This window comes from Oryctolagus cuniculus, chromosome 8, assembly GCF_051225735.1.
Source record: "Oryctolagus cuniculus isolate XC-2025 breed Fujian yellow rabbit chromosome 8, ASM5122573v1, whole genome shotgun sequence".
Taxonomy (NCBI): domain Eukaryota; kingdom Metazoa; phylum Chordata; class Mammalia; order Lagomorpha; family Leporidae; genus Oryctolagus; species Oryctolagus cuniculus.
In genome coordinates, this window is record NC_142874.1 from 27,529,529 (window position 1) to 27,601,617 (window position 72,089).

Here is a 72,089-nt window from a genome sequence, read left to right on the forward strand (position 1 = left end):
CCCGCATAGCGCGTAAGACTTCTCCCATTCTACAGAATTCCCGTAAAGTGTTTCCTACACTCAGGATGCAGAACTCCTGTAAATTGCCTCTCACTAATTCCAATGTACAGAAATCCTGTAAGCTGCTTCTCTTTTACTCAGACTACTGAAAACCCGCATAGTTGCGTAAGACTACTCCCATGCTACAGAACTCCAGTAAATTGTTTCCTACACTCTGGATACAGAATTCCTTTACACTGCCTCTCACTACTTCCAATGTACAGAAATCCTGTAAGCTGCTTCTCTTTTACTCAGACTACTGAAAACCCGTATAGTTGGGTAAGGCTACTCCCATGCTACAGAATTCCCGTAAAGTGTTTCCTACACTCAGGATGCAGAACTCCTGTAAACTGCCTCTCACTACTTCCAATGTACAGAAATCCTGTAAGCTGCTTCTCTTTTACTCAGACTACTGAAAACCCGCATAGTGCGTAAGACTACTGCCATGCTACAGAACTCCCGTAAGGTGTTTCCTACCCTCAAGATGCAGAACTCCTGTAAACTGCCTCTCACTACTTCCAATGTACAGAAATCCTGTAAACTGCTTCTCTTTTACTCAGACTACTGAAATCCCGCAAATTTGCGTAAGACTACGCCCATGCTACAGAACTCCCGTAAGGTGTTTCCTACCCTCAAGATGCAGAACTCCTGTAAACTGCCTCTCACTACTTCCAATGTACAGATATCCTCTAAGGTGCTTCTCTTTTACTCAGACTACTGAAAACCCCCATAGTGCGTAAGACTTCTCCCATCATACCGAACTCCCGTAAAGTGTTTCCTACACTCAGGATGTAGAACTCCTGTAAACTGCCTCTCACTACTTCCAATGTAAAGAAATCCTGTAAGCTGCTTCTCTTTTACTCAGACTACTGAAAACCCGCATAGTGCGTAAGACTACTCCAATGCTACAGAACTCCCGTAAAGTGTTTCCTACACTCAGGTTGCAGAACTCCTGTAAACTGCCTCTCACTACTTCCAATGTACAGAAATCCTGTAAGCTGCTTCTCTTTTACTCAGACTACTGAAACCCTGCATAGTGCGTAAGACTACAACCATGCTACTGAACTCCCGTAAAGTGTTTCCTACACTCAGGCAGCAGAATTCCTGTAAACTGCTTCGCTCTACATCCAACTTAGAGAAATCCTGTGAGCTGCATCTGCTACACACAGGCTACGGAAATCCGGCATATTGAGTTTGGCTAGAGCCATGTTACAGAACTCCCTTAAACTGTCTCCTACACTCAGGATGCAGAACTCCAGTCAACTGCGTATTTCTACTTCCAGCTAACAGAAATCCTGTAAGCTGCTTCTCTTTTACTCAGACTACTGAAAACCCGCATAGTGCGTAAGACTACTCCCATGCTACAGAATTCCCGTAAAGTGTTTCCTACACTCAGGATGCAGAACTCCTGTAAACTGCCTCGCACTACTTCCAATGTACAGAAATCCTCTAAGCTGCTTCTCTTTTACTCAGAATACTCAAAATCCTCATAGTGCGTAAGACTACTCCCATGCTACAGAACTCCCGTAAAGTGTTTCCTACACTCAGGATGCAGAACTCCTGTAAACTGCCTCTCACTACTTCCAATGTACAGAAATCCTGCAAGCTACTTCTGTTTTACTCAGACTACTGAAAACCCCCATAGTGCGTAAGACTTCTCCCATCATACCGAACTCCCGTAAAGTGTTTCCTACACTCAGGATGCAGAATTCCTTTACACTGCCTGTCACTACTTCCAGTTCACAGAAATCCTGTAAGCTGCTTCTCTTTTACTCAGACTACTGAAAACCCGCATAGTGCGAAAGGCTACTCCCATTCTAAAAAACTCCCGTAAAGTGTTTCCTACACTCAGGATGCAGAACTCCTTTAAACTGCATCACAATACTTTCAATGTAAAGAAATCCTGTAAGCTGCTTCTCTTTTACTCAGACTGCTGGAAACCCGCATTGTGCGTAAGACTTCTCCCATGCTACCGAATTCCCGTAAAGTGTTTCCTACACTCAGGATGCAGAACTCCTGTAAACTGCCTCTCACTACTTCCAATGCACAGAAGTCCTGTAAGCTGCTTCTCTTTTACTCAGACTACTGAAAACCTGTATAGTGCGTAAGACTTCACCCATGCTACCGAACTCCCATAAAGTGTTTCCTACACTCAGGATGCAGAACTCCTGTAAACTGCTTCTCACTACTTCCAATGTATACAAATCCTGTAAGCTGCTTCTCTTTTACTCAGACTACTGAAAACCCGCACAGTGCCAAAGACTACTCCCATGCTACAGAACTCCCGTAAAGTGTTTCCTACACTCAGGCAGCAGAATTCCAGTATACTGCTTCGCTCTACATCCAGCTTACAGATTCCCGTGAGCTGCATCTGCTACACACAGGCTACGGAAATCCCGCATACTGAGTATGGCTAGAGCCATGTTACAGAACTCCCTTAAACTGTCGCCTACACGCAGGATGCAGAACTCCAGTAAACTGCGTCTTTCTACTTCCAGCTAACAGAAATCCTGTAAGCTGCTTCTCTTTACTCAGACTACTCAAAACCCGCATAGTGCGTAAGACTACTCCCATGCTACAGAACTCCTGCAAAGTGTTTCCTACACTCAGGCTGCAGAACTCCTGTAAACTGCCTCTCACTGCTTCCAATGTACAGAAATCCTGTAAGCTGCTTCTCTTTTACTCAGACTACTGGAAACCCGCATAGTGCGTAAGGCTACTCCCATGCTACCGAACTCCCGTAAAGTGTTTCCTACACTCAGGTTGCAGAACTCCTTTAAACTGCATCACACTACTTCCAATGTAAAGAAATCCTGTAAGCTGCTTCTCTTTTACTCAGACTACTGAAAAGCTGCATAGTACGTAAGACTTCTCCCATGCTACCGAACTTCCGTAAAGTGTTTCCTACACTCAGGATGCAGAACTCCTTTAAACTGCATCACACTACTTCCAATGTAAAGAAATCCTGTAAGCTGCTTCTCTTTTACTCAGACTACTCAAAACCCACATAGTGCGTAAGACTACTCCCATGCTACAGAACTCCCGTAAAGTGTTTCCTACACTCAGGTAGCAGAACTCCTGTAAACTGCCTCTAACTGCTTCCAATGTACAGAAATCCTGTAAGCTGCTTCTCTTTTACTCAGACTGCAGAAAACTCGCATGGTGCGTAAGACTACTCCCACGCTACAGAACTCCCGTAAAGTGTTTCCTACACTCAGGATGCAGAACTCCTGTAAACTGCCTCTCACTACTTCCAATGTACAGAAATCCTGTAAGCTGCTTCTCTTTTACTCAGACTACTGAAAACCCGCATAGCACGTAAGACTACTTCCATGCTACAGAACTCCTGTAAAGTGTTTCCTACCCTGGATGCAGAACTCCTGTAAACTGCCTCTCTCTACATCCAGCTAACCGAAATCCTGTAAGCTGCTACACTTTTACTCAGACTACTGAAAACTCGCATAGTGCGTAAGACTACTCCCATGCTACAGAACTCCCGTAAGGTGTTTCCTACAGTCAGGATGCAGAACTCCTGTAAACTTCCTCTCACTACTTCCAATGTACAGAAATCCTGTTACCTGCTTCTCTTTTACTCAGACTACTGAAAACCTGCATAGTGCGTAAGGCTACTCCAATGCTACAGAATTCCCGTAAAGTGTTTCCTACACTCAGGATGCAGAACTCCTGTAAACTGCCTCTCACTACTTCCAATGTACAGAAATCCTGTAAGCTGCTTCTCTTTTACTCAGACTACTGAAAACCCGCATAGTGCCAAAGACTTCTCCCATGCTACAGAACTCCCGTAAAGTGTTTCCTACACTCAGGATGCAGAACTGCAGTAAACTGCTTCGCTCTACATCCAGCTTACAGAAATCATGTAAGCAGCATCTCCTACACACAGGCTACAGAAATCCTGCATACTGTGTATGGCTAGAGCCATGTTCCAGAACTCCCATAGACTGTCTCCTACACTCAGGATGCAGAATTCCAGTAAACTGCCTCTATCTACAATCAGCTTACTGAACACAAGTAAGCAGCATGTCCTACAAACAGGGTACCTAAAACTCGCGTAGTGCATATGGCTACTCCGATGCTATAGAACTCCCGTCAACTGTTTCCTACACTCAGGCAGCAGAATTCCAGAAAACTGCTTCGCTCTACATCCAGCTTACAGAATTCCTGTAGGCTGCATCTCCTACACACAGGCTACAGAAATCCCGCATACTGAGTATGGCTAGAGCCATGTTACAGAACTCCCTTAAACTGTCTCCTACACTCAGGATGCAGAACTCCAGTAAACTGCCTCTCTCTACATCCAGCTAACAGAAATCCTGTATGCTGCATCTCCTTTACTCAGACTACTGAAACCCGCATAGTGCGTAAGACTACTCCCATGCTACAGAACTCCCGTAAAGTGTTTCCTACACTCAGGATGCAGAACTCCAGTAAACTGCTTCGCTCTACATCAGGCTTACAGAAATCCTGTAAGCTGCATCTCCTACACACTGGCTACATTAATCCCGCATACTGGGTATGGCTAGAGCCATGTTCCAGAACTCCCATAGACTGTCTCCTACACTCAGGATGCAGAATTACGGTAAACTGCCTCTCTCTACATTCAGCTTACTGAACACAAGTAAGCAGCATGTCCTACACACAGGGTACCTAAAATTCGCGTAGTGCATATGGCTACTCCCACGCTATAGAACTCCCGTCAACTGTTTCCTACACTCAGGCAGCAGAATTCCAGAAAACTGCTTCGCTCTACATCCAGCTTACAGAATTCCTGTAGGCTGCATCTCCTACACACAGGCTACAGAAATCCCGCATACTGACTATGGCTAGAGCCATGTTACAGAACTCCCTTAAACTGTCTCATACACTCAGGATGCAGAACTCCAGTAAACTGCCTCTCTCTACATCCAGCTAACAGAATTCCTGTAAGCTGCTTCTCTTTTACTCAGATTACTGAAAACCCGCATAGGGCGTAAGACTACTCCCATGCTACAGAACTCCCGTAAAGTGTTTCCTACACTCAGGATGCAGAACTCCTGTAAACTGCCCCTCACTACTTCCAATGTACAGAAGTCCTGTAAGCTACTTCTCTTTTACTCAGACCACTGAAAACCCGCATAGTGCATAAGACTACTCCCATGCTACAGAACTCCCGTAAAGTGTTTCCTACACTCAGCATGCAGAACTCCTGTAAACTGCCTCTCACTACTTCCAATGTACAGAAATCCTGTAAGCTGGTTCTGTTTTACTCAGACTACTGAAAACCCACATAGTGCGTAAGACTACTCCCATGCTACAGAACTCCAGTAAAGTGTTTCCTACACTCAGGCAGCAGAATTCCAGTAAACTGCTTCGCTCTACATCCAGCTTACGGAAATCCTGTAAGCTGCATCTACTACACACAGGCTACGGAAATCCCGCATACTGAGTATGGCTAGAGCCATGTTACAGAACTCCCTTAAACTGTCTCCTTCACTCAGGATGCAGAACTCCTGTAAACTGCCTCTCACTACTTCCAATGTACAGAAATCCTGTAAGCTGGTTCTGTTTTACTCAGACTACTGAAAACCCGCATAGTGCGCAAGACTACTCACATGCTACAGAACTCCCGTATAGTGTTTCCTACACTCAGGATGCAGAACTCCTTTAAACTGCCTCTCACTATTTCCAAAGTACAGAAATCCTGTAAGCTGCTTCTCTTTTACTCAGACTACTGAATACCCGCATAGTGCATAAGACTTCCAACATGCTACAGAAATCCCATAAAGTGTTTCCAATCCTCAGGATGCAGAACTCCTTTACACTGCCTCTCACTACTTCCAACGTACAGAAATCCTGTAAGCTGCTTCTCTTTTACTCAGACTACTGAAAACCCGCAAAGTGCGTACGACTAATCTCATGCTACAGAACTCCCGTAAAGTGTTTCCTACACTCAGCATGCAAAACTCCTGTAAACTGCCTCTCACAACTTCCAATGTACAGAAATCCTGTAAGTTGCTTCTTTTTTACTCGGACTACTGAAAAGCCGCATAGTTGCGTAAGACTACTCCCATGCTACAGAACTCCCATAAAGTGTTTCCTACCCTCAGGATGCAGAACTCCTGTAAACTGCCTCTCACTACTTCCAATGTACAGAAATCCTGTAAGCTGCTACTCTTTTACTCAGACTACTGAAAACCCGCATAGTTGCTTAAGACTACTCCCATGCTACAGAACTCCCGTAAAGTGTTTCCTACACTCAGGATGCAGAATTCCTTTACACTGCCTCTCACTACTTCCAGCTAACCGAAATCCTGTAAGCTGCTTCTCTTTTACTCAGAATACTGAAAACCCGTATAGTTGTGTAAGGCTACTCCTATGCTACAGAATTCCCGTAAAGTGTTTCCTACACTCAGGATGCAGAACTCCTGTAAACTGCCTCTCACGACCTCCAATGTAAAGAAATCCTGTAAGCTGCTTCTCTTTTACTCAGACTACTGAAAACCCGCATAGTGCGTAAGACTACTCCCATGCTACAGAACTCCCGTAATGTGTTTCCTACACTCAGGATGCAGAACTCCTGTAAACTGCCTCTCACTACTTGCAATGTACAGAAATCCTGTAAGCTTCTTCTCTTTTACTCAGACTACTGAAAACCCGCATAGTTGCGTAAGACTACTCCCATGCTACAGAACGCCCGTAAAGTGTTTCCTACACTCAGGATGCAGAACTCCTGTAAACTGCCTCTCACTACTTCCAATGTACAGAAATCCTGCAAGCTGCTTCTCTTTTACTCAGACTACTGAAAATCCGCATAGTGCGTAAGACTACTCCCATGCTACAGAACTCCCGTAAAGTGTTTCCTACACTCAGGATGCAGAACTCCTTTAAACTGCATCACACTACTTCCAATGTAAAGAAATCCTGAAAGCTGCTTCTCTTTTACTCAGACTACTGAAAACCTGCATAGTGCGTAAGACTTCTCCCATGCTACCGAACTCCTGTAAAGTGTTTCCTACACTCAGGATGCAGAACTCCTGTAAATTGCCTCTCACTAATTCCAATGTACAGAAATCCTGTAAGCTGCTTCTCTTTTACTCAGACTACTGAAAACCCGCATAGTGCGTAAGACTTCTCCCATGGTACCGAACTCCCGTAAACTGTTTCCTACCCTCAGGATGCAGAACTCCTGTAAACTGCCTTTCACTACTTCCAATGTACAGAAGTCTTTTTTTTTTTCACTTTTGTTGCCATTGTAGTTTTTTTTTTAATTTTTTTTTAATTTTTTTTATTTTTTTTATCTTTTATTTAATGAATATAAATTTCCAAAGTACGACTCATGTGTTACAATGGCTTCCCCCCCAATACCGTCCCTCCGACCCACAACCCCCCCCTTCCCACTCCCTCTCCCCCTCCATTCACGTCAAGATTCATTTTCGATTATCTTAATATACAGAAGATCAGCCTAGCATACCTTAAGTAAGTATTTCAACAGTTTGCTCCCACACAGAAACATAAAGTGAAAAATAATAGATGATTTTTTTTAAATGATGATGAAATCAGATCAGACCTATTGTCATGTTTAATCCCAGTGAGAGTCAAGTTGGGAATTGATAATTAATTTTTTTTTTTTTACAGAAGATCAGTTTAGTGTACATTAAGTAAAGATTTCAATCGTTTGCACCGCCATAGAAACACAAAGTGAAATATACTGTTTGAGTACTCGTTATAGCATTAAGCCTCAGTGTACAGCACGTTAAGGACAGAGATCCTACCTGAGGAGTAAGTGCACAGTGACTCCTGCCGTTGACTTCACAAATTGACACTCCTGTTTATGGCATCAGTAATCTCCCTATGCACCAGTTATGAGTTTCCAAGGCTATGGAAGCCCCCTGAGTTCTCCGACTCTTATCTTGTTTAGACACGGTCATAGTCAAAGTGGAGGTTCTCTCCTCCCTTCAGAGAAAGGCACCTCCCTCTTTGAAGACCTGTTCTTTCCACTGGGATCTCACTCACAGAGATCTTTTTGCCAGAGTGTCTTGGCTTTCCATGCCTGAAATACTCTCATGGGCTTTTCAGCCAGATCCGAGTGCCTTCAGGGCTGATTCTGAGGCCGGAGTGCTATTTAGGACATCCGCCATTCTATGAGTCTGCTGAGCATCTCACTTCCCATGCTGGACCACTCTCCCCTTTATCCATTCTATCGGTTGGTGTCAGCAGATACTAGACTTGCCCATGTGCTCCCCTTGACTCTCAGTCCTTTCATTATGATCAATTGTGAACTGAAATTGATCAATTGGAATAGCGAGATGGCATTGGCACATGCCACCTTGATGGGATTGAATTGGAATCCCCTGGTATGTTTCCAACTCTACCAATTGGGGCAAGTCAGCCCGAGCATGCCCCAAATTACACATCTCTTCCCTCTCTTATTCCCACTCTTACGTTCAACAGGGATCACATTTCAGTTAATTTTCAACACTCAAGAATAACTGTGTGATAATTACAGAATTAAACCAGTCATATCAAGTAGAACAGACAAAAAAAATACTATGAGGGATAATGTATTAAGTTGTCCATCAGCAGTCAGGGCTATGCTGATCAAGTCACCATTTCTCATAGAGTCCACTTCACTTCAGGAGGTTTCCCCTTTGGTGTTCAGTCAGTTGTCACCGATAAGGGAGGACATATGGTATTTGTCCCTTTGGGACTGGCTTACTTCACTCAGCATGATGTGTTCCAGATTCCTCCATTTTGTTGCAAATGACTGGATTTCGTTGTTTCTTACTGCGGTATAGTACTCTAAAGAATACATATCCCATAATTTCTTTATCCAGTCTACCGTTGATGGGCATTTAGGTTGGTTCCAGGTCTTGGCTATTGTGAATTGTGCTGCAATAAACATTAGGGTGCAGACCGCTTTTTTGTTTATCAATTTAAACTCCTTTGGGTAAATTCCAAGGAGTGGGATGGCTGGGTCGAATGGTAGGGTTATAATCAGGTTTCTGAGGAATCTCCAGACTGATTTCCATAGTGGCTTGACCAGTTTGCATTCCCACCAACAGTGGGTTAGTGTCCCTTTTTCCCCACATGCTCGCCAGCATCTGTTGTTGGTAGATTTCTGTATGTGAGCCATTCTAACCGGGGTGAGGTGAAACCTCATTGTGGTTTTGATTTGCATTTCCCTGATTGCTAGTGACCTTGAACATTTTTTCATGTGCCTGTTGGCCATTTGGATTTCCTCTTTTGAAAAATGTCTATTGAAGTCCTTGGCCCATCTCTTAAGTGGGTTGTTGGTTTTGTTTTTGTGGAGTTTCTTGATCTCTTTGTAGATTCTGGTTATTAACCCTTTATCTGTTGCATAGTTTGCAAATATTTTTTCCCATTCTGTCGGTTGTCTCTTCACTCTCCTGACTGTTTCTTTTGCAGTACAGAAACTTCTCAATTTGATGCAATCCCAATAGTTGATTTTGGCTTTGACTGTCTGTGCCTCCCGGGTCTTTTCCAGAAACTCTTTGCCTGTGCCAATATCTTGAAGGGTTTCTCCAATGTTCTCTAATAACTTAATGGTGTCAGGACGAAGATTTAGGTCTTTAATCCACGTTGAGTGGATTTTTGTGTAAGGTGTAAGGTAGGGGTCTTGCTTCATGATTCTGCACGTGGAAATCCAGTTTTCCCAGCACCATTTATTGAATAGACTGTCCTTGCTCCAGGAATTAGTTTTAGGTCCTTGATCAAATATAAGCTGGCTGTAGATGTTTGGGTTGATTTCTGGTGTTTCAATTCTGTTCCATTGGTCTATCCATCTGTTTCTGTACCAGTACCATGCTGTTTTGATTACAACTGCCCTGTAGTATGTCCTGAAGTCTGGTATTGTGATGCCTCCGGCTTTGTTTTTGTTGTACAAGATTGCTTTAGCTATTCAAGGTCTCTTGTGCCTCCATATGAATTTCAGCATCATTTTTTCTAGATCTGCGAAGAATGTCTTTGGTATCTTGATTGGGATTGCATTGAATCTATAAATTGCTTTTGGGAGAATGGACATTTTGATGATGTTGATTCTTCCAATCCATGAGCATGGAAGATTTTTCCATTTTTTGGTATCCTCTTCTATTTCTTTCTTTAAGGTTTTGTAATTTTCATCGTAGAGATCTTTAACGTCCTTGGTTAAGTTTATTCCAAGGTATTTGATTGTTTTTGTAGCTATTGTGAATGGGATTGATCTTAGAAGTTCTTCCTCAGCCATGGCATTGTCTGTGTATACAAAGGCTGTTGATTTTTGTGCATTGATTTTATATCCTGCCACTTTGCCAAACTCCTCTATGAGTTCCAATAGTCTCTTAGTAGAGTTCTTTGGATCCTCTAAGTACAGAATCATATCGTCTGCAAAGAGGGATAGTTTGACTTCTTCCTTCTTGATTTGTATTCCTTTGATTTCTTTTTCTTGTCTGATGGCTCTGGCTAAAACTTCCAGAACTATGTTAAATAGCAGTGGTGAGAGTGGGCATCCCTGCCTGGTGCCAGATTTCAGTGGAAATGCTTCCAACTTTTCCCTATTCAATAGGATGCTGGCTGTGGGTTTTTTATAAATTGCTTTGATTATATTGAGGAATGTTCCTTCTATACCCAATTTGCTTAGAGTTTTCATCATGAAAGGGTGTTGAATTTTATCAAATGCTTTCTCTGCATCAATTGAGATAATCATATGGTTTTTCTTCTGCAGTCTGTTAATGTGGTGAATCACATTGATTGATTTGCGAATGTTGAACCATCCCTGCATACCAGGGATGAATCCCACTTGGTCTGGGTGGATGATTTTCCTGATGTGTTGTTGTATTCTATTGGCCAGAGTTTTATTGAGGATTTTTGCGTCTATGTTCATCAGGGATATTGGTCTGTAATTTTCTTTCAGTGTTGCATCTTTCTCTGGCTTAGGGATTAAGGTGATGCTGGCTTCATAGAAAGAATTTGGGAGGATTCCCTCTTCTTCGATTGTTCTGAATAGTTTGAGAAGAAATGGGATTAGTTCTTCTTTAAATGTCTGGTAGAATTCAGCAGTGAATCCATCTGGTCCTGGGCTTTTCTTTGTTGGGAGGGCCTTTATTACTGTTTCAATTTCTGTTTCAGTTATGGGTCTATTTAGGTTTTCGATGTCTTCATGGTTCAATTTAGGTAGGTTGCATGTGTCCAGGAATCTATCCATTTCTGATAGGTTTTCCTGTTTGCTGGCGTACAGGTCCTTGTAGTAATTTCTGATGATTCTTTTTATTTCTGTGGTGTCTGTTGTTACGTTTCCTTTTTCATCTCTGATTTTATTGACTTGGGTCTTTTCTCTTCTTTTTTTAGTTAGTTGGGCCAATGGGGTGTCAATTTTGTTTATTTTTTCAAAAAACCAGCTTCTCGCTTGGCTGATTTTTTGTAATGTTTTTTTGGATTCAATCCTGTTAATTTCTTCTCTGGTTTTAATTATTTCTCTTCTCCTACTAGATTTGGGTTTGGTTTGCTGCAGTTTTTCTAGGTCCTTGAGGTGCGCTGAAAGCTCATTTATTTGGTACCTTTCCAATTTCTTGGTATAGGCACCTATTGCTATAAATTTGCCTCTCAATACTGCTTTTGCTGTATCCCATAAGTTTTGATATGTTGTGTTGTTGTCTTCATTTACTTCCAGAAAGTTTTTGATTTCTCTTTTGATTTCTTGAATGACCCAGTGTTCATTCAGGAGCATGTTGTTCAGTCTCCATGTGTTTGCATACTTTCTGGGGTTTCCTGAGTTGCTAATTTCCAGCTTCATCCCGCTGTGGTCTGAGAAGCTGCATGGTATGATTCTAATTCTTTTAAATTTCCTGAGACTTGCTTTATGGCCTAGTATGTGGTCAATCCTAGAGAAGGTTCCATGCGCTGCTGAGAAGAATGTGAAGTCTGCAGATGTAGGGTTGAAAGTTCTGTAGATATCTGTTAGATCCATTTGGGCAATAGTGTCAATTAAATCTGCTGTTTCCTTGTTGATCTTCTGTCCGGATGATCTGTCTATTTCTGAGAGTGGAGTATTGAAGTCCCCCAGTACTATTGTATTGGAATCTAAATCTCCCTTTAAGTCCCTTAACATATCTTTTAAATAGACCGGTGCCCTGTAATTAGGTGCATATACATTTATAATAGTTACATCTTCCTGTTGAATTGAACCCTTAATCATTATATAGTGTCCCTCTTTGTCTCTCTTAACAGTTTTTGTATTAAAGTTTATTTTGTCTGATATTAATATGGCTACACCTGCTTTTTTTTGGTTTCTGTTGGCATGGAATATCTTTTTCCAACCTTTCACTTTCAGTCTGCATGCCTCTTTGTTAGAGAGATGTGTTTCTTGTAGGCAACAAATAGTTGGGTTGTGTTCTGTGAGCCAGTCAGCTAAACGGTGTCTTTTAACTGAAGAATTCAGACCATTAATGTTCAATGTGACTATTGATACGTAGTGACTTTGCCCTGCCATTTTCCCGGAAATATTTTCTAGTATATGCTTTGAGCTTCCCATGCTCTTTTACTGGTAGGTGTTCTTCCTTTCCCTTCTTTCATATTGATGGCCGTGTTTCTGTGTTTCTGAGTGTAGCACATCTTTAAGTATCTTTTGCAGGGCCGGACGAGTGGCCACAAAGTCTTTCAATTTCTGTTTGCTATGAAAGGTCTTTATTTCACCTTCATTCACAAATGAGAGCTTGGCAGGATATAATATTCTGGGCTGGCAATTTTTCTCTCTTAGCACCTGTGCTATGTCTCGCCATTCCCTCCTAGCTTGTAGGGTTTCTGATGAGAAGTCAGCTGTGAGTCTGATTGGAGATCCTCTGAGAGTAATCTGACGTTTCTCTCTTGCACATTTAGGATCTTTTCTTTATGTTTCACTGTGGTAAGTTTAATTACCACGTGTCGTGGTGAGGATCTCTTTTGGTCATGTTTATTGGGGGTTCTATGAGCTTCCTGTACTAGGATATCTCTGTCCTTCTCCAAACCTGGAAAGTTCTCTGCTAGTATCTCACTAAAAAGGCCTTCTAATCCTTTCTCTCTCTCCATGCCTTCAGGAACTCCTAGAACTCGAATGTTGGTTTTTTTAATAGTATCCTGTAGATTCCCAATATTTTTTAGGTTTCTAATTTCCTCTTCTTTTCTTTGGTTTGACTGTATGTTTTCCTGTGCTCTATCTTCTAAGTCCGATATTCTCTCTTCTGCTTCACCCATTCTGTTTTTAAGGCTTTCTAATGTGTTTGTCATTTGATCTATTGAGCTCTTCATTTCATTTTGATTTCTCTTCACTATAACACTTTCCTGTTCTACTAGTTTCTGAGTTTCATTTTGACTCTTCCTTAAAATTTCGTTTTCACGAGAGAGATTTTCAATCTTGTCCATTAAGGATTTCTGTAGTTCAAGGATTTGCTTTTGAAAACTTCTAAATGTTCTTATCATAAATTTTTTGAAATCCGTATCTTGCATTTCTTCTATCTCATCATCTTCATACTCTTGGCTTGGGGTGTTTTGCTTATTTGGAGGCATCATAGTGTCATCATTGATCTTGCTCCCTCTATTTCTGTGTTTGTTACTCGGCATAGTTAATTCTTCTTGCGTCACTGTGCGTTTTTTTTTCTTTTTTTTTTTTATTTATACTGTGTCCGTGTTAAGTGGACTGCCTGCTGTTGGAGGAGCCTTGGAGGCTTGAGATGGGTGCGGCCTGAGAGCTCTGCCTGGTTCTTCCAGGTTAAGGGTGTGCAAAGGTGACACCCTCAGGTTATGCGTGGTAAATCTCTCTCTTTTTATTTATTTATTTATTTATTTTATTTACTCAGGGGGTAAGTAACACCGCAGGGCACGGCTGTGCAGAATTGATGGTATTTAGCTTCCAGTCTTTGGCTCCTCTGGACTCCCACTGGGTTGCCTAGGCTACTGAATTGTAGTGACTCAGTTCCTTAGCTCTCCCCCATTGATATGTAAATCCAGAGAGCAGGCCTGCTCTTTGTCTCTTGGGAATTCTAGCCTTGCAGCCTTGTAACCTTTGCAAGGTTAGGGGGAAGAGAAACCCCGAAGCTTTTTTTTTCCCTTCTTTCTGGTAGTGAGTTTGCTGCACTTTCCGGCCCCCCTCTAGATTCTGACCCCCGTTTCCCCACCAATGTCTCGGGTTATTGAGCTCACCTCCACTTCCAGCGCCGATGTGTGGACTCAGAGCCCTGAGCGTCCCAAGTCTCCCCGCTGTTGTCTGTGTGGCATGCACTCCCCTTGGAGCACTGGGGCTTCTGCGGCTCGGTCCCGCGACTTGGCTTCCGCGCGGTGGGTGACCTTGTTCTCCCAGTAGGTCCTCCGATTCACGATTCCCGTGCAATTTTTTCCTGGTTCTTTTTTTTTTTCTTTTTTTTTGCGGCTAACGTAATTCCCCTTTTATTAAACAAAATTTTACCGGACTATCTGTGCGCGCTCTCACTATTCCGCCATCTTGGCTCAGCCTCTCTGGATGCAGAATTCCTTTACACAGGCTCTCACTACTTCCAGCTAACAGAAATCCTGTAAGCTGCTTCTCTTTTACTCAGACTCCTGAAAACCCATATAGTTGCGAAAGGCTACGCCCATGCTACAGAACTCCCGTAAAGTGTTTCCTACACTCAGGATGCAGAACTCCTTTAAACTGCATCACACTACTTCCAATGTAAAGAAATCCTGTAAGCTGCTTCTCTTTTACTCAGACTACTGGAAACCCGCATAGTGCGTAAGACTTCTCCCATGCTACCGAACTCCCGTAAAGTGTTTCCTACACTCAGGTTGCAGAACTCCTTTAAACTGCATCACACTACTTCCAATGTAAAGAAATCCTGTAAGCTGCTTCTCTTTTACTCAGACTACTGAAAAGCTGCATAGTGCGTAAGACTTCTCCCATGCTACCGAACTTCCGTAAAGTGTTTCCTACACTCAGGATGCAGAACTCCTTTAAACTGCATCACACTACTTCCAATGTAAAGAAATCCTGTAAGCTGCTTCTCTTTTACTCAGACTACTCAAAACCCACATAGTGCGTAAGACTACTCCCATGCTACAGAACTCCCGTAAAGTGTTTCCTACACTCAGGTAGCAGAACTCCTGTAAACTGCCTCTAACTGCTTCCAATGTACAGAAATCCTGTAAGCTGCTTCTCTTTTACTCAGACTGCTGAAAACTCGCATGGTGCGTAAGACTACTCCCACGCTACAGAACTCCCGTAAAGTGTTTCCTACACTCAGGTAGCAGAACTCCTGTAAACTGCCTCTCACTACTTCCAATGTACAGAAATCCTGTAAGCTGCTTCTCTTTTACTCAGACTACTGAAAACCCGCATAGCACGTAAGACTACTTCCATGCTACAGAACTCCTGTAAAGTGTTTCCTACCCTGGATGCAGAACTCCTGTAAACTGCCTCTCTCTACATCCAGCTAACCGAAATCCTGTAAGCTGCTACACTTTTACTCAGACTACTGAAAACTCGCATAGTGCGTAAGACTACTCCCATGCTACATAACTCCCGTAAAGTGTTTCCTACACTCAGGATGCAGAACTCCTGTAAACTTCCTCTCACTACTTCCAATGTACAGAAATCCTGTTACCTGCTTCTCTTTTACTCAGACTACTGAAAACCTGCATAGTGCGTAAGGCTACTCCAATGCTACAGAATTCCCGTAAAGTGTTTCCTACACTCAGGATGCAGAACTCCTGTAAACTGCCTCTCACTACTTCCAATGTACAGAAATCCTGTAAGCTGCTTCTCTTTTACTCAGACTACTGAAAACCCGCATAGTGCCAAAGACTTCTCCCATGCTACAGAACTCCCGTAAAGTGTTTCCTACACTCAGGATGCAGAACTGCAGTAAACTGCTTCGCTCTACATCCAGCTTACAGAAATCATGTAAGCAGCATCTCCTACACACAGGCTACAGAAATCCTGCATACTGTGTATGGCTAGAGCCATGTTCCAGAACTCCCATAGACTGTCTCCTACACTCAGGATGCAGAATTCCAGTAAACTGCCTCTATCTACAATCAGCTTACTGAACACAAGTAAGCAGCATGTCCTACAAACAGGGTACCTAAAACTCGCGTAGTGCATATGGCTACTCCGATGCTATAGAACTCCCGTCAACTGTTTCCTACACTCAGGCAGCAGAATTCCAGAAAACTGCTTCACTCTACATCCAGATTACAGAAATGCTGTAAGCTGCATCTCCTACACACAGGCTACAGAAATCCCGCATACTGAGTATGGCTAGAGCCATGTTACAGAACTCCCTTAAACTGTCTCCTACACTCAGGATGCAGAACTCCAGTAAACTGCCTCTCTCTACATCCAGCTAACAGAAATCCTGTATGCTGCATCTCCTTTACTCAGACTACTGAAACCCGCATAGTGCGTAAGACTACTCCCATGCTACAGAACTCCCGTAAAGTGTTTCCTACACTCAGGATGCAGAACTCCAGTAAACTGCTTCGCTCTACATCAGGCTTACAGAAATCCTGTAAGCTGCATCTCCTACACACTGGCTACATTAATCCCGCATACTGGGTATGGCTAGAGCCATGTTCCAGAACTCCCATAGACTGTCTCCTACACTCAGGATGCAGAATTACGGTAAACTGCCTCTCTCTACATTCAGCTTACTGAACACAAGTAAGCAGCATGTCCTACACACAGGGTACCTAAAATTCGCGTAGTGCATATGGCTACTCCCACGCTATAGAACTCCCGTCAACTGTTTCCTACACTCAGGCAGCAGAATTCCAGAAAACTGCTTCGCTCTACATCCAGCTTACAGAATTCCTGTAGGCTGCATCTCCTACACACAGGCTACAGAAATCCCGCATACTGACTATGGCTAGAGCCATGTTACAGAACTCCCTTAAACTGTCTCATACACTCAGGATGCAGAACTCCAGTAAACTGCCTCTCTCTACATCCAGCTAACAGAATTCCTGTAAGCTGCTTCTCTTTTACTCAGATTACTGAAAACCCGCATAGGGCGTAAGACTACTCCCATGCTACAGAACTCCCGTAAAGTGTTTCCTACACTCAGGATGCAGAACTCCTGTAAACTGCCTCTCACTACTTCCAATGTACAGAAGTCCTGTAAGCTACTTCTCTTTTACTCAGACCACTGAAAACCCGCATAGTGCATAAGACTACTGCCATGCTACAGAACTCCCGTAAAGTGTTTCCTACACTCAGCATGCAGAACTCCTGTAAACTGCCTCTCACTACTTCCAATGTACAGAAATCCTGTAAGCTGGTTCTGTTTTACTCAGACTACTGAAAACCCACATAGTGCGTAAGACTACTCACATGCTACAGAACTCCAGTAAAGTGTTTCCTACACTCAGGCAGCAGAATTCCAGTAAACTGCTTCGCTCTACATCCAGCTTACGGAAATCCTGTAAGCTGCATCTACTACACACAGGCTACGGAAATCCCGCATACTGAGTATGGCTAGAGCCATGTTACAGAACTCCCTTAAACTGTCTCCTTCACTCAGGATGCAGAACTCCTGTAAACTGCCTCTCACTGCTTCCAATGTACAGAAATCCTGTAAGCTGCTTCTCTTTTACTCAGACTACTGAAATCCCGCATAGTGCGTAAGAATTCTCCCATGCAAGAGAACTCCCGTGAAGTGTTTTCTACCCTCAGGATGTAGAACTCCTGTAAACTGCAGCTCACTACTTCCAATGTACAGAAATCATGTAAGCTGCTTCTCTTTTACTCAGAAGACTGAAAACCCGCATAGTGCGTAAGACTACTCCCATGCTACAGAACTCCCGTAAAGTGTTTACTACCGTCAGGATGCAGGACTCCTTTAAACTGCCTCTCACTACTTCCAATGTACAGAAATCCTGTAAGCTGCTTCTCTTTTACTCAGACTACTGAAAACCTGCATAAAGAGGAAGAATTCTCCCATGCTACGGAACTCCCGTATAGTGTTTCCTACACTCAGGATGCAGAACTCCTGTAAACTGCCTCTCACTACTTCCAATGTACAGAAATCCTGTAAGCTGCTTCTCTTTTACTCAGACTACTGAAAACCCGCATAGTGCGTAAGACTACTTCCATGCTACAGAACTCCCGTAAAGTGTTTCCTACACTCAGGATGCAGAACTCCTGTAAACTGCCTCTCACTACTTCCAATGTACAGAAATCCTGTAAGCTGCTTCTCTTTTACTCAGACTACTGAAAACCCGCATAGTGCGTAAGACTACTTCCATGCTACAGAACTCCCGTAAAGTGTTTCCTACCCTCAGGAGGCAGAACTCCTGTAAACTGCCTCTCACTACTTCCAATGTACAGAAATCCTGTAAGCTGCTTCTCTTTTACTCAGACTGTTGAAACCCGCATAGTGAGTAAGCATTCTCCCATGCTACAGAACTCCCGTAAAGTGTTTCCTACACTCAGGATGCAGAACTCCTGTAAACTGACTCTCACTACTTCCAATGTTCAGAAATCCTGTAAGCTGCTTCTCTTTTACTCTGACTACTGAAAACCCTCATAGTGCGTAAGACTACTCCCATGCTACAGAACTCCCGTAAAGTGTTTCCTACACTCAGGATGCAGAACTCCTGTAAACTGCCTCTCACTACTTCCAATGTACAGAAATCCTGTAAGCTGCTTCTCTTTTACTCAGACTACTGAAAACCCGCATAGTGCGTAAGAATTCTCCCATGCAAGAGAACTCCCGTAAAGTGTTTCCTACACTCAGGATGCAGAACTCCTTTAAACTGCCTCTCACTACTTCCAATGTACAGAAATCCTGTAAGCTGCTTCTCTTTTACTTAGACTACTGAAAACCCGAGTAGTGCGTAAAACTACTCCCATGCAAGAGAACTCTCGTAAAGTGTTTCGTATACTCAGGATGCAGAACTGCTGTAAACTGCCTCTCACTATTTCCAATGTACAGAAATCCTGGAAGCTGCTTCTCTTTTACTCAGACTACTGAAAACCCGCATAGTGCGTAAGACTACTCCCATGCTACAGAACTCCCGTAAAGTGTTTCTTACACTCAGGATGCAGAACTCCTTTAAACTGCCTCTCACTACTTCAAATGTACAGAAATCCTGTAAGCTGCTTCTCTTTTACTCAGTCTGCTGAAAACCCGCATACAGAGTAAGAATTCTCCCATGCGACAGAACACCCGTAAAGTGATTCCTACACTCAGGACGCAGAACTCCTGTAAACTGCCTCTCACTACTTCCAATGTACAGAAATCCTGTAAGCTGCTTCTCTTTTACTCAGACTACTGAAAACCCGCATAGTGCGTAAGACTACTCTCAAGCTACAGAACTCCCGTAAAGTGTTTCCTACACTCAGGATGCAGAACACCTGTAAACTGCCTCTCACTACTTCCAATGTACAGAAATCCTGTAAGCTGCTTCTCTTTTACTCAGACTACTGAAAACGCGCATAGTGCGTAAGACTAATCCCACGCTACAGAACTCCCGTAAAGTGTTTCCTACCCTCAGGAGGCAGAACTCCTGTAAACTGCCTCTCACTACTTCCAATGTACAGAAATCCTGTAAGCTGCTTCTCTTTACTCAGACTACTGAAAACCCGCATAGTGCGTGATATTATTCCCATGCTACAGAACTCCCGTAAAGTGTTTCCTACCCTCAGGAGGCAGAACTCCTGTAAACTGCCTCTCATTACTTCCAATGTACAGAAATCCTGTAAGCTGCTTCTCTTTTACTCAGACTACAGAAAACCCGCACAGTGTGTAAGACTACTCCCATGCTACAGAACTCTGGTAAAGTGTTTCCTACACTGGATTCAAAACTCCTGTAAACTGCCTCTCTCTACTTCCAATGTACAGAAATCCTGTAAGCTGCTTCTCTTTTACTCAGACTACTGAAAACCTGCATAGTTGCGTAAGACTACACCCAAGCTACAGAACTCCCGTAAAGTGTTTCCTACACTCAGGATGCAGAACTCCTGTAAACTGCCTCTCACTAATTCCAAAGTACAGAAATCCTGTGAGCTGCTTCTCTTTTACTCAGACTACTGAAAACCCGCATAGTGCGTAAGACTACTCCCATGCTACAGAACTCCCGTAAAGTGTTTCCTACCCTCAGGATGCAGAACTCCTGTAAACTGCCTCTCACTACTTCCAATGTACAGAAATCCTGGAAGCTGCTTCTCTTTTACTCAGACTACTGAAACCCCGCATAGTGCGTAAGACTACTCCCATGCTACAGAACTCCCGTAAAGTGTTTCCTACCCTCAGGATGCAGGACTCCTTTAAACTGCCTCTCACTACTTCCAATGTACAGAAATCCTGTAAGCTGCTTCTCTTTTACTCAGACTACTGAAAACCCGCATAGTGAGTAAGACTACTCCCATGCTACAGAACTCCCGTAAAGTGTTTCCTACACTCAGGATACAGAACTCCTGTAAACTGCCTCTCACTACTTCCAATGTACAGAAATCCTGTTACCTGCTTCTCTTTTACTCAGACTACTGAAAACCCGCATAGTGCGTAAGACTACTCCCATGCTACAGAACTCCCGTAAAGTGTTTCCTACCCTCGGGAGGCAGAACTAGTGTAAACTGCCTCTCACTACTTCCAATGTACAGAAATCCTGTAAGCTGCTTCTCTTTTAATCAGACTACTGAAAACCCGCATAGAGCGTAAGACTACCCCCATGCTACAGAACTCCCATAAAGTGTTTATTACACTCAGGATGCAGAACTCCTGTAAACTGCCTCTCACTACTTCCAATGTACAGAAATCCTGTAAGCTGATTCTCTTTTACTCAGACTACTGAAAACCCGCATAGTGCGTAAGACTACTCCCATGCTACAGAACTCCCGTAAAGTGTTTCCTACCCTCAGGTTGCAGAACTCCTTTAAACTGCCTCTCACTACTTCCCATGTACAGAAATCCTGTAAGCTGCTTCTCTTTTACTCAGACTACTGAAAACCCGCATAGTGCGTAAGACTACTTCCATGCTACAGAACTCCCGTAAAGTGTTTCCTACCCTCAGGATGCAGGACTCCTTTAAACTGTCACTCACTACTTCCAATGTACAGAAATCCTGTAAGCTGCTTCTCTATTACTCAGACTGCTGAAAACCCGCATACAGAGGAAGAATTCTCCCATGCGACAGACCACCCGTAAAGTGATTCCTACACTCAGGATGCAGAACTCCTGTAAACTGCCTCTCACTACTTCCAATGTACAGAAATCCTGTAAGCTGCTTCTCTTTTACTCAGACTACTGAAAACCCGCATAGTGCGTGATATTACTCCCATGCTACAGAACTCCCGTAAAGTGTTTCCTACCCTCAGGAGGCAGAACTCCTGTAAACTGCCTCTCACTACTTCCAATGTACAGAAATCCTGTAAGCTGCTTCTCTTTTACTCAGACTGTTGAAACCCGCATAGTGAGTAAGCATTCTCCCATGCTACAGAACTCCCGTAAAGTGTTTCCTACACTCAGGATGCAGAACTCCTGTAAACTGCCTCTCACTGCTTCCAATGTACAGAAATCCTGTAAGCTGCTTCTCTTTTACTCAGACTACTGAAATCCCGCATAGTGCGTAAGAATTCTCCCATGCAAGAGAACTCCCGTGAAGTGTTTTCTACCCTCAGGATGTAGAACTCCTGTAAACTGCAGCTCACTACTTCCAATGTACAGAAATCATGTAAGCTGCTTCTCTTTTACTCAGAAGACTGAAAACCCGCATAGTGCGTAAGACTACTCCCATGCTACAGAACTCCCGTAAAGTGTTTACTACCCTCAGGATGCAGGACTCCTTTAAACTGCCTCTCACTACTTCCAATGTACAGAAATCCTGGAAGCTGCTTCTCTTTTACTCAGACTACTGAAAACCCGCATAAAGAGGAAGAATTCTCCCATGCTACGGAACTCCCGTATAGTGTTTCCTACACTCAGGATGCAGAACTCCTGTAAACTGCCTCTCACTACTTTCAATGTACAGAAATCCTGTATGCTGCTTCTCTTTTACTCGGACTACTGAAAACCCGCATAGTGCGTAAGAATACTCCCATGCTACAGAACTCCCGTAAAGTGTTTCCTACCCTCGGAAGACAGAACTAGTGTAAACTGCCTCTCACTACTTCCAATGTACAGAAATCCTGTAAGCTGCTTCTCTTTTACTCAGACTACTGAAATCCCGCATAGAGCGTAAGACTACACCCATGCTACAGAACTCCCGTAAAGTGTTTTCTACCCTCAGGATGCAGAACTCCTGTAAACTGCCTCTCACTACTTCCAATGTACAGAAATCCTGTAAGCCGCTTCTCTTTTACTCGGACTACTGAAAACCCGCATAGTGCGTAAGACTACTCCCATGCTACAGAACTCCAGTAAAGTGTTTCCTATATTGGATGCAGAACTCCTGTAAACTGCCTCTCACTGCTTCCAATGGACAGAAATCCTGTAAGCTGCTTCTCTTTTACTCAGACTACTGAAAACCCGCATAGTGCGTAAGACTACTCCCATGCTACAGAACTCCCGTAAAGTGTTTCCTACCCTCGGGAGGCAGAACTAGTGTAAACTGCCTCTCACTACTTCCAATGTACAGAAATCCTGTAAGCTGCTTCTCTTTTAATCAGACTACTGAAAACCCGCATAGAGCGTAAGACTACCCCCATGCTACAGAACTCCCATAAAGTGTTTATTACACTCAGGATGCAGAACTCCTGTAAACTGCCTCTCACTACTTCCAATGTACAGAAATCCTGTAAGCTGCTTCTCTTTTACTCAGACTACTGAAAACCCGCATAGTGCGTAAGACTACTCCCATGCTACAGAACTCCCGTAAAGTGTGTCCTACCCTCAGGTTGCAGAACTCCTGTAAACTGCCTCTCACTACTTCCAATGTACAGAAATCCTGGAAGCTGCTTCTCTTTTACTCAGACTACTGAAAACCCGCATAGTGCGTAAGACTACTTCAATGCTAGAGAACTCCCGTAAAGTGTTTCCTACCCTCAGGATGCAGGACTCCTTTAAACTGTCACTCACTACTTCCAATGTACAGAAATCCTGTAAGCTGCTTCTCTATTACTCAGACTGCTGAAAACCCGCATACAGAGGAAGAATTCTCCCATGCGACAGAACACCCGTAAAGTGATTCCTACACTCAGGATGCAGAACTCCTGTAAACTGCCTCTCACTACTTCCAATGTACAGAAATCCTGTAAGCTGCTTCTCTTTTACTCAGACTACTGAAAACCCGCATAGTGCGTAAGACTACTTCCATGCTACAGAACTCCCGTAAAGTGTTTCCTACACTCAGGATGCAGAACTCCTGTAAACTGCCTCTCACTACTTCCAATGTACAGAAATCCTGTAAGCTGCTTCTCTTTTACTCAGACTACTGAAAACCCGCATAGTGCGTAAGACTACTTCCATGCTACAGAACTCCCGTAAAGTGTTTCCTACACTCAGGATGCAGAACTCCTGTAAACTGCCTCTCACTACTTCCAATGTACAGAAATCCTGTAAGCTGCTTCTCTTTTACTCAGACTACTGAAAACCCGCATAGTGCGTAAGACTACTCCCATGCTACAGAACTCCCGTAAAGTGTTTCCTACCCTCAGGAGGCAGAACTCCTGTAAACTGCCTCTCACTACTTCCAATGTACAGAAATCCTGTAAGCTGCTTCTCTTTTACTCAGACTGTTGAAACCCGCATAGTGAGTAAGCATTCTCCCATGCTACAGAACTCCCGTAAAGTGTTTCCTACACTCAGGATGCAGAACTCCTGTAAACTGCCTCTCACTGCTTCCAATGTACAGAAATCCTGTAAGCTGCTTCTCTTTTACTCAGACTACTGAAAACCCGGATAGTGCGTAAGAATTCTCCCATGCAAGAGAACTCCCGTAAAGTGTTTCCTACACTCAGGATGCAGAACTCCTTTAAACTGCCTCTCACTACTTCCAATGTACAGAAATCCTGTAAGCTGCTTCTCTTTTACTCAGACTACTGAAAACCCGAGTAGTGCGTAAAACTACTCCCATGCTACAGAACTCCCGTAAAGTGTTTCGTATACTCAGGATGCAGAACTCCTGTAAACTGCCTCTCACTACTTCCAATGTACAGAAATCCTGGAAGCTGCTTCTCTTTTACTCAGACTACTGAAAACCCGCATAGTGCGTAAGACTACTCCCATGCTACAGAACTCCCGTAAAGTGTTTCTTACACTCAGGATGCAGAACTCCTTTAAACTGCCTCTCACTACTTCAAATGTACAGAAATCCTGTAAGCTGCTTCTCTTTTACTCAGACTACTGAAAACCCGCATAGTGCGTAAGACTACTCCCATGCTACATAACCCCGTAAAGTGTTTCCTACACTCAGGATGCAGAACTCCTGGAAACTGCTGTTCACTACTTCCAATGTACAGAAATCCTGTAAGCTGCTTCTCTTTTACTCAGACTACTGAAAACCCGCATAGTGCGTAAGACTACTCTCAAGCTACAGAACTCCCGTAAAGTGTTTCCTACCCTCGGGAGGCAGAACTAGTGTAAACTGCCTCTCACTACTTCCAATGTACAGAAATCCTGTAAGCTGCTTCTCTTTTAATCAGACTACTGAAAACCCGCATAGAGCGTAAGACTACCCCCATGCTACAGAACTCCCATAAAGTGTTTATTACACTCAGGATGCAGAACTCCTGTAAACTGCCTCTCACTACTTCCAATGTACAGAAATCCTGTAAGCTGCTTCTCTTTTACTCAGACTACTGAAAACCCGCATAGTGCGTAAGACTACTCCCATGCTACAGAACTCCCGTAAAGTGTTTCCTACCCTCAGGTTGCAGAACTCCTTTAAACTGCCTCTCACTACTTCCAATGTACAGAAATCCTGGAAGCTGCTTCTCTTTTACTCAGACTACTGAAAACCCGCATACTGCGTAAGACTACTTCAATGCTAGAGAACTCCCGTAAAGTGTTTCCTACCCTCAGGATGCAGGACTCCTTTAAACTGTCACTCACTACTTCCAATGTACAGAAATCCTGTAAGCTGCTTCTCTATTACTCAGACTGCTGAAAACCCGCATACAGAGGAAGAATTCTCCCATGCGACAGAACACCCGTAAAGTGATTCCTACACTCAGGATGCAGAACTCCTGTAAACTGCCTCTCACTACTTCCAATGTACAGAAATCCTGTAAGCTGCTTCTCTTTTACTCAGACTACTGAAAACCCGCATAGTGCGTAAGACTACTTCCATGCTACAGAACTCCCGTAAAGTGTTTCCTACACTCAGGATGCAGAACTCCTGTAAACTGCCTCTCACTACTTCCAATGTACAGAAATCCTGTAAGCTGCTTCTCTTTTACTCAGACTACTGAAAACCCGCATAGTGCGTAAGACTACTTCCATGCTACAGAACTCCCGTAAAGTGTTTCCTACACTCAGGATGCAGAACTCCTGTAAACTGCCTCTCACTACTTCCAATGTACAGAAATCCTGTAAGCTGCTTCTCTTTTACTCAGACTACTGAAAACCCGCATAGTGCGTAAGACTACTCCCATGCTACAGAACTCCCGTAAAGTGTTTCCTACCCTCAGGAGGCAGAACTCCTGTAAACTGCCTCTCACTACTTCCAATGTACAGAAATCCTGTAAGCTGCTTCTCTTTTACTCAGACTGTTGAAACCCGCATAGTGAGTAAGCATTCTCCCATGCTACAGAACTCCCGTAAAGTGTTTCCTACACTCAGGATGCAGAACTCCTGTAAACTGCCTCTCACTGCTTCCAATGTACAGAAATCCTGTAAGCTGCTTCTCTTTTACTCAGACTACTGAAAACCCGGATAGTGCGTAAGAATTCTCCCATGCAAGAGAACTCCCGTAAAGTGTTTCCTACACTCAGGATGCAGAACTCCTTTAAACTGCCTCTCACTACTTCCAATGTACAGAAATCCTGTAAGCTGCTTCTCTTTTACTCAGACTACTGAAAACCCGAGTAGTGCGTAAAACTACTCCCATGCTACAGAACTCCCGTAAAGTGTTTCGTATACTCAGGATGCAGAACTCCTGTAAACTGCCTCTCACTACTTCCAATGTACAGAAATCCTGGAAGCTGCTTCTCTTTTACTCAGACTACTGAAAACCCGCATAGTGCGTAAGACTACTCCCATGCTACAGAACTCCCGTAAAGTGTTTCTTACACTCAGGATGCAGAACTCCTTTAAACTGCCTCTCACTACTTCAAATGTACAGAAATCCTGTAAGCTGCTTCTCTTTTACTCAGACTACTGAAAACCCGCATAGTGCGTAAGACTACTCCCATGCTACATAACCCCGTAAAGTGTTTCCTACACTCAGGATGCAGAACTCCTGGAAACTGCTGTTCACTACTTCCAATGTACAGAAATCCTGTAAGCTGCTTCTCTTTTACTCAGATTACTGAAAACCCGCATAGTGCGTAAGACTACTCCCATGCTACAGAACTCCCGTAAAGTGTTTCCTACCCTCAGGATGCAGAACTCCTGTAAACTGCCTCTCACTACTTCCAATGTACAGAAATCCTGGAAGCTGCTTCTCTTTTACTCAGACTACTGAAAACCCGCATAGTGCGTAAGACTACTCCCATGCTACAGAACTCCCGTAAAGTGTTTCCTACACTCAGGATACAGAACTCCTGTAAACTGCCTCTCACTACTGCCAATGTACAGAAATCCTGCAAGCTGCTTCTCTTTTACTCAGACTACCGAATCCCCGTATAGTGCGTAAGAATACTCCCATGCTACAGAACTCCCGTAAAGTGTTTCCTACCCTCGGGAGACAGAACTAGTGTAAACTGCCTCTAACTACTTCCAATGTACAGAAATCCTGTAAGCTGCTTCTCTTTTACTCAGACTACTGAAATCCTGCATAGAGCGTAAGACTACACTCATGCTACAGAACTCCCGTGAAGTGTTTTCTACCCTCAGGATGCAGAACTCCTGTAAACTGCCTCTAACTACTTCCAATGTACAGAAATACTGTAAGCTGCTTCTCTTTTACTCAGACTACTGAAATCCTGCATAGAGCGTAAGACTACACTCATGCTACAGAACTCCCGTGAAGTGTTTTCTACCCTCAGGAAGCAGAACTCCTGTAAACTGCCTCTCACTACTTCCAATGTACAGAAATCCTGTAAGCTGCTTCTCTTTAACTCGGACTACTGAAAACCCGCATAGTGCGTAAGACTACTCCCATGCTACAGAACTCCCGTAAAGTGTTTCCTACCCTCAGGTTGCAGAACTCCTGTAAACTGCCTCTCACTACTTCCAATGTACAGAAATCCTGTAAGCTGCTTCTCTTTTAATCAGACTGTTGAAACCCGCATAGTGAGTAAGCATTCTCCCATGCTACAGAACTCCCGTAAAGTGTTTCCTACACTCAGGATGCAGAACTCCTGTAAACTGCCTCTCACTGCTTCCAATGTACAGAAATCCTGTAAGCTGCTTCTCTTTTACTCAGACTACTGAAAACCCGCATAGTGCGTAAGAATTCTCCCATGCAAGAGAACTCCCGTAAAGTGTTTCCTACCCTCGGGAGACAGAACTAGTGTAAACTGCCTCTCACTACTTCCAATGTACAGAAATCCTGTAAGCTGCTTCTCTTTGGTTCAGAGTACTGAAAACCCGCATAGTGCGTAAGACTACTCCCATGCTACAGAACTCCCGTAAAGTGTTTCCTACCCTCAGGTTGCAGAACTCCTTTAAACTGCCTCTCACTACTTCCAATGTACAGAAATCCTGTAAGCTGCTTCTCTTTTACTCAGACTACTGAAAACCCGCTTAGTGCGTAAGACTACTTCCATGCTACAGAACTCCCGTAAAGTGTTTCCTACCCTCAGGATGCAGGACTCCTTTAAACTGTCACTCACTACTTCCAATGTACAGAAATCCTGTAAGCTGCTTCTCTATTACTCAGACTGCTGAAAACCCGCATACAGAGGAAGAATTCTCCCATGCGACAGACACCCGTAAATTGATTCCTACACTCAGGATGCAGAACTCCTGTAAACTGCCTCTCACGACTTCCAATGTACAGAAATCCTGTAAGCTGCTTCTCTTTTACTCAGACTGTTGAAACCCGCATAGTGAGTAAGCATTCTCCCATGCTACAGAACTCCAGTAAAGTGTTTCCTACACTCAGGATGCAGAACTCCTGTAAACTGACTCTCACTACTTCCAATGTTCAGAAATCCTGTAAGCTGCTTCTCTTTTACTCTGACTACTGAAAACCCTCATAGTGCGTAAGACTACTCCCATGCTACAGAACTCCCGTAAAGTGTTTCCTACACTCAGGATGCAGAACTCCTGTAAACTGCCTCTCACTGCTTCCAATGTACAGAAATCCTGTAAGCTGCTTCTCTTTTACTCAGACTACTGAAAACCCGCATAGTGCGTAAGAATTCTCCCATGAAGGAGAACTCCCGTAAAGTGTTTCCTACACTCAGGATGCAGAACTCCTTTAAACTGCCTCTCACTACTTCCAATGTACAGAAATCCTGTAAGCTGCTTCTCTTTTACTCAGACTACTGAAAACCCGAGTAGTGCGTAAAACTACTCCCATGCTACAGAACTCCCGTAAAGTGTTTCGTATACTCAGGATGCAGAACTCCTGTAAACTGCCTCTCACTATTTCCAATGTACAGAAATCCTGGAAGCTGCTTCTCTTTTACTCAGACTACTGAAAACCCGCATAGTGCGTAAGACTACTCCCATGCTACAGAACTCCCGTAAACTGTTTCTTACACTCAGGATGCAGAACTCCTTTAAACTGCCTCTCACTACTTCAAATGTACAGAAATCCTGTAAGCTGCTTCTCTTTTACTCAGACTACTGAAAACCCGCATAGTGCGTAAGACTACTCCCATGCTACAGAACCCCGTAAAGTGTTTCCTACACTCAGGATGCAGAACTCCTGGAAACTGCTGCTCACTACTTCCAATGTACAGAAATCCTGTAAGCTGCTTCTCTTTTACTCAGATTACTGAAAACCCGCATAGTGCGTAAGACTACTCCCATGCTACAGAACTCCCGTAAAGTGTTTCCTACACTCAGATGCATAACTCCTGTAAACTGCCTCTCACTACTTCCAATGTACAGAAATCCTGGAAGCTGCTTCTCTTTTACTCAGACTACTGAAAACCCGCATAGTGCGTAAGACTACTCCCATGTTACAGAACTCCCGTAAAGTGTTTCCTACCCTCAGGATGCAGGACTCCTTTAAACTGCCTCTCACTACTTACAATGTACAGAAATCCTGTAAGCTGCTTCTCTTTTACTCAGACTACTGAAAACCCGCATAGTGCGTAAGACTACTCCCATGCTACAAAACTCCCGTAAAGTGTTTCCTACACTCAGGATACAGAACTCCTGTAAACAGCCTCTCACTACTGCCAATGTACAGAAATCCTGCAAGCTGCTTCTCTTTTACTCAGACTACTGAATCCCCGTATAGTGCGTAAGAATACTCCCATGCTACAGAACTCCCATAAAGTGTTTCCTACCCTCGGGAGGCAGAACTAGTGTAAACTGCCTCTAACTACTTCCAATGTACAGAAATCCTGTAAGCTGCTTCTCTTTTACTCAGACTACTAAAATCCTGCATAGAGCGTAAGACTACACTCATGCTACAGATCTCCTGTGAAGTGTTTTCTACCCTCAGGATGCAGAACTCCTGTAAACTGTCACTCACTACTTCCAATGTACAGAAATCCTGTAAGCTGCTTCTCTTTTACTCAGACTACTGAAATCCTGCATAGAGCGTAAGACTACACTCATGCTACAGAACTCCCGTGAAGTGTTTTCTACCCTCAGGATGCAGAACTCCTGTAAACTGCCTCTCACTACTTCCAATGTACAGAAATCCTGTAAGCTGCTTCTCTTTAACTCGGACTACTGAAAACCCGCATAGTGCGTAAGACTACTCCCATGCTACAGAACTCCCGTAAACTGTTTCCTACTTTAAGGATGCAGGACTCCTTTAAACTGCCTCTCACTACTTCCAATGTACTGAAATCCTGGAAGCGGCTTCTCTTTTACTCAGACTACTGAAAACCCGAGTAGTGCGTAAAACTACTCCCATGCTACAGAACTCCCGTAAAGTGTTTCGTATACTCAGGATGCAGAACTCCTGTAAACTGCAGCTCACTACTTCCAATGTACAGAAATCCTGTAAGCTGCTTCTCTTTTACTCAGAAGACTGAAAACCCGCATAGTGCGTAAGACTACTCCCATGCTACAGAACTCCCGTAAAGTGTTTACTACCCTCAGGATGCAGGACTGCTTTAAACTGCCTCTCACTACTTCCAATGTACAGAAATCCTGTAAGCTGCTTCTCTTTTACTCAGACTACTGAAAACCCGCATAAAGAGGAAGAATTCTCCCATGCTACGGAACTCCCGTATAGTGTTTCCTACACTCAGGATGCAGAACTCCTGTAAACTGCCTCTCATTACTTCCAATGTACAGAAATCCTGTAAGCTGCTTCTTTTTTACTCAGACTACTGAAAACCCGCATAGTGCGTAAGAATACTCCCATGCTACAGAACTCCCGTAAAGTGTTTCCTACCCTCGGAAGACAGAACTAGTGTAAACTGCCTCTCACTACTTCCAATGTACAGAAATCCTGTAAGCTGCTTCTCTTTTACTCAGACTACTGAAATCCCGCATAGAGCGTAAGACTACACCCATGCTACAGAACTCCCGTAAAGTGTTTTCTACCCTCAGGATGCAGAACTCCTGTAAACTGCCTCTCACTACTTCCAATGTACAGAAATCCTGTAAGCTGCTTCTCTTTTACTCAGACTACTGAAACCCCGTATAGTGCGTAAAACTACTCCCATGCTACAGAACTCCCGTAAAGTGTTTCCTACCCTCGGAGACAGAACTAGTGTAAACTGCCTCTCAGTACTTCCAATGTACAGAAATCCTGTAAGCTGCTTCTCTTTGGTTCAGAGTACTGAAAACCCGCATAGTGCGTAAGACTACTCCCATGCTACAGAACTCCCGTAAAGTGTTTTCTACACTCAGGATGCAGAACTCCTGTAAACTGCCTCTCACTATTTCCAATGTACAGAAATCCTGTAAGCTGCTTCTCTTTTACTCAGACTACTGAAAACCCTCATAGTGCGTAAGACTACTCCCATGCTACAGAACTCCCGTAAAGTGTTTCCTACACTCAGGATACAGAACTCCTGTAAACAGCCTCTCACTACTTCCAATGTACAGAAATCCTGTAAGCTGCTTCTCTTTTACTCAGACTACTGAAAACCCGCATAGTGCATAAGACTACTCCCATGCTACAGAACTCCCGTAAAGTGTTTCCTACCCTCAGGTTGCAGAACTCCTTTAAACTGCCTCTCACTACTTCCAATGTACAGAAATCCTGTAAGCTGCTTCTCTTTTACTCAGACTACTGAAAACCCGCTTAGTGCGTAAGACTACTTCCATGCTACAGAACTCCCGTAAAGTGTTTCCTACCCTCAGGATGCAGGACTCCTTTAAACTGTCACTCACTACTTCCAATGTACAGAAATCCTGTAAGCTGCTTCTCTATTACTCAGACTGCTGAAAACCCGCATACAGAGGAAGAATTCTCCCATGCGACAGACACCCGTAAATTGATTCCTACACTCAGGATGCAGAACTCCTGTAAACTGCCTCTCACGACTTCCAATGTACAGAAATCCTGTAAGCTGCTTCTCTTTTACTCAGACTGTTGAAACCCGCATAGTGAGTAAGCATTCTCCCATGCTACAGAACTCCAGTAAAGTGTTTCCTACACTCAGGATGCAGAACTCCTGTAAACTGACTCTCACTACTTCCAATGTTCAGAAATCCTGTAAGCTGCTTCTCTTTTACTCTGACTACTGAAAACCCTCATAGTGCGTAAGACTACTCCCATGCTACAGAACTCCCGTAAAGTGTTTCCTACACTCAGGATGCAGAACTCCTGTAAACTGCCTCTCACTGCTTCCAATGTACAGAAATCCTGTAAGCTGCTTCTCTTTTACTCAGACTACTGAAAACCCGCATAGTGCGTAAGAATTCTCCCATGAAAGAGAACTCCCGTAAAGTGTTTCCTACCCTCGGAAGACAGAACTAGTGTAAACTGCCTCTCACTACTTCCAATGTACAGAAATCCTGTAAGCTGCTTCTCTTTTACTCAGACTACTGAAAACCCGAGTAGTGCGTAAAACTACTCCCATGCTACAGAACTCCCGTAAAGTGTTTCGTATACTCAGGATGCAGAACTGCTGTAAACTGCCTCTCACTATTTCCAATGTACAGAAATCCTGGAAGCTGCTTCTCTTTTACTCAGACTACTGAAAACCCGCATAGTGCGTAAGACTACTCCCATGCTACAGAACTCCCGTAAACTGTTTCTTACACTCAGGATGCAGAACTCCTTTAAACTGCCTCTCACTACTTCAAATGTACAGAAATCCTGTAAGCTGCTTCTCTTTTACTCAGACTACTGAAAACCCGCATAGTGCGTAAGACTACTCCCATGCTACAGAACCCCGTAAAGTGTTTCCTACACTCAGGATGCAGAACTCCTGGAAACTGCCTGTCACTACTTCCAATGTACAGAAATCCTGTAAGCTGCTTCTCTTTTACTCAGATTACTGAAAACCCGCATAGTGCGTAAGACTACTCCCATGCTACAGAACTCCCGTAAAGTGTTTCCTACACTCAGATGCATAACTCCTGTAAACTGCCTCTCACTACTTCCAATGTACAGAAATCCTGGAAGCTGCTTCTCTTTTACTCAGACTACTGAAAACCCGCATAGTGGTTAAGACTACTCCCATGCTACAGAACTCCCGTAAAGTGTTTCCTACCCTCAGGATGCAGGACTCCTTTAAACTGCCTCTCACTACTTACAATGTACAGAAATCCTGTAAGCTGCTTCTCTTTTACTCAGACTACTGAAAACCCGCATAGTGCGTAAGACTACTCCCATGCTACAAAACTCCCGTAAAGTGTTTCCTACACTCAGGATACAGAACTCCTGTAAACAGCCTCTCACTACTGCCAATGTACAGAAATCCTGCAAGCTGCTTCTCTTTTACTCAGACTACTGAATCCCCGTATAGTGCGTAAGAATACTCCCATGCTACAGAACTCCCATAAAGTGTTTCCTACCCTCGGGAGGCAGAACTAGTGTAAACTGCCTCTCACTACTTCCAATGTACAGAAATCCTGTAAGCTGCTTCTCTTTTACTCAGACTACTGAAATCCTGCATAGAGCGTAAGACTACACTCATGCTACAGAACTCCCGTGAAGTGTTTTCTACCCTCAGGATGCAGAACTCCTGTAAACTGCCTCTCACTACTTCCAGTGTACAGAAATCCTGTAAGCTGCTTCTCTTTAACTCGGACTACTGAAAACCCGCATAGTGCGTAAGACTACTCCCATGCTACAGAACTCCCGTAAAGTGTTTCCTACTTTAAGGATGCAGGACTCCTTTAAACTGCCTCTCACTACTTCCAATGTACAGAAATCCTGGAAGCTGCTTCTCTTTTACTCAGACTACTGAAAACCCGCATAGTGGTTAAGACTACTCCCATGCTACAGAACTCCCGTAAAGTGTTTGCTACCCTCAGAATGCAGAACTCCTGTAAACTGCAGCTCACTACTTCCAATGTACAGAAATCCTGTAAGCTGCTTCTCTTTTACTCAGAAGACTGAAAACCCGCTTAGTGCGTAAGACTACTCCCATGCTACAGAACTCCCGTAAAGTGTTTCCTACCCTCAGGTTGCAGAACTCCTTTAAACTGCCTCTCACTACTTCCAATGTACAGAAATCCTGTAAGCTGCTTCTCTTTTACTCAGACTACTGAAAACCCGCTTAGTGCGTAAGACTACTTCCATGCTACAGAACTCCCGTAAAGTGTTTCCTACCCTCAGGATGCAGGACTCCTTTAAACTGTCACTCACTACTTCCAATGTACAGAAATCCTGTAAGCTGCTTCTCTATTACTCAGACTGCTGAAAACCCGCATACAGAGGAAGAATTCTCCCATGCGACAGACACCCGTAAATTGATTCCTACACTCAGGATGCAGAACTCCTGTAAACTGCCTCTCACGACTTCCAATGTACAGAAATCCTGTAAGCTGCTTCTCTTTTACTCAGACTGTTGAAACCCGCATAGTGAGTAAGCATTCTCCCATGCTACAGAACTCCAGTAAAGTGTTTCCTACACTCAGGATGCAGAACTCCTGTAAACTGACTCTCACTACTTCCAATGTTCAGAAATCCTGTAAGCTGCTTCTCTTTTACTCTGACTACTGAAAACCCTCATAGTGCGTAAGACTACTCCCATGCTACAGAACTCCCGTAAAGTGTTTCCTACACTCAGGATGCAGAACTCCTGTAAACTGCCTCTCACTGCTTCCAATGTACAGAAATCCTGTAAGCTGCTTCTCTTTTACTCAGACTACTGAAAACCCGCATAGTGCGTAAGAATTCTCCCATGAAAGAGAACTCCCGTAAAGTGTTTCCTACCCTCGGAAGACAGAACTAGTGTAAACTGCCTCTCACTACTTCCAATGTACAGAAATCCTGTAAGCTGCTTCTCTTTTACTCAGACTACTGAAAACCCGAGTAGTGCGTAAAACTACTCCCATGCTACAGAACTCCCGTAAAGTGTTTCGTATACTCAGGATGCAGAACTGCTGTAAACTGCCTCTCACTATTTCCAATGTACAGAAATCCTGGAAGCTGCTTCTCTTTTACTCAGACTACTGAAAACCCGCATAGTGCGTAAGACTACTCCCATGCTACAGAACTCCCGTAAACTGTTTCTTACACTCAGGATGCAGAACTCCTTTAAACTGCCTCTCACTACTTCAAATGTACAGAAATCCTGTAAGCTGCTTCTCTTTTACTCAGACTACTGAAAACCCGCATAGTGCGTAAGACTACTCCCATGCTACAGAACCCCGTAAAGTGTTTCCTACACTCAGGATGCAGAACTCCTGGAAACTGCCTGTCACTACTTCCAATGTACAGAAATCCTGTAAGCTGCTTCTCTTTTACTCAGATTACTGAAAACCCGCATAGTGCGTAAGACTACTCCCATGCTACAGAACTCCCGTAAAGTGTTTCCTACACTCAGATGCATAACTCCTGTAAACTGCCTCTCACTACTTCCAATGTACAGAAATCCTGGAAGCTGCTTCTCTTTTACTCAGACTACTGAAAACCCGCATAGTGGTTAAGACTACTCCCATGCTACAGAACTCCCGTAAAGTGTTTCCTACCCTCAGGATGCAGGACTCCTTTAAACTGCCTCTCACTACTTACAATGTACAGAAATCCTGTAAGCTGCTTCTCTTTTACTCAGACTACTGAAAACCCGCATAGTGCGTAAGACTACTCCCATGCTACAAAACTCCCGTAAAGTGTTTCCTACACTCAGGATACAGAACTCCTGTAAACAGCCTCTCACTACTGCCAATGTACAGAAATCCTGCAAGCTGCTTCTCTTTTACTCAGACTACTGAATCCCCGTATAGTGCGTAAGAATACTCCCATGCTACAGAACTCCCATAAAGTGTTTCCTACCCTCGGGAGGCAGAACTAGTGTAAACTGCCTCTCACTACTTCCAATGTACAGAAATCCTGTAAGCTGCTTCTCTTTTACTCAGACTACTGAAATCCTGCATAGAGCGTAAGACTACACTCATGCTACAGAACTCCCGTGAAGTGTTTTCTACCCTCAGGATGCAGAACTCCTGTAAACTGCCTCTCACTACTTCCAGTGTACAGAAATCCTGTAAGCTGCTTCTCTTTAACTCGGACTACTGAAAACCCGCATAGTGCGTAAGACTACTCCCATGCTACAGAACTCCCGTAAAGTGTTTCCTACTTTAAGGATGCAGGACTCCTTTAAACTGCCTCTCACTACTTCCAATGTACAGAAATCCTGGAAGCTGCTTCTCTTTTACTCAGACTACTGAAAACCCGCATAGTGGTTAAGACTACTCCCATGCTACAGAACTCCCGTAAAGTGTTTGCTACCCTCAGAATGCAGAACTCCTGTAAACTGCAGCTCACTACTTCCAATGTACAGAAATCCTGTAAGCTGCTTCTCTTTTACTCAGAAGACTGAAAACCCGCATAGTGCGTAAGACTACACCCAAGCTACAGAACTCCCGTAAAGTGTTTACTACCCTCAGGATGCAGGACTGCTTTAAACTGCCTCTCACTACTTCCAATGTACAGAAATCCTGTAAGCTGCTTCTCTTTTACTCAGACTACTGAAAACCCGCATAAAGAGGAAGAATTCTCCCATGCTACGGAACTCCCGTATAGTGTTTCCTACACTCAGGATGCAGAACTCCTGTAAACTGCCTCTCATTACTTCCAATGTACAGAAATCCTGTAAGCTGCTTCTTTTTTACTCAGACTACTGAAAACCCGCATAGTGCGTAAGAATACTCCCATGCTACAGAACTCCCGTAAAGTGTTTCCTACCCTCGGAAGACAGAACTAGTGTAAACTGCCTCTCACTACTTCCAATGTACAGAAATCCTGTAAGCTGCTTCTCTTTTACTCAGACTACTGAAATCCCGCATAGAGCGTAAGACTACACCCATGCTACAGAACTCCCGTAAAGTGTTTTCTACCCTCAGGATGCAGAACTACTGTAAACTGCCTCTCACTACTTCCAATGTACAGAAATCCTGTAAGCTGCTTCTCTTTTACTCAGACTACTGAAACCCCGTATAGTGCGTAAAACTACTCCCATGCTACAGAACTCCCGTAAAGTGTTTCCTACCCTCGGGAGACAGAACTAGTGTAAACTGCCTCTCACTACTTCCAATGTACAGAAATCCTGTAAGCTGCTTCTCTTTGGTTCAGAGTACTGAAAACCCGCATAGTGCGTAAGACTATTCCCATGCTACAGAACTCCCGTAAAGTGTTTTCTACACTCAGGATGCAGAACTCCTGTAAACTGCCTCTCACTATTTCCAATGTACAGAAATCCTGTAAGCTGCTTCTCTTTTACTCAGACTACTGAAAACCCGCATAGTGCGTAAGACTACTCCCATGCTACAGAACTCCCGTAAAGTGTTTCCTACACTCAGGATACAGAACTCCTGTAAACAGCCTCTCACTACTTCCAATGTACAGAAATCCTGTAAGCTGCTTCTCTTTTACTCAGACTACTGAAAACCCGCATAGTGCCTAAGACTACTCCCATGCTACAGAACTCCCGTAAAGTGTTTCCTACCCTCAGGTTGCAGAACTCCTTTAAACTGCCTCTCACTACTTCCAATGTACAGAAATCCTGTAAGCTGCTTCTCTTTTACTCAGACTACTGAAAACCCGCTTAGTGCGTAAGACTACTTCCATGCTACAGAACTCCCGTAAAGTGTTTCCTACCCTCAGGATGCAGGACTCCTTTAAACTGTCACTCACTACTTCCAATGTACAGAAATCCTGTAAGCTGCTTCTCTATTACTCAGACTGCTGAAAACCCGCATACAGAGGAAGAATTCTCCCATGCGACAGACACCCGTAAAGTGATTCCTACACTCAGGATGCAGAACTCCTGTAAACTGCCTCTCACGACTTCCAATGTACAGAAATCCTGTAAGCTGCTTCTCTTTTACTCAGACTGTTGAAACCCGCATAGTGAGTAAGCATTCTCCCATGCTACAGAACTCCAGTAAAGTGTTTCCTACACTCAGGATGCAGAACTCCTGTAAACTGACTCTCACTACTTCCAATGTTCAGAAATCCTGTAAGCTGCTTCTCTTTTACTCTGACTACTGAAAACCCTCATAGTGCGTAAGACTACTCCCATGCTACAGAACTCCCGTAAAGTGTTTCCTACACTCAGGATGCAGAACTCCTGTAAACTGCCTCTCACTGCTTCCAATGTACAGAAATCCTGTAAGCTGCTTCTCTTTTACTCAGACTACTGAAAACCCGCATAGTGCGTAAGAATTCTCCCATGAAAGAGAACTCCCGTAAAGTGTTTCCTACACTCAGGATGCAGAACTCCTTTAAACTGCCTCTCACTACTTCCAATGTACAGAAATCCTGTAAGCTGCTTCTCTTTTACTCAGACTACTGAAAACCCGAGTAGTGCGTAAAACTACTCCCATGCTACAGAACTCCCGTAAAGTGTTTCGTATACTCAGGATGCAGAACTCCTGTAAACTGCCTCTCACTACTTCCAATGTACAGAAATCCTGGAAGCTGCTTCTCTTTTACTCAGACTACTGAAAACCCGCATAGTGAGTAAGCATTCTCCCATGCTACAGAACTCCCGTAAACTGTTTCTTACACTCAGGATGCAGAACTCCTTTAAACTGCCTCTCACTACTTCAAATGTACAGAAATCCTGTAAGCTGCTTCTCTTTTACTCAGACTACTGAAAACCCGCATAGTGCGTAAGACTACTCCCATGCTACAGAACCCCGTAAAGTGTTTCCTACACTCAGGATGCAGAACTCATGGAAACTGCTGCTCACTACTTCCAAAGTACAGAAATCCTGTAAGCTGCTTCTCTTTTACTCAGACTACTGAAAACCCGCATAGTGCGTAAGACTACTCCCATGCTACAGAACTCCCGTAAAGTGTTTCCTACACTCAGATGCATAACTCCTGTAAACTGCCTCTCACTACTTCCAATGTACAGAAATCCTGGAAGCTGCTTCTCTTTTACTCAGACTACTGAAAACCCGCATAGTGCGTAAGACTACTCCCATGCTACAGAACTCCCGTAAAGTGTTTCCTACCCTCAGGATGCAGGACTCGTTTAAACTGCCTCTCACTACTTCAAATGTACAGAAATCCTGTAAGCTGCTTCTCTTTTACTCAGACTACTGAAAACCCGCATAGTGCGTAAGACTACTCCCATGCTACAAAACTCCCGTAAAGTGTTTCCTACACTCAGGATACAGAACTCCTGTAAACTGCCTCTCACTACTGCCAATGTACAGAAATCCTGCAAGCTGCTTCTCTTTTACTCAGACTACTGAATCCCCGTATAGTGCGTAAGAATACTCCCATGCTACAGAACTCCCGTAAAGTGTTTCCTACCCTCGGGAGACAGAACTAGTGTAAACTGCCTCTAACTACTTCCAATGTACAGAAATCCTGTAAGCTGCTTCTCTTTTACTCAGACTACTAAAATCCTGCATAGAGCGTAAGACTACACTCATGCTACAGATCTCCTGTGAAGTGTTTTCTACCCTCAGGATGCAGAACTCCTGTAAACTGTCACTCACTACTTCCAATGTACAGAAATCCTGTAAGCTGCTTCTCTTTTACTCAGACTACTGAAATCCTGCATAGAGCGTAAGACTACACTCATGCTACAGAACTCCCGTGAAGTGTTTTCTACCCTCAGGATGCAGAACTCCTGTAAACTGCCTCTCACTACTTCCAATGTACAGAAATCCTGTAAGCTGCTTCTCTTTAACTCGGACTACTGAAAACCCGCATAGTGCGTAAGACTACTCCCATGCTACAGAACTCCCGTAAACTGTTTCCTACTTTAAGGATGCAGGACTCCTTTAAACTGCCTCTCACTACTTCCAATGTACTGAAATCCTGGAAGCGGCTTCTCTTTTACTCAGACTACTGAAAACCCGAGTAGTGCGTAAAACTACTCCCATGCTACAGAACTCCCGTAAAGTGTTTCGTATACTCAGGATGCAGAACTCCTGTAAACTGCCTCTCACTACTTCCAATGTACAGAAATCCTGTAAGCTGCTTCTCTTTTACTCAGAAGACTGAAAACCCGCATAGTGCGTAAGACTACTCCCATGCTACAGAACTCCCGTAAAGTGTTTACTACCCTCAGGATGCAGGACTGCTTTAAACTGCCTCTCACTACTTCCAATGTACAGAAATCCTGTAAGCTGCTTCTCTTTTACTCAGACTACTGAAAACCCGCATAAAGAGGAAGAATTCTCCCATGCTACAGAACTCCCGTAAAGTGTTTCCTACCCTCAGGATGCAGAACTCCTGTAGACTGCCTCTCACTACTTCCAGTGTACAGAAATCCTGTAAGCTGCTTCTCTTTTACTCAGACTACTGAAAACCCGCATAGTGCGTAAGACTACTCCCATGCTACAGAACTCCCGTAAAGTGTTTCCTACACTCAGGATGCAGAACTCCTGTAAACTGCCCCTTTCTACTTCCAATATACAGAAATCCTGTAAGCTGCTTCTCTTTTGCTCAGACTACTAAAAACCCGCATAATGCGTAAGACTAATCCCATGCTACAGAACTCCCGTAAAGTGTTTCCTACACTCAGGATGCAGTACACCTGTAAACTGCCTCTCATTACTTCCAATGTACAGAAATCCTGTAAGCTGCTTCTCTTTTACTCAGACTGCTGAAAACCCGCATAGTGCGTAAGACTACTCCCATGCTACAGAACTCCCGTAAAGTGTTTCCTACAGTCAGGATGCAGAACTCCTGTAAACTGCCTCTCACTACTTCCAATGTACAGAAATCCTGTAAGCTGCTTCTCTTTTACTCAGACTACTGAAAACCCGCATAGTGCGTAAGACTACTCCCATGCTACAGAACTCCCGTAAAGTGTTTCCTACCCTCAGGATGCAGAACTCCTGTAAACTGCCTCTCACTACTTCCAATGTACAGAAATCCTGTAAGCTGCTTCTCTTTTACTCAGACTACTGAAAACCCGCATAGTGCGTAAGACTACTCCCATGCTACAGAACTCCCGTAAAGTGTTTCCTATACTGTATGCAGAACTCCTGTAAACTGCCTGTCACTACTTCCAATGTACAGAAATCCTGTAAGCTGCTTCTCTTTTACTCAGACTACTGAAAACCCGCATAGTGCGTAAGAATTCTCCCATGAAAGAGAACTCCCGTAAAGTGTTTCCTACCCTCGGAAGACAGAACTAGTGTAAACTGCCTCTCACTACTTCCAATGTACAGAAATCCTGTAAGCTGCTTCTCTTTTACTCAGACTACTGAAAACCCGAGTAGTGCGTAAAACTACTCCCATGCTACAGAACTCCCGTAAAGTGTTTCGTATACTCAGGATGCAGAACTGCTGTAAACTGCCTCTCACTATTTCCAATGTACAGAAATCCTGGAAGCTGCTTCTCTTTTACTCAGACTACTGAAAACCCGCATAGTGCGTAAGACTACTCCCATGCTACAGAACTCCCGTAAACTGTTTCTTACACTCAGGATGCAGAACTCCTTTAAACTGCCTCTCACTACTTCAAATGTACAGAAATCCTGTAAGCTGCTTCTCTTTTACTCAGACTACTGAAAACCCGCATAGTGCGTAAGACTACTCCCATGCTACAGAACCCCGTAAAGTGTTTCCTACACTCAGGATGCAGAACTCCTGGAAACTGCTGCTCACTACTTCCAATGTACAGAAATCCTGTAAGCTGCTTCTCTTTTACTCAGATTACTGAAAACCCGCATAGTGCGTAAGACTACTCCCATGCTACAGAACTCCCGTAAAGTGTTTCCTACACTCAGATGCATAACTCCTGTAAACTGCCTCTCACTACTTCCAATGTACAGAAATCCTGGAAGCTGCTTCTCTTTTACTCAGACTACTGAAAACCCGCATAGTGCGTAAGACTACTCCCATGCTACAGAACTCCCGTAAAGTGTTTCCTACCCTCAGGATGCAGGACTCCTTTAAACTGCCTCTCACTACTTACAATGTACAGAAATCCTGTAAGCTGCTTCTCTTTTACTCAGACTACTGAAAACCCGCATAGTGCGTAAGACTACTCCCATGCTACAAAACTCCCGTAAAGTGTTTCCTACACTCAGGATACAGAACTCCTGTAAACAGCCTCTCACTACTGCCAATGTACAGAAATCCTGCAAGCTGCTTCACTTTTACTCAGACTACTGAATCCCCGTATAGTGCGTAAGAATACTCCCATGCTACAGAACTCCCATAAAGTGTTTCCTACCCTCGGGAGGCAGAACTAGTGTAAACTGCCTCTCACTACTTCCAATGTACAGAAATCCTGTAAGCTGCTTCTCTTTTACTCAGACTACTAAAATCCTGCATAGAGCGTAAGACTACACTCATGCTACATTTCTCCTGTGAAGTGTTTTCTACCCTCAGGATGCAGAACTCCTGTAAACTGTCACTCACTACTTCCAATGTACAGAAATCCTGTAAGCTGCTTCTCTTTTACTCAGACTACTGAAATCCTGCATAGAGCGTAAGACTACACTCATGCTACAGAACTCCCGTGAAGTGTTTTCTACCCTCAGGATGCAGAACTCCTGTAAACTGCCTCTCACTACTTCCAGTGTACAGAAATCCTGTAAGCTGCTTCTCTTTAACTCGGACTACTGAAAACCCGCATAGTGCGTAAGACTACTCCCATGCTACAGAACTCCCGTAAAGTGTTTCCTACTTTAAGGATGCAGGACTCCTTTAAACTGCCTCTCACTACTTCCAATGTACAGAAATCCTGGAAGCTGCTTCTCTTTTACTCAGACTACTGAAAACCCGCATAGTGGTTAAGACTACTCCCATGCTACAGAACTCCCGTAAAGTGTTTCCTACCCTCAGGATGCAGAACTCCTGTAAACTGCCTCTCATTACTTCCAATGTACAGAAATCCTGTAAGCTGCTTCTTTTTTACTCAGACTACTGAAAACCCGCATAGTGCGTAAGAATACTCCCATGCTACAGAACTCCCGTAAAGTGTTTCCTACCCTCAGGATGCAGAACTCCTGTAAACTGCCTCTCACTACTTCCAATGTACAGAAATCCTGTAAGCTGCTTCTTTTTTACTCAGACTACTGAAAACCCGCATAGTGCGTAAGAATACTCCCATGCTACAGAACTCCCGTAAAGTGTTTCCTACCCTCGGAAGACAGAACTAGTGTAAACTGCCTCTCACTACTTCCAATGTACAGAAATCCTGTAAGCTGCTTCTCTTTTACTCAGACTACTAAAATCCTGCATAGAGCGTAAGACTACACTCATGCTACATTTCTCCTGTGAAGTGTTTTCTACCCTCAGGATGCAGAACTCCTGTAAACTGTCACTCACTACTTCCAATGTACAGAAATCCTGTAAGCTGCTTCTCTTTTACTCAGACTACTGAAATCCTGCATAGAGCGTAAGACTACACTCATGCTACAGAACTCCCGTGAAGTGTTTTCTACCCTCAGGATGCAGAACTCCTGTAAACTGCCTCTCACTACTTCCAGTGTACAGAAATCCTGTAAGCTGCTTCTCTTTAACTCGGACTACTGAAAACCCGCATAGTGCGTAAGACTACTCCCATGCTACAGAACTCCCGTAAAGTGTTTCCTACTTTAAGGATGCAGGACTCCTTTAAACTGCCTCTCACTACTTCCAATGTACAGAAATCCTGGAAGCTGCTTCTCTTTTACTCAGACTACTGAAAACTCGCATAGTTACTTAAGACTACTCCCATGCTACAGAACGCCCGTAAAGTGTTTCCTACCCTCAGGATGCAGAACTCCTGTAAACTGCCTCTCACTACTTCCAATGTACAGAAATCCTGCAAGCTGCTTCTCTTTTACTCAGACTACTGAAAACCCGCATAGCGCGTAAGACTTCTCCCATTCTACAGAATTCCCGTAAAGTGTTTCCTACACTCAGGATGCAGAACTCCTGTAAACTGCCTCTCATTACTTCCAATGTACAGAAATCCTGTAAGCTGCTTCTTTTTTACTCAGACTACTGAAAACCCGCATAGTGCGTAAGAATACTCCCATGCTACAGAACTCCCGTAAAGTGTTTCCTACCCTCAGAAGACAGAACTAGTGTAAACTGCCTCTCACTACTTCCAATGTACAGAAATCCTGTAAGCTGCTTCTCTTTTACTCAGACTACTGAAATCCCGCATAGAGCGTAAGACTACACCCATGCTACAGAACTCCCGTAAAGTGTTTTCTACCCTCAGGATGCAGAACTCCTGTAAACTGCCTCTCACTACTTCCAATGTACAGAAATCCTGTAAGCTGCTTCTCTTTTACTCAGACTACTGAAACCCCGTATAGTGCGTAAAACTACTCCCATGCTACAGAACTCCCGTAAAGTGTTTCCTACCCTCGGGAGACAGAACTAGTGTAAACTGCCTCTCACTACTTCCAATGTACAGAAATCCTGTAAGCTGCTTCTCTTTTACTCAGACTACTGAAATCCCGCATAGAGCGTAAGACTACACCCATGCTACAGAACTCCCGTAAAGTGTTTTCTACCCTCAGGATGCAGAACTCCTGTAGACTGCCTCTCACTACTTCCAGTGTACAGAAATCCTGTAAGCTGCTTCTCTTTTACTCAGACTACTGAAAACCCGCATAGTGCGTAAGACTACTCCCATGCTACAGAACTCCCGTAAAGTGTTTCCTACACTCAGGATGCAGAACTCCTGTAAACTGCCTCTCACTACTTTCAATGTACAGAAATCCTGTAAGCTGCTTCTCTTTTACTCAGACTACTGAAAACCCGCATAGTGCGTAAGAATACTCCCATGCTACAGAACTCCCGTAAAGTGTTTCCTACCCTCGGAAGACAGAACTAGTGTAAACTGCCTCTCACTACTTCCAATGTACAGAAATCCTGTAAGCTGCTTCTCTTTTACTCAGACTACTGAAATCCCGCATAGAGCGTAAGACTACACCCATGCTACAGAACTCCCGTAAAGTGTTTTCTACCCTCAGGATGCAGAACTACTGTAAACTGCCTCTCACTACTTCCAATGTACAGAAATCCTGTAAGCTGCTTCTCTTTTACTCAGACTACTGAAACCCCGTATAGTGCGTAAAACTACTCCCATGCTACAGAACTCCCGTAAAGTGTTTCCTACCCTCGGGAGACAGAACTAGTGTAAACTGCCTCTCACTACTTCCAATGTACAGAAATCCTGTAAGCTGCTTCTCTTTGGTTCAGAGTACTGAAAACCCGCATAGTGCGTAAGACTATTCCCATGCTACAGAACTCCCGTAAAGTGTTTTCTACACTCAGGATGCAGAACTCCTGTAAACTGCCTCTCACTATTTCCAATGTACAGAAATCCTGTAAGCTGCTTCTCTTTTACTCAGACTACTGAAAACCCGCATAGTGCGTAAGACTACTCCCATGCTATAGAACTCCCGTAAAGTGTTTCCTACACTCAGGATACAGAACTCCTGTAAACAGCCTCTCACTACTTCCAATGTACAGAAATCCTGTAAGCTGCTTCTCTTTTACTCAGACTACTGAAAACCCGCATAGTGCCTAAGACTACTCCCATGCTACAGAACTCCCGTAAAGTGTTTCCTACCCTCAGGTTGCAGAACTCCTTTAAACTGCCTCTCACTACTTCCAATGTACAGAAATCCTGTAAGCTGCTTCTCTTTTACTCAGACTACTGAAAACCCGCTTAGTGCGTAAGACTACTTCCATGCTACAGAACTCCCGTAAAGTGTTTCCTACCCTCAGGATGCAGGACTCCTTTAAACTGTCACTCACTACTTCCAATGTACAGAAATCCTGTAAGCTGCTTCTCTATTACTCAGAATGCTGAAAACCCGCATACAGAGGAAGAATTCTCCCATGCGACAGACACCCGTAAAGTGATTCCTACACTCAGGATGCAGAACTCCTGTAAACTGCCTCTCACGACTTCCAATGTACAGAAATCCTGTAAGCTGCTTCTCTTTTACTCAGACTGTTGAAACCCGCATAGTGAGTAAGCATTCTCCCATGCTACAGAACTCCAGTAAAGTGTTTCCTACACTCAGGATGCAGAACTCCTGTAAACTGACTCTCACTACTTCCAATGTACAGAAATCCTGTAAGCTGCTTCTCTTTTACTCAGACTACTGAAAACCCGAGTAGTGCGTAAAACTACTCCCATGCTACAGAACTCCCGTAAAGTGTTTCGTATACTCAGGATGCAGAACTCCTGTAAACTGCCTCTCACTACTTCCAATGTACAGAAATCCTGGAAGCTGCTTCTCTTTTACTCAGACTACTGAAAACCCGCATAGTGCGTAAGACTACTCCCATGCTACAGAACTCCCGTAAACTGTTTCTTACACTCAGGATGCAGAACTCCTTTAAACTGCCTCTCACTACTTCAAATGTACAGAAATCCTGTAAGCTGCTTCTCTTTTACTCAGACTACTGAAAACCCGCATAGTGCGTAAGACTACTCCCATGCTACAGAACCCCGTAAAGTGTTTCCTACACTCAGGATGCAGAACTCATGGAAACTGCTGCTCACTACTTCCAAAGTACAGAAATCCTGTAAGCTGCTTCTCTTTTACTCAGACTACTGAAAACCCGCATAGTGCGTAAGACTACTCCCATGCTACAGAACTCCCGTAAAGTGTTTCCTACACTCAGATGCATAACTCCTGTAAACTGCCTCTCACTACTTCCAATGTACAGAAATCCTGGAAGCTGCTTCTCTTTTACTCAGACTACTGAAAACCCGCATAGTGCGTAAGACTACTCCCATGCTACAGAACTCCCGTAAAGTGTTTCCTACCCTCAGGATGCAGGACTCGTTTAAACTGCCTCTCACTACTTCAAATGTACAGAAATCCTGTAAGCTGCTTCTCTTTTACTCAGACTACTGAAAACCCGCATAGTGCGTAAGACTACTCCCATGCTACAAAACTCCCGTAAAGTGTTTCCTACACTCAGGATACAGAACTCCTGTAAACTGCCTCTCACTACTGCCAATGTACAGAAATCCTGCAAGCTGCTTCTCTTTTACTCAGACTACTGAATCCCCGTATAGTGCGTAAGAATACTCCCATGCTACAGAACTCCCGTAAAGTGTTTCCTACCCTCGGGAGACAGAACTAGTGTAAACTGCCTCTAACTACTTCCAATGTACAGAAATCCTGTAAGCTGCTTCTCTTTTACTCAGACTACTAAAATCCTGCATAGAGCGTAAGACTACACTCATGCTACAGATCTCCTGTGAAGTGTTTTCTACCCTCAGGATGCAGAACTCCTGTAAACTGTCACTCACTACTTCCAATGTACAGAAATCCTGTAAGCTGCTTCTCTTTTACTCAGACTACTGAAATCCTGCATAGAGCGTAAGACTACACTCATGCTACAGAACTCCCGTGAAGTGTTTTCTACCCTCAGGATGCAGAACTCCTGTAAACTGCCTCTCACTACTTCCAATGTACAGAAATCCTGTAAGCTGCTTCTCTTTAACTCGGACTACTGAAAACCCGCATAGTGCGTAAGACTACTCCCATGCTACAGAACTCCCGTAAACTGTTTCCTACTTTAAGGATGCAGGACTCCTTTAAACTGCCTCTCACTACTTCCAATGTACTGAAATCCTGGAAGCGGCTTCTCTTTTACTCAGACTACTGAAAACCCGAGTAGTGCGTAAAACTACTCCCATGCTACAGAACTCCCGTAAAGTGTTTCGTATACTCAGGATGCAGAACTCCTGTAAACTGCCTCTCACTACTTCCAATGTACAGAAATCCTGTAAGCTGCTTCTCTTTTACTCAGAAGACTGAAAACCCGCATAGTGCGTAAGACTACTCCCATGCTACAGAACTCCCGTAAAGTGTTTACTACCCTCAGGATGCAGGACTGCTTTAAACTGCCTCTCACTACTTCCAATGTACAGAAATCCTGGAAGCTGCTTCTCTTTTACTCAGACTACTGAAAACCCGCATAAAGAGGAAGAATTCTCCCATGCTACAGAACTCCCGTAAAGTGTTTCCTACCCTCAGGATGCAGAACTCCTGTAGACTGCCTCTCACTACTTCCAGTGTACAGAAATCCTGTAAGCTGCTTCTCTTTTACTCAGACTACTGAAAACCCGCATAGTGCGTAAGACTACTCCCATGCTACAGAACTCCCGTAAAGTGTTTCCTACACTCAGGATGCAGAACTCCTGTAAACTGCCCCTTTCTACTTCCAATATACAGAAATCCTGTAAGCTGCTTCTCTTTTGCTCAGACTACTAAAAACCCGCATAATGCGTAAGACTAATCCCATGCTACAGAACTCCCGTAAAGTGTTTCCTACACTCAGGATGCAGTACACCTGTAAACTGCCTCTCATTACTTCCAATGTACAGAAATCCTGTAAGCTGCTTCTCTTTTACTCAGACTGCTGAAAACCCGCATAGTGCGTAAGACTACTCCCATGCTACAGAACTCCCGTAAAGTGTTTCCTACAGTCAGGATGCAGAACTCCTGTAAACTGCCTCTCACTACTTCCAATGTACAGAAATCCTGTAAGCTGCTTCTCTTTTACTCAGACTACTGAAAACCCGCATAGTGCGTAAGACTACTGCCATGCTACAGAACTCCCGTAAAGTGTTTCCTACCCTCAGGATGCAGAACTCCTGTAAACTGCCTCTCACTACTTCCAATGTACAGAAATCCTGTAAGCTGCTTCTCTTTTACTCAGACTACTGAAAACCCGCATAGTGCGTGAGACTACTCCCATGCTACAGAACTCCCGTAAAGTGTTTCCTATACTGTATGCAGAACTCCTGTAAACTGCCTGTCACTACTTCCAATGTACAGAAATCCTGTAAGCTGCTTCTCTTTTACTCAGACTACTGAAAACCCGCATAGTGCGTGATATTACTCCCATGCTACAGAACTCCCTTAAAGTGTTTCCTACCCTCGGGATGAAGGACTCCTTTAAACTTTCACTCACTACTTCCAATGTACAGAAATACTGTAAGCTGCTTCTCTATTACTCAGACTGCTGAAAACCCACATACAGAGGAAGAATTCTCCCATGCGACAGAACACCCGTAAAGTGATTCCTACACTCAGGATGCAGAACTCCTGTAAACTGCCTCTCACTACTTCCATTGTACAGAAATCCTGTAAGCTGCTTCTCTTTTACTCAGACTACTGAAAACCCGCATAGTGCGTAAGACTACTTCCATGCTACAGAACTCCCGTAAAGTGTTTCCTACACTCAGGATGCAGAACTCCTGTAAACTGCCTCTCACTACTTCCAATGTACAGAAATCCTGTAAGCTGCTTCTCTTTTACTCAGACTACTGAAAACCCCCATAGTGCGTAAGACTACTCCCATGCTACAGAACTCCCATAAAGTGTTTCCTACCCTCGGGAGGCAGAACTAGTGTAAACTGCCTCTCACTACTTCCAATGTACAGAAATCCTGTAAGCTGCTTCTCTTTTACTCAGACTACTGAAAACCTGCATAGTGCGTGATATTACTCCCATGCTACAGAACTCTCGTAAAGTGTTTCCTACACTGGATTCAAAACTCCTGTAAACTGCCTCTCACTACTTCCAATGTACAGAAATCCTGTAAGCTGCTTCTCTTTTACTCAGACTACTGAAAACCTGCATAGTTGCGTAAGACTACACCCAAGCTACAGAACTCCCGTAAAGTGTTTCCTACACTCAGGATGCAGAACTCCTGTAAACTGCCTCTCACTAATTCCAATGTACAGAAATCCTGTAAGCTGCTTCTCTTTTACTCAGACTACTGAAAACCCGCATAGTGCGTAAGACTACTCCCATGCTACAGAACTCCCGTAAAGTGTTTCCTACCCTCAGGATGCAGAACTCCTGTAAACTGCCTCTCACTACTTCCAATGTACAGAAATCCTGTAAGCTGCTTCATTTTTAATCAGACTACTGAAAACCCGCATAGTGCGTAAGAGTACTCCCATGCTACAGAACTCCCGTAAAGTGTTTCCTACCCTCGGAAGACAGAACTAGTGTAAACTGCCTCTCACTACTTCCAATGTACAGAAATCCTGTAAGCTGCTTCTCTTTTACTCAGACTACTGAAATCCCGCATAGAGCGTAAGACTACACCCATGCTACAGAACTCCCGTAAAGTGTTTTCTACCCTCAGGATGCAGAACTCCTGTAAACTGCCTCTCACTACTTCCAATGTACAGAAATCCTGTAAGCTGCTTCTCTTTTACTCAGACTACTGAAACCCCGTATAGTGCGTAAAACGACTCCCATGCTACATAACCCCGTAAAGTGTTTCCTACCCTCGGGAGACAGAACTAGTGTAAACTGCCTCTCACTACTTCCAATGTACAGAAATCCTGTAAGCTGCTTCTCTTTTACTCAGACTACTGAAATCCCGCATAGAGCGTAAGACTACACCCATGCTACAGAACTCCCGTAAAGTGTTTTCTACACTCAGGATGCAGAACTCCTGTAGACTGCCTCTCACTAATTCCAGTGTACAGAAATCCTGTAAGCTGCTTCTCTTTTACTCAGACTACTGAAAACCCGCATAGTGCGTAAGACTACTCCCATGCTACAGAACTCCCGTAAAGTGTTTCCTACACTCAGGATGCAGAACTCCTGTAAACTGCCCCTTTCTACTTCCAGTGTACAGAAATCCTGTAAGCTGCTTCTCTTTTACTCAGACTACTGAAAACCCGCATAGTGCGTAAGACTACTCCCATGCTACAGAACTCCCGTAAAGTGTTTCCTACACTCAGGATGCAGAACTCCTGTAAACTGCCCCTTTCTACTTCCAATATACAGAAATCCTGTAAGCTGCTTCTCTTTTGCTCAGACTACTAATAACCCGCATAATGCGTAACACTAATCCCATGCTACAGAACTCCCGTAAAGTGTTTCCTACACTCAGGATGCAGTACACCTGTAAACTGCCTCTCACTACTTCCAATGTACAGAAATCCTGTAAGCTGCTTCTCTTTTACTCAGACTGCTGAAAACCCGCATAGTGCGTAAGACTACTCCCATGCTACAGAACTCCCGTAAAGTGTTTCCTACAGTCAGGATGCAGAACTCCTGTAAACTGCCTCTCACTACTTCCAATGTACAGAAATCCTGTAAGCTGCTTCTCTTTTACTCAGACTACTGAAAACCCGCATAGTGCGTAAGACTACTCCCATGCTACAGAACTCCCGTAAAGTGTTTCCTACACTCAGGATGCAGAACTCCTGTAAACTGCCTCTCACTACTTCCAATGTACAGAAATCCTGTAAGCTGCTTCTCTTTTACTCAGACTACTGAAAACCCGCATAGTGCGTAAGACTACTCCCATGCTACAGAACTCCCGTAAAGTGTTTCCTATACTGTATGCAGAACTCCTGTAAACTGCCTGTCACTACTTCCAATGTACAGAAATCCTGTAAGCTGCTTCTCTTTTACTCAGACTACTGAAAACCCGCATAGTGCGTGATATTACTCCCATGCTACAGAACTCCCTTAAAGTGTTTCCTACCCTCGGGATGAAGGACTCCTTTAAACTTTCACTCACTACTTCCAATGTACAGAAATACTGTAAGCTGCTTCTCTATTACTCAGACTGCTGAAAACCCACATACAGAGGAAGAATTCTCCCATGCGACAGAACACCCGTAAAGTGATTCCTACACTCAGGATGCAGAACTCCTGTAAACTGCCTCTCACTACTTCCATTGTACAGAAATCCTGTAAGCTGCTTCTCTTTTACTCAGACTACTGAAAACCCGCATAGTGCGTAAGACTACTTCCATGCTACAGAACTCCCGTAAAGTGTTTCCTACACTAAGGATGCAGAACTCCTGTAAACTGCCTCTCACTACTTCCAACGTACAGAAATCCTGTAAGCTGCTTCTCTTTTACTCAGACTACTGAAAACCCCCATAGTGCGTAAGACTACTCCCATGCTACAGAACTCCCATAAAGTGTTTCCTACCCTCGGGAGGCAGAACTAGTGTAAACTGCCTCTCACTACTTCCAATGTACAGAAATCCTGTAAGCTGCTTCTCTTTTACTCAGACTACTGAAAACCTGCATAGTGCGTGATATTACTCCCATGCTACAGAACTCTCGTAAAGTGTTTCCTACACTGGATTCCAAACTCCTGTAAACTGCCTCTCACTACTTCCAATGTACAGAAATCCTGTAAGCTGCTTCTCTTTTACTCAGACTACTGAAAACCTGCATAGTTGCGTAAGACTACACCCAAGCTACAGAACTCCCGTAAAGTGTTTCCTACACTCAGGATGCAGAACTCCTGTAAACTGCCTCTCACTAATTCCAATGTACAGAAATCCTGTAAGCTGCTTCTCTTTTACTCAGACTACTGAAAACCCGCATAGTGCGTAAGACTACTCCCATGCTACAGAACTCCCGTAAAGTGTTTCCTACCCTCAGGATGCAGAACTCCTGTAAACTGCCTCTCACTACTTCCAATGTACAGAAATCCTGTAAGCTGCTTCTTTTTTAATCAGACTACTGAAAACCCGCATAGTGCGTAAGAATACTCCCATGCTACAGAACTCCCGTAAAGTGTTTCCTACCCTCGGAAGACAGAACTAGTGTAAACTGCCTCTCACTACTTCCAATGTACAGAAATCCTGTAAGCTGCTTCTCTTTTACTCAGACTACTGAAATCCCGCATAGAGCGTAAGACTACACCCATGCTACAGAACTCCCGTAAAGTGTTTTCTACCCTCAGGATGCAGAACTCCTGTAAACTGCCTCTCACTACTTCCAATGTACAGAAATCCTGTAAGCTGCTTCTCTTTTACTCAGACTACTGAAACCCCGTATAGTGCGTAAAACGACTCCCATGCTACATAACCCCGTAAAGTGTTTCCTACCCTCGGGAGACAGAACTAGTGTAAACTGCCTCTCACTACTTCCAATGTACAGAAATCCTGTAAGCTGCTTCTCTTTTACTCAGACTACTGAAATCCCGCATAGAGCGTAAGACTACACCCATGCTACAGAACTCCCGTAAAGTGTTTTCTACACTCAGGATGCAGAACTCCTGTAGACTGCCTCTCACTACTTCCAGTGTACAGAAATCCTGTAAGCTGCTTCTCTTTTACTCAGACTACTGAAAACCCGCATAGTGCGTAAGACTACTCCCATGCTACAGAACTCCCGTAAAGTGTTTCCTACACTCAGGATGCAGAACTCCTGTAAACTGCCCCTTTCTACTTCCAATATACAGAAATCCTGTAAGCTGCTTCTCTTTTGCTCAGACTACTAAAAACCCGCATAATGCGTAAGACTACTCCCATGCTACAGAACTCCCGTAAAGTGTTTCCTACACTCAGGATGCAGTACACCTGTAAACTGCCTCTCACTACTTCCAATGTACAGAAATCCTGTAAGCTGCTTCTCTTTTACTCAGACTGCTGAAAACCCGCATATTGCGTAAGACTACTCCCATGCTACAGAACTCCCGTAAAGTGTTTCCTACAGTCAGGATGCAGAACTCCTGTAAACTGCCTCTCACTACTTCCAATGTACAGAAATCCTGTAAGCTGCTTCTCTTTTACTCAGACTACTGAAAACCCGCATAGTGCGTAAGACTACTCCCATGCTACAGAACTCCCGTAAAGTGTTTCCTACACTCAGGATGCAGAACTCCTGTAAACTGCCTCTCACTACTTCCAATGTACAGAAATCCTATAAGCTGCTTCTCTTTTACTCAGACTACTGAAAACCCGCATAGTGCGTAAGACTACTCCCATGCTACAGAACTCCCGTAAAGTGTTTCCTATACTGTATGCAGAACTCCTGTAAACTGCCTGTCACTACTTCCAATGTACAGAAATCCTGTAAGCTGCTTCTCTTTTACTCAGACTACTGAAAACCCGCATAGTGCGTGATATTACTCCCATGCTACAGAACTCCCTTGAAGTGTTTCCTACCCTCGGGATGAAGGACTCCTTTAAACTTTCACTCACTACTTCCAATGTACAGAAATACTGTAAGCTGCTTCTCTATTACTCAGACTGCTGAAAACCCACATACAGAGGAAGAATTCTCCCATGCGACAGAACACCCGTAAAGTGATTCCTACACTCAGGATGCAGAACTCCTGTAAACTGCCTCTCACTACTTCCATTGTACAGAAATCCTGTAAGCTGCTTCTCTTTTACTCAGACTACTGAAAACCCGCATAGTGCGTAAGACTACTTCCATGCTACAGAACTCCCGTAAAGTGTTTCCTACACTCAGGATGCAGAACTCCTGTAAACTGCCTCTCACTACTTCCAATGTACAGAAATCCTGTAAGCTGCTTCTCTTTTACTCAGACTACTGAAAACCCCCATAGTGCGTAAGACTACTCCCATGCTACAGAACTCCCATAAAGTGTTTCCTACCCTCGGGAGGCAGAACTAGTGTAAACTGCCTCTCACTACTTCCAATGTACAGAAATCCTGTAAGCTGCTTCTCTTTTACTCAGACTACTGAAAACCTGCATAGTGCGTGATATTACTCCCATGCTACAGAACTCTCGTAAAGTGTTTCCTACACTGGATTCAAAACTCCTGTAAACTGCCTCTCACTACTTCCAATGTACAGAAATCCTGTAAGCTGCTTCTCTTTTACTCAGACTACTGAAAACCTGCATAGTTGCGTAAGACTACACCCAAGCTACAGAACTCCCGTAAAGTGTTTCCTACACTCAGGATGCAGAACTCCTGTAAACTGCCTCTCACTAATTCCAATGTACAGAAATCCTGTAAGCTGCTTCTCTTTTACTCAGACTACTGAAAACCCGCATAGTGCGTAAGACTACTCCCATGCTACAGAACTCCCGTAAAGTGTTTCCTACCCTCAGGATGCAGAACTCCTGTAAACTGCCTCTCACTACTTCCAATGTACAGAAATCCTGTAAGCTGCTTCTCTTTTACTCAGACTACTGAAAACCCGCATAGTGCGTAAGACTACTCCCATGCTACAGAACTCCCGTAAAGTGTTTCCTACCCTCAGGATGCAGGACTCCTTTAAACTGCCTCTCACTACTTCCAATGTACAGAAATCCTGTAAGCTGCTTCTCTTTTACTCAGACTACTGAAAACCCGCATAGTGAGTAAGACTACTCCCATGCTACAGAACTCCCGTAAAGTGTTTCCTAACCTCAGGATACAGAACTCCTGTAAACTGCCTCTCACTACTTCCAATGTACAGAAATCCTGCAAGCTGCTTCTCTTTTACTCAGACTACTGAAAACCCGCATAGTGCGTGATATTACTCCCATGCTACAGAACTCCCGTAAAGTGATTCCTACCCTCGGGAGGCAGAACTAGTGTAAACTGCCTCTCACTACTTCCAATGTACAGAAATCCTGTAAGCTGCTTCTCTTTTAATCAGACTACTGAAAACCCGCATAGAGCGTAAGACTACCCCCATGCTACAGAACTCCCATAAAGTGTTTATTACACTCAGGATGCAGAACTCCTGTAAACTGCCTCTCACTACTTCCAATGTACAGAAATCCTGGAAGCTGCTTCTCTTTTACTCAGACTACTGAAAACCCGCATAGTGCGTAAGACTACTCCCATGCTACAGAACTCCCGTAAAGTGTTTCCTACACTCAGGATGCAGAACTCCTGTAAACTGCCTCTCACTACTTCCATTGTACAGAAATCCTGTAAGCTGCTTCTCTTTTACTCAGACTACTGAAAACCCACATAGTGCGTAAGACTACTTCCATGCTACAGAACTCCCGTAAAGTGTTTCCTACACTCAGGATGCAGAACTCCTGTAAACTGCCTCTCACTACTTCCAATGTACAGAAATCCTGTAAGCTGCTTCTCTTTTACTCAGACTACTGAAAACCCGCATAGTGCGTAAGACTACTTCCATGCTACAGAACTCCCGTAAAGTGTTTCCTAACCTCAGGAGGCAGAACTCCTGTAAACTGCCTCTCACTACTTCCAATGTACAGAAATCCTGTAAGCTGCTTCTCTTTTACTCAGACTGTTGAAACCCGCATAGTGAGTAAGCATTCTCCCATGCTACAGAACTCCCGTAAAGTGTTTCCTACACTCAGGATGCAGAACTCCTGTAAACTGCCTCTCACTACTTCCAATGTACAGAAATCCTGTAAGCTGCTTCTCTTTTACTCAGACTACTGAAAACCTGCATAGTGCGTAAGACTACAACCATGCTACTGAACTTCCGTAAAGTGTTTCGTATACTCAGGATGCAGAACTCCTGTAAACTGCCTCTCACTACTTCCAATGTACAGAAATCCTGGAAGCTGCTTCTCTTTTACTCAGACTACTGAAAACCCGCATAGTGCGTAAGACTACTCCCATGCTACAGAACTCCCGTAAAGTGTTTCTTACACTCAGGATGCAGAACTCCTTTAAACTGCCTCTCACTACTTCAAATGTACAGAAATCCTGTAAGCTGCTTCTCTTTTACTCAGACTGCTGAAAACCCGCATACAAAGTAAGAATTCTCCCATGCTACAGAACTCCCGTAAAGTGATTCCTACCCTCGGGAGGCAGAACTAGTGTAAACTGCCTCTCACTACTTCCAATGTACAGAAATCCTGTAAGCTGCTTCTCTTTTAATCAGACTACTGAAAACCCGCATAGAGCGTAAGACTACCCCCATGCTACAGAACTCCCATAAAGTGTTTATTACACTCAGGATGCAGAACTCCTGTAAACTGCCTCTCACTACTTCCAATGTACAGAAATCCTGTAAGCTGCTTCTCTTTTACTCAGACTAATGAAAACCCGCATAGTGCGTAAGACTACTCCCATGCTACAGAACTCCCGTAAAGTGTTTCCTACACTCAGGATGCAGAACTCCTGTAAACTGCCTCTCACTACTTCCATTGTACAGAAATCCTGTAAGCTGCTTCTCTTTTACTCAGACTACTGAAAACCCACATAGTGCGTAAGACTACTTCCATGCTACAGAACTCCCGTAAAGTGTTTCCTACACTCAGGATGCAGAACTCCTGTAAACTGCCTCTCACTACTTCCAATGTACAGAAATCCTGTAAGCTGCTTCTCTTTTACTCAGACTACTGAAAACCCGCATAGTGCGTAAGACTACTTCCATGCTACAGAACTCCCGTAAAGTGTTTCCTAACCTCAGGAGGCAGAACTCCTGTAAACTGCCTCTCACTACTTCCAATGTACAGAAATCCTGTAAGCTGCTTCTCTTTTACTCAGACTGTTGAAACCCGCATAGTGAGTAAGCATTCTCCCATGCTACAGAACTCCCGTAAAGTGTTTCCTACACTCAGGATGCAGAACTCCTGTAAACTGCCTCTCACTACTTCCAATGTACAGAAATCCTGTAAGCTGCTTCTCTTTTACTCAGACTACTGAAAACCTGCATAGTGCGTAAGACTACAACCATGCTACTGAACTTCCGTAAAGTGTTTCGTATACTCAGGATGCAGAACTCCTGTAAACTGCCTCTCACTACTTCCAATGTACAGAAATCCTGGAAGCTGCTTCTCTTTTACTCAGACTACTGAAAACCCGCATAGTGCGTAAGACTACTCCCATGCTACAGAACTCCCGTAAAGTGTTTCTTACACTCAGGATGCAGAACTCCTTTAAACTGCCTCTCACTACTTCAAATGTACAGAAATCCTGTAAGCTGCTTCTCTTTTACTCAGACTGCTGAAAACCCGCATACAAAGTAAGAATTCTCCCATGCGACAGAAAACCCGTAAAGTGATTCCTACACTCAGGACGCAGAACTCCTGTAAACTGCCTCTCACTACTTCCAATGTACAGAAATCCTGTAAGCTGCTTCTCTTTTACTCAGACTACTGAAAACCCGCATAGTGCGTAAGACTACTCTCAAGCTACAGAACTCCCGTAAAGTGTTTCCTACACTCAGGATGCAGAACACCTGTAAACTGCCTCTCACTACTTCCAATGTACAGAAATCCTGTAAGCTGCTTCTCTTTTACTCAGACTACTGAAAACGCGCATAGTGCTTAAGACTAATCCCACGCTACAGAACTCCCGTAAAGTGTTTCCTACACTCAGGATGCAGAACTCCTGTAAACTGCCTGTCACTACTTCCAATGTACAGAAATCCTGTAAGCTGCTTCTCTTTTACTCAGACTACTGAAAACCTGCATAGTTGCGTAAGACTACACCCAAGCTACAGAACTCCCGTAAAGTGTTTCCTACACTCAGGATGCAGAACTCCTGTAAACTGCCTCTCACTAATTCCAATGTACAGAAATCCTGTAAGCTGCTTCTCTTTTACTCAGACTACTGAAAACCCGCATAGTGCGTAAGACTACTCCCATGCTACAGAACTCCCGTAAAGTGTTTCCTACCCTCAGGATGCAGAACTCCTGTAAACTGCCTCTCACTACTTCCAATGTACAGAAATCCTGTAAGCTGCTTCTCTTTTACTCAGACTACTGAAAACCCGCATAGTGCGTAAGACTACTCCCATGCTACAGAACTCCCGTAAAGTGTTTCCTACCCTCAGGATGCAGGACTCCTTTAAACTGCCTCTCACTACTTCCAATGTACAGAAATCCTGTAAGCTGCTTCTCTTTTACTCAGACTACTGAAAACCCGCATAGTGAGTAAGACTACTCCCATGCTACAGAACTCCCGTAAAGTGTTTCCTACACTCAGGATGCAGAACTCCTGTAAACTGCCTCTCACTACTTCCAATGTACAGAAATCCTGCAAGCTGCTTCTCTTTTACTCAGACTACTGAAAACCCGCATAGTGCGTGATATTACTCCCATGCTACAGAACTCCCGTAAAGTGATTCCTACCCTCGGGAGGCAGAACTAGTGTAAACTGCCTCTCACTACTTCCAATGTACAGAAATCCTGTAAGCTGCTTCTCTTTTAATCAGACTACTGAAAACCCGCATAGAGCGTAAGACTACCCCCATGCTACAGAACTCCCATAAAGTGTTTATTACACTCAGGATGCAGAACTCCTGTAAACTGCCTCTCACTACTTCCAATGTACAGAAATCCTGGAAGCTGCTTCTCTTTTACTCAGACTACTGAAAACCCGCATAGTGCGTAAGACTACTCCCATGCTACAGAACTCCCGTAAAGTGTTTCCTACACTCAGGATGCAGAACTCCTGTAAACTGCCTCTCACTACTTCCATTGTACAGAAATCCTGTAAGCTGCTTCTCTTTTACTCAGACTACTGAAAACCCACATAGTGCGTAAGACTACTTCCATGCTACAGAACTCCCGTAAAGTGTTTCCTACACTCAGGATGCAGAACTCCTGTAAACTGCCTCTCACTACTTCCAATGTACAGAAATCCTGTAAGCTGCTTCTCTTTTACTCAGACTACTGAAAACCCGCATAGTGCGTAAGACTACTTCCATGCTACAGAACTCCCGTAAAGTGTTTCCTAACCTCAGGAGGCAGAACTCCTGTAAACTGCCTCTCACTACTTCCAATGTACAGAAATCCTGTAAGCTGCTTCTCTTTTACTCAGACTGTTGAAACCCGCATAGTGAGTAAGCATTCTCCCATGCTACAGAACTCCCGTAAAGTGTTTCCTACACTCAGGATGCAGAACTCCTGTAAACTGCCTCTCACTACTTCCAATGTACAGAAATCCTGTAAGCTGCTTCTCTTTTACTCAGACTACTGAAAACCTGCATAGTGCGTAAGACTACAACCATGCTACTGAACTTCCGTAAAGTGTTTCGTATACTCAGGATGCAGAACTCCTGTAAACTGCCTCTCACTACTTCCAATGTACAGAAATCCTGGAAGCTGCTTCTCTTTTACTCAGACTACTGAAAACCCGCATAGTGCGTAAGACTACTCCCATGCTACAGAACTCCCGTAAAGTGTTTCTTACACTCAGGATGCAGAACTCCTTTAAACTGCCTCTCACTACTTCAAATGTACAGAAATCCTGTAAGCTGCTTCTCTTTTACTCAGACTGCTGAAAACCCGCATACAAAGTAAGAATTCTCCCATGCGACAGAACACCCGTAAAGTGATTCCTACACTCAGGACGCAGAACTCCTGTAAACTGCCTCTCACTACTTCCAATGTACAGAAATCCTGTAAGCTGCTTCTCTTTTACTCAGACTACTGAAAACCCGCATAGTGCGTAAGACTACTCTCAAGCTACAGAACTCCCGTAAAGTGTTTCCTACACTCAGGATGCAGAACACCTGTAAACTGCCTCTCACTACTTCCAATGTACAGAAATCCTGTAAGCTGCTTCTCTTTTACTCAGACTACTGAAAACGCGCATAGTGCTTAAGACTAATCCCACGCTACAGAACTCCCGTAAAGTGTTTCCTACACTCAGGATGCAGAACTCCTGTAAACTGCCTGTCACTACTTCCAATGTACAGAAATCCTGTAAGCTGCTTCTCTTTTACTCAGACTACTGAAAACCTGCATAGTTGCGTAAGACTACACCCAAGCTACAGAACTCCCGTAAAGTGTTTCCTACACTCAGGATGCAGAACTCCTGTAAACTGCCTCTCACTAATTCCAATGTACAGAAATCCTGTAAGCTGCTTCTCTTTTACTCAGACTACTGAAAACCCGCATAGTGCGTAAGACTACTCCCATGCTACAGAACTCCCGTAAAGTGTTTCCTACCCTCAGGATGCAGAACTCCTGTAAACTGCCTCTCACTACTTCCAATGTACAGAAATCCTGTAAGCTGCTTCTCTTTTACTCAGACTACTGAAAACCCGCATAGTGCGTAAGACTACTCCCATGCTACAGAACTCCCGTAAAGTGTTTCCTACCCTCAGGATGCAGGACTCCTTTAAACTGCCTCTCACTACTTCCAATGTACAGAAATCCTGTAAGCTGCTTCTCTTTTACTCAGACTACTGAAAACCCGCATAGTGAGTAAGACTACTCCCATGCTACAGAACTCCCGTAAAGTGTTTCCTACACTCAGGATACAGAACTCCTGTAAACTGCCTCTCACTACTTCCAATGTACAGAAATCCTGCAAGCTGCTTCTCTTTTACTCAGACTACTGAAAACCCGCATAGTGCGTGATATTACTCCCATGCTACAGAACTCCCGTAAAGTGATTCCTACCCTCGGGAGGCAGAACTAGTGTAAACTGCCTCTCACTACTTCCAATGTACAGAAATCCTGTAAGCTGCTTCTCTTTTAATCAGACTACTGAAAACCCGCATAGAGCGTAAGACTACCCCCATGCTACAGAACTCCCATAAAGTGTTTATTACACTCAGGATGCAGAACTCCTGTAAACTGCCTCTCACTACTTCCAATGTACAGAAATCCTGTAAGCTGCTTCTCTTTTACTCAGACTACTGAAAACCCGCATAGTGCGTAAGACTACTCCCATGCTACAGAACTCCCGTAAAGTGTTTCCTACACTCAGGATGCAGAACTCCTGTAAACTGCCTCTCACTACTTCCATTGTACAGAAATCCTGTAAGCTGCTTCTCTTTTACTCAGACTACTGAAAACCCACATAGTGCGTAAGACTACTTCCATGCTACAGAACTCCCGTAAAGTGTTTCCTACACTCAGGATGCAGAACTCCTGTAAACTGCCTCTCACTACTTCCAATGTACAGAAATCCTGTAAGCTGCTTCTCTTTTACTCAGACTACTGAAAACCCGCATAGTGCGTAAGACTACTTCCATGCTACAGAACTCCCGTAAAGTGTTTCCTAACCTCAGGAGGCAGAACTCCTGTAAACTGCCTCTCACTACTTCCAATGTACAGAAATCCTGGAAGCTGCTTCTCTTTTACTCAGACTGTTGAAACCCGCATAGTGAGTAAGCATTCTCCCATGCTACAGAACTCCCGTAAAGTGTTTCCTACACTCAGGATGCAGAACTCCTGTAAACTGCCTCTCACTACTTCCAATGTACAGAAATCCTGTAAGCTGCTTCTCTTTTACTCAGACTACTGAAAACCTGCATAGTGCGTAAGACTACAACCATGCTACTGAACTTCCGTAAAGTGTTTCGTATACTCAGGATGCAGAACTCCTGTAAACTGCCTCTCACTACTTCCAATGTACAGAAATCCTGGAAGCTGCTTCTCTTTTACTCAGACTACTGAAAACCCGCATAGTGCGTAAGACTACTCCCATGCTACAGAACTCCCGTAAAGTGTTTCTTACACTCAGGATGCAGAACTCCTTTAAACTGCCTCTCACTACTTCAAATGTACAGAAATCCTGTAAGCTGCTTCTCTTTTACTCAGACTGCTGAAAACCCGCATACAAAGTAAGAATTCTCCCATGCGACAGAACACCCGTAAAGTGATTCCTACACTCAGGACGCAGAACTCCTGTAAACTGCCTCTCACTACTTCCAATGTACAGAAATCCTGTAAGCTGCTTCTCTTTTACTCAGACTACTGAAAACGCGCATAGTGCTTAAGACTAATCCCACGCTACAGAACTCCCGTAAAGTGTTTCCTACACTCAGGATGCAGAACTCCTGTAAACTGCCTGTCACTACTTCCAATGTACAGAAATCCTGTAAGCTGCTTCTCTTTTACTCAGACTACTGAAAACCTGCATAGTGCGTGATATTACTCCCATGCTACAGAACTCCCGTAAAGTGTTTCCTACCTTCGGGATGAAGGACTCCTTTAAACTGTCACTCACTACTTCCAATGTACAGAAATCCTGTAAGCTGCTTCTCTTTTACTCAGACTACTGAAAACCCGCACAGTGCGTAAGACTACTCCCATGCTACAGAACTCTCGTAAAGTGTTTCCTACACTGGATTCAAAACTCCTGTAAACTGCCTCTCACTACTTCCAATGTACAGAAATCCTGTAAGCTGCTTCTCTTTTACTCAGACTACTGAAAACCCGCATAGTGCGTAAGACTACTTCCATGCTACAGAACTCCCGTAAAGTGTTTCCTAACCTCAGGAGGCAGAACTCCTGTAAACTGCCTCTCACTACTTCCAATGTACAGAAATCCTGTAAGCTGCTTCTCTTTTAATCAGACTGTTGAAACCCGCATAGTGAGTAAGCATTCTCCCATGCTACAGAACTCCCGTAAAGTGTTTCCTACACTCAGGATGCAGAACTCCTGTAAACTGACTCTCACTACTTCCAATGTTCAGAAATCCTGTAAGCTGCTTCTCTTTTACTCTGACTACTGAAAACCCTCATAGTGCGTAAGACTACTCCCATGCTACAGAACTCCCGTAAAGTGTTTCCTACACTCAGGATGCAGAACTCCTGTAAACTGCCTCTCACTACTTCCAATGTACAGAAATCCTGTAAGCTGCTTCTCTTTTACTCAGACTACTGAAAACCTGCATAGTGCGTAAGACTACAACCATGCTACTGAACTTCCGTAAAGTGTTTCGTATACTCAGGATGCAGAACTCCTGTAAACTGCCTCTCACTACTTCCAATGTACAGAAATCCTGGAAGCTGCTTCTCTTTTACTCAGACTACTGAAAACCCGCATAGTGCGTAAGACTACTCCCATGCTACAGAACTCCCGTAAAGTGTTTCTTACACTCAGGATGCAGAACTCCTTTAAACTGCCTCTCACTACTTCAAATGTACAGAAATCCTGTAAGCTGCTTCTCTTTTACTCAGACTGCTGAAAACCCGCATACAAAGTAAGAATTCTCCCATGCGACAGAACACCCGTAAAGTGATTCCTACACTCAGGAGGCAGAACTCCTGTAAACTGCCTCTCACTACTTCCAATGTACAGAAATCCTGTAAGCTGCTTCTCTTTTACTCAGACTACTGAAAACCCGCATAGTGCGTAAGACTACTCTCAAGCTACAGAACTCCCGTAAAGTGTTTCCTACACTCAGGATGCAGAACACCTGTAAACTGCCTCTCACTACTTCCAATGTACAGAAATCCTGTAAGCTGCTTCTCTTTTACTCAGACTACTGAAAACGCGCATAGTGCGTAAGACTAATCCCACGCTACAGAACTCCCGTAAAGTGTTTCCTATACTGTATGCAGAACTCCTGTAAACTGCCTGTCACTACTTCCAATGTACAGAAATCCTGTGAGCTGCTTCTCTTTTACTCAGACTACTGAAAACCCGCATAGTGCGTGATATTACTCCCATGCTACAGAACTCCCGTAAAGTGTTTCCTACCCTCGGGATGAAGGACTCCTTTAAACTGTCACTCACTACTTCCAATGTACAGAAATCCTGTAAGCTGCTTCTCTTTTACTCAGACTACTGAAAACCCGCACAGTGCGTAAGACTACTCCCATGCTACAGAACTCTCGTAAAGTGTTTCCTACACTGGATTCAAAACTCCTGTAAACTGCCTCTCACTACTTCCAATGTACAGAAATCCTGTAAGCTGCTTCTCTTTTACTCAGACTACTGAAAACCTGCATAGTTGCGTAAGACTACACCCAAGCTACAGAACTCCCGTAAAGTGTTTCCTACACTCAGGATGCAGAACTCCTGTAAACTGCCTCTCACTAATTCCAATGTACAGAAATCCTGTAAGCTGCTTCTCTTTTACTCAGACTACTGAAAACCCGCATAGTGCGTAAGACTACTCCCATGCTACAGAACTCCCATAAAGTGTTTCCTACCCTCAGGATGCAGAACTCCTGTAAACTGCCTCTCACTACTTCCAATGTACAGAAATCCTGGAAGCTGCTTCTCTTTTACTCAGACTACTGAAACCCCGCATAGTGCGTAAGACTACTCCCATGCTACAGAACTCCCGTAAAGTGTTTCCTACCCTCAGGATGCAGGACTCCTTTAAACTGCCTCTCACTACTTACAATGTACAGAAATCCTGTAAGCTGCTTCTCTTTTACTCAGACTACTGAAAATTCGCATATTGAGTAAGACTACTCCCATGCTACAGAACTCCCGTAAAGTGTTTCCTACACTCAGGATACAGAACTCCTGTAAACTGCCTCTCACTACTTCCAATGTACAGAAATCCTGCAAGCTGCTTCTCTTTTACTCAGACTACTGAAAACCCGCATAGTGCGTAAGACTACTCCCATGCTACAGAACCCCGTAAAGTGTTTCCTACACTCAGGATGCAGAACTCCTGGAAACTGCTGCTCACTACTTCCAATGTACAGAAATCCTGTAAGCTGCTTCTCTTTTACTCAGATTACTGAAAACCCGTATAGTGCGTAAGACTACTCCCATGCTACAGAACTCCCGTAAAGTGTTTCCTACACTCAGATGCATTACTCCTGTAAACTGCCTCTCACTACTTCCAATGTACAGAAATCCTGGAAGCTGCTTCTCTTTTACTCAGACTACTGAAATCCCGCATAGAGCGTAAGATTACACCCATGCTACAGAACTCCCGTAAAGTGTTTTCTACACTCAGGATGCAGAACTCCTGTAGACTGCCTCTCACTACTTCCAGTGTACAGAAATCCTGTAAGCTGCTTCTCTTTTACTCAGACTACTGAAAACCCGCATAGTGCGTAAGACTACTCCCATGCTACAGAACTCCCGTAAAGTGTTTCCTACACTCAGGATGCAGAACTCCTGTAAACTGCCCCTTTCTACTTCCAATATACAGAAATCCTGTAAGCTGCTTCTCTTTTGCTCAGACTACTAAAAACCCGCATAATGCGTAAGACTAATCCCATGCTACAGAACTCCCGTAAAGTGTTTCCTACACTCAGGATGCAGTACACCTGTAAACTGCCTCTCACTACTTCCAATGTACAGAAATCCTGTAAGCTGCTTCTCTTTTACTCAGACTGCTGAAAACCCGCATAGTGCGTAAGACTACTCCCATGCTACAGAACTCCCGTAAAGTGTTTCCTACAGTCAGGATGCAGAACTCCTGTAAACTGCCTCTCACTACTTCCAATGTACAGAAATCCTGTAAGCTGCTTCTCTTTTACTCAGACTACTGAAAACCCGCATAGTGCGTAAGACTACTCCCATGCTACAGATCTCCCGTAAAGTGTTTCCTACACTCAGGATGCAGAACTCCTGTAAACTGCCTCTCACTACTTCCAATGTACAGAAATCCTGTAAGCTGCTTCTCTTTTACTCAGACTACTGAAAACCCGCATAGTGCGTAAGACTACTCCCATGCTACAGAACTCCCGTAAAGTGTTTCCTATACTGTATGCAGAACTCCTGTAAACTGCCTGTCACTACTTCCAATGTACAGAAATCCTGTAAGCTGCTTCTCTTTTACTCAGACTACTGAAAACCCGCATAGTGCGTGATATTACTCCCATGCTACAGAACTCCCTTAAAGTGTTTCCTACCCTCGGGATGAAGGACTCCTTTAAACTTTCACTCACTACTTCCAATGTACAGAAATACTGTAAGCTGCTTCTCTATTACTCAGACTGCTGAAAACCCACATACAGAGGAAGAATTCTCCCATGCGACAGAACACCCGTAAAGTGATTCCTACACTCAGGATGCAGAACTCCTGTAAACTGCCTCTCACTACTTCCATTGTACAGAAATCCTGTAAGCTGCTTCTCTTTTACTCAGACTACTGAAAACCCGCATAGTGCGTAAGACTACTTCCATGCTACAGAACTCCCGTAAAGTGTTTCCTACACTCAGGATGCAGAACTCCTGTAAACTGCCTCTCACTACTTCCAATGTACAGAAATCCTGTAAGCTGCTTCTCTTTTACTCAGACTACTGAAAACCCCCATAGTGCGTAAGACTACTCCCATGCTACAGAACTCCCATAAAGTGTTTCCTACCCTCGGGAGGCAGAACTAGTGTAAACTGCCTCTCACTACTTCCAATGTACAGAAATCCTGTAAGCTGCTTCTCTTTTACTCAGACTACTGAAAACCTGCATAGTGCGTGATATTACTCCCATGCTACAGAACTCTCGTAAAGTGTTTCCTACACTGGATTCAAAACTCCTGTAAACTGCCTCTCACTACTTCCAATGTACAGAAATCCTGTAAGCTGCTTCTCTTTTACTCAGACTACTGAAAACCTGCATAGTTGCGTAAGACTACACCCAAGCTACAGAACTCCCGTAAAGTGTTTCCTACACTCAGGATGCAGAACTCCTGTAAACTGCCTCTCACTAATTCCAACGTACAGAAATCCTGTAAGCTGCTTCTCTTTTACTCAGACTACTGAAAACCCGCATAGTGCGTAAGACTACTTCCATGCTACAGAACTCCCGTAAAGTGTTTCCTAACCTCAGGAGGCAGAACTCCTGTAAACTGCCTCTCACTACTTCCAATGTACAGAAATCCTGTAAGCTGCTTCTCTTTTACTCAGACTGTTGAAACCCGCATAGTGAGTAAGCATTCTCCCATGCTACAGAACTCCCGTAAAGTGTTTCCTACACTCAGGATGCAGAACTCCTGTAAACTGACTCTCACTACTTCCAATGTTCAGAAATCCTGTAAGCTGCTTCTCTTTTACTCTGACAACTGAAAACCCTCATAGTGCGTAAGACTACTCCCATGCTACAGAACTCCCGTAAAGTGTTTCCTACACTCAGGATGCAGAACTCCTGTAAACTGCCTCTCACTACTTCCAATGTACAGAAATCCTGTAAGCTGCTTCTCTTTTACTCAGACTACTGAAAACCTGCATAGTGCGTAAGACTACAACCATGCTACTGAACTTCCGTAAAGTGTTTCGTATACTCAGGATGCAGAACTCCTGTAAACTGCCTCTCACTACTTCCAATGTACAGAAATCCTGGAAGCTGCTTCTCTTTTACTCAGACTACTGAAAACCCGCATAGTGCGTAAGACTACTCCCATTCTACAGAACTCCCGTAAAGTGTTTCTTACACTCAGGATGCAGAACTCCTTTAAACTGCCTCTCACTACTTCAAATGTACAGAAATCCTGTAAGCTGCTTCTCTTTTACTCAGACTGCTGAAAACCCGCATACAAAGTAAGAATTCTCCCATGCGACAGAACACCCGTAAAGTGATTCCTACACTCAGGACGCAGAACTCCTGTAAACTGCCTCTCACTACTTCCAATGTACAGAAATCCTGTAAGCTGCTTCTCTTTTACTCAGACTACTGAAAACCCGCATAGTGCGTAAGACTACTCTCAAGCTACAGAACTCCCGTAAAGTGTTTCCTACACTCAGGATGCAGAACACCTGTAAACTGCCTCTCACTACTTCCAATGTACAGAAATCCTGTAAGCTGCTACTCTTTTACTCAGACTACTGAAAACGCGCATAGTGCTTAAGACTAATCCCACGCTAGAGAACTCCCGTAAAGTGTTTCCTACACTCAGGATGCAGAACTCCTGTAAACTGCCTGTCACTACTTCCAATGTACAGAAATCCTGTAAGCTGCTTCTCTTTTACTCAGACTACTGAAAACCCGCATAGTGCGTGATATTACTCCCATGCTACAGAACTCCCGTAAAGTGTTTCCTACCCTCGGGATGAAGGACTCCTTTAAACTGTCACTCACTACTTCCAATGTACAGAAATCCTGTAAGCTGCTTCTCTTTTACTCAGACTACTGAAAACCCGCACAGTGCGTAAGACTACTCCCATGCTACAGAACTCTCGTAAAGTGTTTCCTACACTGGATTCAAAACTCCTGTAAACTGCCTCTCACTACTTCCAATGTACAGAAATCCTGTAAGCTGCTTCTCTTTTACTCAGACTACTGAAAACCCGCATAGTGCGTAAGACTACTTCCATGCTACAGAACTCCCGTAAAGTGTTTCCTAACCTCAGGAGGCAGAACTCCTGTAAACTGCCTCTCACTACTTCCAATGTACAGAAATCCTGTAAGCTGCTTCTCTTTTAATCAGACTGTTGAAACCCGCATAGTGAGTAAGCATTCTCCCATGCTACAGAACTCCCGTAAAGTGTTTCCTACACTCAGGATGCAGAACTCCTGTAAACTGACTCTCACTACTTCCAATGTTCAGAAATCCTGTAAGCTGCTTCTCTTTTACTCTGACTACTGAAAACCCTCATAGTGCGTAAGACTACTCCCATGCTACAGAACTCCCGTAAAGTGTTTCCTACACTCAGGATGCAGAACTCCTGTAAACTGCCTCTCACTACTTCCAATGTACAGAAATCCTGGAAGCTGCTTCTCTTTTACTCAGACTACTGAAAACCTGCATAGTGCGTAAGACTACAACCATGCTACTGAACTTCCGTAAAGTGTTTCGTATACTCAGGATGCAGAACTCCTGTAAACTGCCTCTCACTACTTCCAATGTACAGAAATCCTGGAAGCTGCTTCTCTTTTACTCAGACTACTGAAAACCCGCATAGTGCGTAAGACTACTCCCATGCTACAGAACTCCCGTAAAGTGTTTCTTACACTCAGGATGCAGAACTCCTTTAAACTGCCTCTCACTACTTCAAATGTACAGAAATCCTGTAAGCTGCTTCTCTTTTACTCAGACTGCTGAAAACCCGCATACAAAGTAAGAATTCTCCCATGCGACAGAACACCCGTAAAGTGATTCCTACACTCAGGACGCAGAACTCCTGTAAACTGCCTCTCACTACTTCCAATGTACAGAAATCCTGTAAGCTGCTTCTCTTTTACTCAGACTACTGAAAACCCGCATAGTGCGTAAGACTACTCTCAAGCTACAGAACTCCCGTAAAGTGTTTCCTACACTCAGGATGCAGAACACCTGTAAACTGCCTCTCACTACTTCCAATGTACAGAAATCCTGTAAGCTGCTTCTCTTTTACTCAGACTACTGAAAACGCGCATAGTGCGTAAGACTAATCCCACGCTACAGAACTCCCGTAAAGTGTTTCCTATACTGTATGCAGAACTCCTGTAAACTGCCTGTCACTACTTCCAATGTACAGAAATCCTGTGAGCTGCTTCTCTTTTACTCAGACTACTGAAAACCCGCATAGTGCGTGATATTACTCCCATGCTACAGAACTCCCGTAAAGTGTTTCCTACCCTCGGGATGAAGGACTCCTTTAAACTGTCACTCACTACTTCCAATGTACAGAAATCCTGTAAGCTGCTTCTCTTTTACTCAGACTACTGAAAACCCGCATAGTGCGTAAGACTACTCCCATGCTACAGAACCCCGTAAAGTGTTTCCTACACTCAGGATGCAGAACTCCTGGAAACTGCTGCTCACTACTTCCAATGTACAGAAATCCTGTAAGCTGCTTCTCTTTTACTCAGATTACTGAAAACCCGTATAGTGCGTAAGACTACTCCCATGCTACAGAACTCCCGTAAAGTGTTTCCTACACTCAGATGCATTACTCCTGTAAACTGCCTCTCACTACTTCCAATGTACAGAAATCCTGGAAGCTGCTTCTCTTTTACTCAGACTACTGAAAACCCGCACAGTGCGTAAGACTACTCCCATGCTACAGAACTCTCGTAAAGTGTTTCCTACACTGGATTCAAAACTCCTGTAAACTGCCTCTCACTACTTCCAATGTACAGAAATCCTGTAAGCTGCTTCTCTTTTACTCAGACTACTGAAAACCCGCATAGTGCGTAAGACTACTTCCATGCTACAGAACTCCCGTAAAGTGTTTCCTAACCTCAGGAGGCAGAACTCCTGTAAACTGCCTCTCACTACTTCCAATGTACAGAAATCCTGTAAGCTGCTTCTCTTTTAATCAGACTGTTGAAACCCGCATAGTGAGTAAGCATTCTCCCATGCTACAGAACTCCCGTAAAGTGTTTCCTACACTCAGGATACAGAACTCCTGTAAACTGACTCTCACTACTTCCAATGTTCAGAAATCCTGTAAGCTGCTTCTCTTTTACTCTGACTACTGAAAACCCTCATAGTGCGTAAGACTACTCCCATGCTACAGAACTCCCGTAAAGTGTTTCCTACACTCAGGATGCAGAACTCCTGTAAACTGCCTCTCACTACTTCCAATGTACAGAAATCCTGGAAGCTGCTTCTCTTTTACTCAGACTACTGAAAACCTGCATAGTGCGTAAGACTACAACCATGCTACTGAACTTCCGTAAAGTGTTTCGTATACTCAGGATGCAGAACTCCTGTAAACTGCCTCTCACTACTTCCAATGTACAGAAATCCTGGAAGCTGCTTCTCTTTTACTCAGACTACTGAAAACCCGCATAGTGCGTAAGACTACTCCCATGCTACAGAACTCCCGTAAAGTGTTTCTTACACTCAGGATGCAGAACTCCTTTAAACTGCCTCTCACTACTTCAAATGTACAGAAATCCTGTAAGCTGCTTCTCTTTTACTCAGACTGCTGAAAACCCGCATACAAAGTAAGAATTCTCCCATGCGACAGAACACCCGTAAAGTGATTCCTACACTCAGGACGCAGAACTCCTGTAAACTGCCTCTCACTACTTCCAATGTACAGAAATCCTGTAAGCTGCTTCTCTTTTACTCAGACTACTGAAAACCCGCATAGTGCGTAAGACTACTCTCAAGCTACAGAACTCCCGTAAAGTGTTTCCTACACTCAGGATGCAGAACACCTGTAAACTGCCTCTCACTACTTCCAATGTACAGAAATCCTGTAAGCTGCTTCTCTTTTACTCAGACTACTGAAAACGCGCATAGTGCGTAAGACTAATCCCACGCTACAGAACTCCCGTAAAGTGTTTCCTATACTGTATGCAGAACTCCTGTAAACTGCCTGTCACTACTTCCAATGTACAGAAATCCTGTGAGCTGCTTCTCTTTTACTCAGACTACTGAAAACCCGCATAGTGCGTGATATTACTCCCATGCTACAGAACTCCCGTAAAGTGTTTCCTACCCTCGGGATGAAGGACTCCTTTAAACTGTCACTCACTACTTCCAATGTACAGAAATCCTGTAAGCTGCTTCTCTTTTACTCAGACTACTGAAAACCCGCATAGTGCGTAAGACTACTCCCATGCTACAGAACCCCGTAAAGTGTTTCCTACACTCAGGATGCAGAACTCCTGGAAACTGCTGCTCACTACTTCCAATGTACAGAAATCCTGTAAGCTGCTTCTCTTTTACTCAGATTACTGAAAACCCGTATAGTGCGTAAGACTACTCCCATGCTACAGAACTCCCGTAAAGTGTTTCCTACACTCAGATGCATTACTCCTGTAAACTGCCTCTCACTACTTCCAATGTACAGAAATCCTGGAAGCTGCTTCTCTTTTACTCAGACTACTGAAAACCCGCACAGTGCGTAAGACTACTCCCATGCTACAGAACTCTCGTAAAGTGTTTCCTACACTGGATTCAAAACTCCTGTAAACTGCCTCTCACTACTTCCAATGTACAGAAATCCTGTAAGCTGCTTCTCTTTTACTCAGACTACTGAAAACCCGCATAGTGCGTAAGACTACTTCCATGCTACAGAACTCCCGTAAAGTGTTTCCTAACCTCAGGAGGCAGAACTCCTGTAAACTGCCTCTCACTACTTCCAA